Genomic DNA, 72089 nt, shown 5'->3' with positions numbered 1-72089 from the left:
CTCCGACTTCCATGCTTCTCACCACCTCATTCAGGCCACCTTCCACATTTTAGGCACCAATATACATGGAAACCTCTCCAATGTTTATTTCCCGCAGGAAGCAGGACACAAAATAGCTCTTGTCAATACTATAGAAGCTCTGAATAACAACAGATGGCATCCTCTTTGGATCATCGGAGGGGATTTTAACATGAACACCAAGTTGGAGGAAAAGCTTGGGGGAAGAAACAGGTTGGAACAGGAAAATACCCACTTTAAAGACTTCATCCAAAATACTTCTCTAATTGACCTACAATATTGTAATGGCACGTACACATGGAGTAATCGAAGAGCAGGGAAGCACCAAATCGCTTCTAAACTGGATAGATTCCTCATATCAGATAACTTGGTTCACTTAGGAGGAGACATAATTGCTGCAATTCTCCCCCACTCAGGCTCTGATCATTGGCCAATCTCCCTCCAATGGCAAAGACCGGGCAACACCATCAGGAGGCCCTTCCGCTTCGAAGAGTTCTGGCTCACCCACCCTGCATTCAAAGACTTTGTCAAAACCACTTGGAAAACCTTCATTCCACTAGAAGGCTCCAAAATGTTTCAGTTCCAATAGAAACTTAAAGATTTAAAATCCCATTTAAAGCGCTGGAACAATGAGACCTTTGGAAACATCTTCACGGCGTTACAAGACTTAAACAGGAAAATGGTAGATCTCTAGCAACAAGTAATCACAGGGGGTCACACGGAGGGGACCCTAGAGCAGGAGCAGCATATCCACAATCAGTTGGAGGAGAGGAGAAAGCAGGAGGAGATTTTATGGAAGCAGAAGTCCAGGATCAGATGGCTGAAAGAGGGCGAACGGAACACTAAATTCTTTCACCGAACCACTGTTCAATGAAGAATGCACAACAATATCCCCTTCATTCAGAAGCAAGGTGGGTCAAGGGTTGAATAACATGAAGAAATCGAGGAGGAACTCCTAAATTACTTCAAGCAAGTTCATCAAGAGCCCAATGCAGACAGGTGACCTGCAATAGAAAGAATAACCCAAAATGTGCCAAAAATTATCACTGAGGAACACAACGAAATTCTCCTTTGTCCTATACTGACTCAGGAGGTGGATACAACCATGTCCCAACTCAAGGAGGGCAAAGCCCCTGGTCCGGATGGCTTCACCACAATTTTCTTTCACACCTTCTGGGAGCTGATAAAAACTGAGGTCTGGCAAGTGGTGGAGGAATCAAGAGCTCTTCATTGGCTGCTACCTTCTCTCAACTCAAATTTCATTGCACTAATACCAAAAGAGGAGGAATCCATCACCCTGGACAAATTCCGTCTGATTGCTCTCTGCAACGTCATATACAAAGTGATCTCTAAAGTTATCGCCAACAAGTTAAAGCCCCTCTTGCCTTTGCTCATCTCCCCGGAACAATTTAGTTATGTAGAAGGGAGACAGATCATGGACGGCATAATCCTCTCGCATGAGATTATACACTCCCTCAAAAATTCCAATCAGGCAGGTATGATTCTAAAGCTTGATCTTTCTAAGGCCTTTGATAAGCTTAGTTGGACTTACATTCAGAAAATGCTAATTGCTTTCGGATTCTCTCCCATGTGGATTCGTTGGATCATGAGTCTTATCTCCTCATCCTTCTTTTCCATTCTTGTGAATGGGATCCCATCTCGACCCTTCAAGCCCTCTCGAGGAATCAGGCAAGGTGACCCTCTTTCCCCTTCCTATTTGTTTTAATGGTTGAAGGCCTGGGTCGTCACATCAAACATGCCCTCCTCTCCCAACAGCTTAAAGGTCTCTCCATTCACCACTCCCCAGCTATAACTCATCAGCAGTTTGTTGATGACAACATGCTCTTTGGCTACCCATCTGTCCAGGAAGCCTCCCGCTTCAAAGCCCTGCTCAATGACTTCTCTGAGGCCTCAGGAACCAGCATCAATAATACCAAGTCGCAGATCTTTTTCTTTCACACCCCTCCTGTTGTTAAGAATGTTGTAGCCCGAATATTGGGATTCCCCATTGCCACTCTCCCTTCCAAATACCTTGGAGCCCCCCTTATTGCTTCGGCCATCAAGCACTCCTCCTGGCGCATTCTCATTGAGAAGCTCGAATCCCGCCTCAATCTGTGGACGCACAGAACACTGAATATGGTCAGTTGTGTAGTGCTCATAAAATCAGTTCTACAGGCAATGCCGCTCTACTTATTCTCAATCCTAGCGGTGCCTAAATGGGTTCTAAAAAGAATTCGGGATCTTTAGCGAGGCTTCCTATGGGGAAATTCAGCTACAAACCGCAAATGGGCCCTGGTAAAATGGACCACTGTCTACACGCCCAAGGAAAAAGGGGGCATTGGCCTGAGGGATCCCACTCACAGTAATGCTATCATGAGCCCAAAAATTTGGTGGCAATGGCTCTCTACACCAGGAAAACCTTGGGCAGCCATTTGGACTGCCAAATACGCTAATCACAGACCTCAGGAAGAGCTCATCAGGTTCACACCTAATGTCAAAGGTTCACTAATATGGAATGCGGCCAAACAACATTTCCAGTTGATACAGCAGCAAAGTTTTTGGGAAGTAAGAAATGGAAGAACAGCATGATTCTAGACGGATGCCTGGAACCAAATGCCACAGCTTAGCAGCATTCTAAATCCGCTTCCAAACTACATAGGAGAGGAACAACAACAAGAAAGTATTTGGCAGTATTGGACTCAGGAGACAGAGCAAGGCTTCAAGAAATGGAAATAAGGTGACCAGCTCATCAGAAATGAGGAACACCTATTCATAGAGGATCTGGAAAGGGAGCTACGCAAAAGGAGCATTAGATATGCCGAAGGCAGAGACATTCTACGATGGGGATACTAGCCTAAAGGCACTTTTACTACTTCTGAGGCTTACAAAATTATGGGCTCTGACCTTACGCCCCCTGACCCAATTTGGAGCAAAATATGGGGGTTAGGTTCTTGGCCTAAAGTCTCCTTCTTCCTTTGGCTGGTCGGACATCAGAAAATCCTCACCTAGGATAAACTTAGACGAAGAAACTATCATGGCCCCTCTATCTGTGCTAATTGTAAATCCCAAGAGGAAACACTTCAACACCTCTTGGACTCATGCCCCTTAGCCAATCAGCTGTGGGAGAAGGCAAGCTTCAGATGTCAAAGAAGATGCAGACTTGCGGACGACATCACCAACTCATTGCGTCACTGGCAACAGAGTCCTTATAAAAGTGAAATTCTCAACCATTTATGGAAAATAATCCCCGGGATCCTCTTATGGAGCGTTTGGAAAGAAAGGAACAAACACATATTCAAAGATTAATGCTCCTCGCTAGAAAGTATCTGGAGCACGCTCTGTGTGAATCTCAAAGAGACGCTGATGCTCCGCTCATGGACAAAGGAGGACCTTCCGACTCTAGACAATTAGAAGGCCATTTGGGAGAACTGGCACATGCAACTCCCTCAGGAATCTCACAACAAAGTCCCTCCTAAAAGCAACAACATAAAAAAGGTCTCCTGGACTGCCCCTCCAAAGCATACCTTCAAGCTTAACTTTGATGGAGCCTCAAAGGGAAATCCTGGAAATGCATGCTTTGGCGGAATTTTTAGAAATCATGAAGGCACGCCCCTTCTGATCTACTATGGAAACATTGCGTGGGACACCAATAACTCGGCTGAGTTAGAGGGTCTATGGCAAGGTCTCCTTCTTTCATGGAAACACAACTTCCACCCCCTAGAGGTGGAAGGAGATTCCCAAATCCTTATTAATATGGCCAAGCAACTCCTAAATGGATCTCATGCAAGGAAAATAGCCACCAGTTGGAGGCTCGAAGCAAGACTGGAAGCCATCGAACAAGAGCTTCACAGAAACAGGGCCATCACCTTCAATCACATAAAGAGGGAAGGCAACAAGGTCGCAGACCTTATGGCCAATTTAGGAGTGGAAAATGAGAACACTCTACTCACAGGGACTCTAGACATTATATCAAATCATGATCAGGTATAGGAATGCACTTGTCTAGTTCAAAACGATGTTGCCCCCCCGGATGCGGGTGCTTGAGGAGATGGGACGGGTGATCACTTGCGGCCACCTGCCCGCCATGCGCAGAGGAACTGTCTACACATGGGAGAAGGGACACTCTCAGCTACAAGGGATAGGAATTAAAGGCATACAGCAGAGGAGCATAAATGCTCCGTTCACCTCTGCACGTGAAGAAGGGTCAGGCTCCTCAGCTCCCATGAATGCCATAGTAATGGCGGGAGAGCCTCGAGGCAAAGGCAAATGTGTTATAAATGTCTGCGGTATGGGACTAACAATGCGAATTCAAGGTCTGTTCCGTTTGTTTCTGCAGCCTCTGGTGCTGTTGGTCGCTCCAAACTTTCGTCTTTCTGCTTGGGCCACTCACCTGCATGCATATGGTCTTTCCTTGGCTGTTCTGGGATTCAATTCCGCGATGAGCTCTATCTCGGCCTTAGACATAAAGACTCTGTTGGGGCAATCATGGTTCGGCCTCGACAGAGAATGCTCAGCCGTCGAGGCTCCTCCCGAGACGGGTCCTCGCGCCCCCCAGTCGACGAAGACTCTCCCCATCACTGCCATTGCCACTGCCCTCCTTCAGTCCAGCCAATTTCTGGATGCTAGCGCTCTTGGGTCCTCTTCCTCGCCCTCCTTTAGCTCAGAAATATTCAATTTCAACAGTTCTTTGAACCATCCCCGGATCAACGCCCATGTTTCGGTGCTCTTCATTGAGGAAACCCAAGATGAGGGCGATTCCAGAGCCATGGAGACACCCTCTGCAGATCCTGTGAATGTTTCGGATAGGCCATTTGCTGGTCCCACGAGTGCAAGGGAGACGATGATCAGCCAGAATGAGGATGTCAATATGGAGCCCATTCTGACAGCTACGAAGGAGGCTCAGGACATGGCAGAATTCGGGTGGTACAGGGTAGTGGAGGAGGATCCGGAAGACTAGCTGCAACTTCTTTTCAGGTCTTTGCGGCCCAATAGTGCGGGCATTTGGTAATTCTTGTTGTTTTCAGATATGCTCCTGTGTCAAAGCTATGGTGTTACTGTCTGTGTCAATGTTGTTGGGAATTTGTCTGTGTTTAGGTTCTGGGACTTTTTTTCTCTGTGGTTGGGAAAGTTTTTGGCTCCCCTGCACGGGATTAGTTTGTTGTTCCACTGGCGCCCCTGCGTGGGATTTCTTTTTGGTCTGGTTTGTCCTCCAAGACTGCGGATGCTACTGTTCCATGCTGCCACCACCTCCAGGCAGCTGGTTCTTCTTGCCATGTAATGATGTAAGTGTTCTCTGTTAATGTAAATAATAGAATAGTTTTAATGAGAGAAAAAAAAATGTATAAACCACAGTTATGATACCGATATGTAACATGCCCAATCCCCTAAAGGGTGTTTTGAGGGCATGGGATGTACATGCCCAACCCCCGAGGTCACTTTATGGAGGTGGGGTATGTTGAGAAATCTAGGGCAATGACAAGAGGTGATTTCTCTTACAATGATAATTGCTTATGAATGCTTTTTACTTCTTTTGATTATGTTCTTATTTAGCTTTGATTATTATAGTGTTTTCTTCATCAAACAACAATCAAAATATAAACAACAATGAGACAAGGAACACAAGATATAGGTGATTAGCCAGGGCCAAAACCTGTCCAACATGAGGAGAAAACACAAATGAATTCTTCTTCTTATAGAATCTTCAAGTGACGAATTCCAGGACCAAGACCCTTGACTTACCAACCTCGCCAAGACCAAGTCACAAGACTTCTTTGAGCAAGTTCTTCTTCTTTGAGTAAATGATGGTCAAATTGCTTTCTTCATCTATGATCTCAGTTATCCTTTAGATTTTGGCCTATGAACTCATACCTGCAACAGTCGGCCTCTTCAAAAACCCCAGTTTAAGCACGTGGGAGGGATCACTACAAATATTATACCCTTGTTTGCTTCGCTTGGATGCAGACTTCTTATACTTAAATTTGGCTTGTATTTTTGACTTGTTTTCTCCCTTAATTCAGTCTTCTAAGTAGACTATGACAACTTAGACTTCTTTTGTAGTAGATGACACCAATTCTCCTCACATGTGTAAAGGATATGTTGCCCAGAAAAAATAAAAAATAACTCGGTTCCTTTTCCTCTTTTCTTCGCTTGATGATAAGCTTCTTCTATAGTGTTTATCACACTTCCTCCTCTATTTTAGATGCTTCATCGAATGGTGTTCCAAGTGAGGTTGAGTCCATTCTATAGATGGTGATATGCTTCATGAAATATTCCGACTTGTGAAAGGCAGTAGGTCGACATGTTCTTCTAGAATGGTCTCTAGCTCTTATGGAAGGCTGACTTGAAGAGGTACATGTGACAAGGTATTTGAGGGATTTTGACACATATAAATTCTCTTTTTACAATATGTAACATGCCCAAATGGGCCTTCAATACATGACATTGACTTACTAGACTTTATGACTTAATGACCAAACCTAATAACTCACAATGGGAGCTTCATCTATAAAATAAAATTGTAGAAACTTTAAATAATATGACACATATTCACAGAGATTATCCTGATTATACACTTATAAGCAAAACATGCATAATACATAACCTCCTCTACGTTGATCATCAATTTACAGAAGCAGAAACATTCACAGGCATACATAGAAGCATCAATCACACATATCAACACAGTATTTTCCCGGGGAAAGCATCTTGCTAAAAACCCCAACTATCTGTATATTATAGTGATTGAATCATGTAACGATACATAGTACAATACTCCTCACAAGTACTCAGTACTATCTCCACATGCTACACACAATACAGCTCAGATCTAATCTCCAAATCTCCCCCGCTGCTTGCTTGCCTCCACAACTCAATACCTGCTCAAGAATTGATGAGAATGGTTTACCAAACTTGGATTTCACCTCCAAATAATCACTCACACTGTGTAAGACGTGAGCAGAGGCTATAATATTGGGCAAATACATGAGCAAACTCATTGGCATACTCAATCCCTTGATTGTGCAAGATCTGATGCACAACTATAGTCACAACTGATAGCAATCTGATTCTCTAACACCTGTCCCTGCTGAACTGAACATGCACTGACATGCAACTGAGTTAACTGATGTATTCTATAGTTGTATTATGAGTTAATAATTAGTTTAACAACTCATCATTAGTCTATTTGCAGTTAGACTAACTACAACTAGTTTAACCAAGTCAAACTGAACACAACTCCATCAACTCCACAATCAACTCCACCAAACTCAACTGATTGAGTTCTAACTGAAGTCATGCATGCAACAACTCAACTGACTCATAAGAAAAGTGTACTTCCTTCTGACAGCTGCATGGGCCACATCTGTAGCTCAAACTGAAGTGCTCCAAGAGAATAAGATCAAGTTTATAGTCCAAATATTATTATGAGACAATAATATTTGACTTTTCTATTTTTGACAGCCAGTCTAAAAATAGACTTTGATCACTCATACTGTGATCACTCATACTATGGTCACCCATACTGTGGTCACCCATACTGTGATCACTCATACTGTGATCACTCATACTGTGATCACCCGAACTGTGATCATCCCTGCTGGGATCAAAAATAGAACTTGCGCCATAATTTGCCTGCGGGCCCACTTAGTGAAGGCGACTCTTTTCACTAAGCTCCATCATCTTGTTGCAATCTCAACACTCCCTCTCGACAAGATATGGATTATTAGCAACCCCTATCCTGCCTCGGTGGTACTCGAATTTGCTCTTGGTGAGAGCCTTCGTTAGAATATCAGCATCCTGATCCTCCATTGGAATGTATGAAAGCAACATGATTCTCCGCTGCACACAATCTCTGATATGATGGTACCTGATGTCAATATGCTTAGATCTATCATGAAATACAGGATTAGCCAAGATTTTAATGCAACTCTGGTTATCACATTAAATCACCGTAGGATCCAAATGAGAACCGAACAAACCAACCAGGATCTTCCTCATCCATATAGCCTCACATGCAGCCAAACTTGCTGCCATATACTCGGCCTCCGTTGAACTGAGTGCCACGGATCTCTGCTTCCTGCTGTACCAAGAAACTGTTGTCGATCCAATACTGAAGACCCCTCTTGATGTGCTCTTTTCGTCCATTGGGCTCCTTGCCCAATCTGCATCCGTGAAACCACATAGCTTCACCTCATCCTCCTGTCTGTACCACAAACCATATCCTGATGTGCCTCTAAAGTAGTGCAATACATGCTTACCCGCCTTCCAGAAGAGCTTGGTAGGCTTAACCATAGCTTGTGAAAGATGGTTAACTGCATAGCATATATCAGGTCGTGTATTGACCAAATACATCAGCGACCCCACCAATTGTCGATAAACAGTGGCATCCACTTCTTCTCCCGAAGTGGCATCCTCCTTCCTCCAACCTCCAGGAAGAGGAGTATCAACAGGCTTGCAGCCATGCATGTTGAACTTCTCCAGTATCTCCCGAGCATACTTGCCCTGAGAAACAAACAGTCCACCACTCCACTGCCATATTTCCAATCCTAGGAAATAGTGAAGGAGGCCCAAGTCCTTCATCTCAAACTCTGTAGCAAGATCCTTCTTGCATGACAGTATCAACAACTCATCACCCGTTAGAATCAAATCATCAACATACAGTACAATGATAAGCAACTTACCCTCCACCACAATCTGGTATAGGTTAGGATCCGCCTCGCTCTTGGAGAATCCAAGTCCTGTGAAATAGCTGTCTATCCCTGTGTACCAAGCACGTGGTGCTTGCTTCAACCCATACAACGCTCTCTTGAGCCTGCACACATGCGACTCGCTACTGAAGACCTCAAAGCCTTTGGGCTGCTCAATGTACACCTCCTCCTCAATGAATCCGTTGAGGAACGCAGTCTTCACATCCATCTGATGAATGTGCCATCCCATCTGCGCTGAGAGAGCAAGAATCGTCCGTATGGAAGAATACCTTGCAACAGGTGCAAAGGTCTCCTCATAATCGATCCCCTCTATCTGTGAAAAGCCTCGGGCAACAAATCTTGCTTTGTACTTCTCCACACTCCCATCAGCTGCCTGCTTAACTTTGTAGATCCATCTCGAACCCACCACTGATTTCCCTTCCGGTCTAGGAACCATCTCCCATGCACTGTTTCTGACAATAGAATCATACTCTTCCACCATGGCGTCTACCCATGCGGGATCCTCCACAGCTTCCTCGAAAGAGGATGGCTCAGTCACAACACACTTGCTCATCAGAGCCATGTATCCAGTGTACCGATCAGGTGACTGTCTCTGCCTGCGTTGGGCTGTAGGTGGTCCTACAACTTTCTCTGCATCTTGAGCCAGTCACTCAGCTTCTGTCAAGCGCTTTCGCCCTCTGATGGTTGGCGCTGCATGAGTGGTCTCTTCCACTCCATGAACCTCATCCTGTGGCTGACCCACGTCCTGAAGCTCATCCTTAGGAACTAATAGCTCCTCATCTACATGCAAGTGTAGCTCCCTCTCAAGCGAACACTTCATGGCTTTCTCCTCTTGAAATTTTATATCCCGTCGCACAACAGTTTTACCACTGTCTGGCAAATACACACGATAGTTGTGGGGCGTATCAGTGTACCCCACAAATATCCCAACCTCCGCGGTCGGTTCCAACTTCTTCCTGGCATCCTTCGTCACATGCATGTAAACGTTAACACCAAAAATCCTCAGATGAGAAAGATCAGGCTTCTTACCAGAATAAGTCTCCTCGGGTGTACTCATGCCAAGTATCCTATGAGGACAACGGTTCTGCACATAAACTGTTGTATTTCATGCTTCCGCCCACAAGTGAAGGGGTAGGCCCTAATCATGCAACATTGCCCCTGTAGCACCCACAATCGTTCTGTTCTTTCGCTCAGCTACCTCGTTCTGCTGTGGGTTATGGGGAGTTATGAGCTCTCTACGAATCCCTTCTGCCTTGCAGAAATCCTTGAACTTGTCCGAGATGTATTCACCACCATTATCGCTCCTAAGAGCCTTCACCTTCTTCCTCGACTCCTTCTCGACCAGTGCTTTGAATTCACAGAACTTTGAATATGTCTCGCTCTTCTTCTGCATGAAGAAGATCCAGCACTTACGAGAGAAATCATCAACAAAAATCACATAATACCTGTGTTTTATTGTCGAAGCAACTGAGAATGGTCCACACACGTCTGTGTGAATTCTCTCAAGGATCGTCGTGGCGCGACTATCCTTCTCGTGAAAGGTGGCTTTCACAAACTTCCCCAAAGTACACCCCTTGCATTGATCTGACTGCGCAAGTGTGCCTTTAGGAAGCCCTGTAGTGATCTGCTATAGTATCTTCAAGGCTCCATGGTGAAGGTGACCCAATCTCCTGTGCCACAACTCGCCATCATCCTGACTCACCAATCCTTCTGCCTTGCCCGCCATTGATGCGCATCCATCTACATGCAACTGATAAAGGTTCCTCACTTGAACCCCTATCTTCCGGGTCTCACCAGTTGTATTGCTGCGCAGGAAAGCCTTTCCCTCGCTGAAAACAACATCATACCCCTTGTCTTCTAACATCGCCACTAAGATAAGATTCTTCTTCAATCTTGGAACATGCATGACTTCCTTCAATACGAAGGGTTTACCAGACTCCCTCTCAAAGGAAATGGTACCGATACCGGTCGCACTGTATCTACCATCATCGCCCATTTCGATGTGCACTCCAAGATCTTTGTCCTCCAGATCAGAGAACAAATCTCTATCTCACGTCATGTGAAAAGACGCACCACTATCCAAGAACCACACCGATCCCATCACACTTGAAACCAAGCATGCGATCAATGAAAAATCAAGCTCAAACTGTGAGGCTAGAGCCTCTCCTGCTGAAGATCCAGCACCCTGCTTGTTCTTCTTCTTCTGCGGACAATTAGTGGCACAGTGTCTGTGCTGGTGACAGTGAAAACACTTCACCTTGGACATATCTTGCTTCTTACCTTTCACACCAGACTGAGAAGCTTTCTTGCTCTTCCCTTTCTTTGCTTTGGAAGCCAAAGCACAATTCTCTTCATCATATACCTTTGATGAAGATCCATTCTCACCTTTATTGTTTCTAAGTTTATCCTTGAGCGCCAGGTCACTCTTGCTTTGGAATAACATTTGCAATCCGTTGAAAGACATTTTCAACAACACTGTTGCAAATTCAATTTCCACCATCTCAAACTCAATCACTTCCGATCTAAAATTCGTGAGAACACAATATTTCTCGTACAGAGATTGACTGTATGGGCATTCACCGGATATCTCACCTTCCAAAGGAAGGATGAATCCAGAGGCTACTTGGCCCGATTACAGACTCTGCCTGAAGAAATAGAATGTAAACACTTCCTGAATAGTAGATCTGATGATCAACAGCTCCAATACCATGTAGAAACTTTTTCTACAAATCATCTAGCTCTGATACCATGTAGAAACTTTGAATAATATGACACATATTCACAGATATTATCTTGATTATACACTTATAAGCAGAACATGCATAATACATAACCTCCTCTACGTTGATCATCAATTTACAGAAGCAGAAACATTCACAGGCATACATAGAAGCATCAATCACACATATCAACACAGTATTTTCCCAGGGAAAGCATCTCGCTAAAAACCCCAACTATCTGTATATTATAGTGATTGAATCATGTAACAATACATAGTACAATACTCCTCACAAGTACTAAGTACTATCTCCACATGTTACACACAATACAGCTCATATCTAATCTCCAAATCTCCCCCGCTGCTTCCCTGCCTCCACAGCTCAATACCTGCTCAAGAATTGATGAGAATGGTTTACCAAACTCGTATTTCACCGCCAAAGAATCACTCACACTTTGTAAGACGTGAGCAGAGGCTATAATACTAGGCAAATACATGAGCAAACTCATTGGCATACTCAATCCCTTGATTGTGCAAGATCTGATGCACAACTATAGTCACAACAGATAGCAATCTGATTCTCTAACACCTGTCCCTGCTGAACTGAACATGCACTGACATGCAACTGAGTTAACTGATGTATTCTATAGTTGTATTATGAGTTAATAATTAGTTTAACAACTCATCATTAGTCTATTTGCAATTAGACTAACTACAACTAGTTTAACCAAGTCAAACTGAACACAACTCCATCAACTCCACCAAAATCAACTGATTGAGTTCTAACTGAAGTCATGCATGCAACAACTCAACTGACTCATAAGAAAAGCGTACTTCCTTCTGACAGTTGCATGGGCCACATCTGTAGCTCAAACTGAAGTGCTCCAAGAGAATAAGATCAAGTTTATAGTCCAAATATTATTATGAGACAATAATATTTGACTTTTCTATTTTTGACAGCCAGTCTAAAAATAGACTTTGATCACTCATACTGTGATCACTCATACTGTGGTCACCCATACTGTGGTCACCCGTTCTGTGATCACTCATACTGTGATCACTCATACTGTGATCACCCATACTGTGATCATCCCTGCTGGGATCAAAAATAGAACTTGCGCCATAATTTGCCTGCGGGCCCACTTAGTGAAGGCGACTCTTTTCACTAAGCTCCATCATCTTGTTGCAATCTCAACAAAAATTCCTTGATCATGGAACCGATGACCCAAGCATTACAAAATAATTTTATTTTCTTCTTTACATAAATTACATAAAATCATGATTACACGTCATTATAAAGATTGAACCTAGTTGCATATTTCAACAGGGTATCCATACTTTCTCTTGTTTTAACCATCTCAAACTTCTTTTACGAGTCCATCATTTTGTTCTGCTCATTCAGAGCTTTCTACTAAGATAATCTTCGTCAAATTCTGAGCTTTGGACACAAAATTATGGCCCTCAAAAGTTTCACTGCTTGTGCCATGTTATCATATCATACCATTGACATGTAGCTATCTTATGCCCATGTATCACCACCACATAGCACCATGTCATCTACCATGTGGCAGTCTCATGCCCACATGTCCCATAGTATTGTGCCATGTATGCAAACTGAACATGTGGCTTACTGGGTCATATCTCGATCTAAGTATTTCAAATAATCCCCTCTTATGAAAAGACAATATTTCCAGATATTCCAAAATCTCCACCATCCAAAAGTTCCAATAAATACATTTAAATGAAAAATCCAAATCCAGATATCCAAAACATGCTCATCAAAAAATTCCATAAGACCTTTTTTCTTCTTCCAAAGAGTTGGTTCAACGGATCCCATGTCATCATGCCATAGGATTTGGCACTTTGCCTCCACCTTAGCACTGTCAGACCTTTGTGCTCCCTCATCATTGTGCCACCTTAGTACAATCAATGCATGTCAATATTTGAACCATCCAACATTCCAAAAATCCTAAAAGGACCAATTTTACAAAGTTTTAGATTCGTAGACTCCACAAAACTCACCATGACAAATTCCCCATCAACTTCCATGCCAACAACATAACACCTTCGTGCTACATCAACATGCCATGTCCTACTTGCCACACCAACATGACATGTTAGCCTACCATGTCGTCATGTCACGTCAAAACCTGCTCATCTGTGTTGTCTAGGGTTTGTGTAAATGGACTCAAAGGTTGGTAATTAAACAAATTTTCAGATTTATGGATATTCTAAACATTCACTTGTTTCTAAACTTGTACATTTATCCCCTTTTCTGCTAGGTCCACAACCATGGCCACCACCAACTCATATGACTAGGGGTTAGGGTTGAAACTTCAAACCCCAAATTTACAATTTTTATAGGTCTCCCAATGGTGGAAAATGATGCCTCCTTTGACCAAATTCAATTCTAAAAAGGGAAATTATTTTCCCATACTCCCTGTAAGAACATCGAGTGACCAAATTCAATTCAAAAAATGAAATTACCTTGTCTAAACTCCCTTTAAGGACATTGAGGCTTTTCCTAGCCTGTAAATGCATCCACAACTCCTTGTCCATAGCCATTAGCCAAGATTTTCTCTAAGGAGTCAAAATGAGGACATTATTCATAGTTTTCCCAACTAATTGAAACCTCTCACTCATTCTCAATCAAACAAAGACAAGGCTTCAGTTCCAATACAATACCAAATAAAGGCTAAATCAAGGCCTACTTTCATAAATAACATTGTCCTTCTAAGGCATAGACACTAGAATACCTCTAAGTCTTCTTATCCCAAAACAAGGTTACATTCCAACTGCTCAACCACACAATTGATCAAATAAAGGCTATTTATAATAACCAATACTTAAGGACCTTGATAACTCAAGGGAGTTCTTGAACTACCCATAAAGGTATTAACATTTAAATTCATTTTATAGGCTATACAAGCCTTTCAACTGAATCCACCACGAGTTCACAAGTTCATTAGTAAACTATTGAACACATTACATTAGATTTTCTATAAATAACCCTCTGTCTATGTCTTCGCTTTAAAACAAAGCCATTTTATCCTACCCTTAGGACCTCATCATCAATCTCACACCTTGCTCATAAGTAGCAAATTTAGGGCTTATCTTTCCCATTTGGAGTAGATATATCTCCCATGCTTGAGGCTCACTAAAAGTCTTCTACAACTAATAAACCATCATGGTTTTTCCAAGAGGATGAGGGGTTAACATCCTTTATCTTTTTAGCCATAACATTATTCTCATCAAAAGGCCTATTACAACCACATACAAGAGCTAGACAAGCCACTGACAATTTATATGAGAACCATGCTTAATGATTCATTACATTAGGAGACCATCCATTAAATATACATTGCATGATCATATACAATTCAACAGGTAAGCAAAGAAATATACACAACCATCAACACCATTTCTATTTCATTTAACAAATTTTATATTATAAATTTGAAGTCCACAAGGCTACTTATCTGATCATGATGCATAGTTGCCTACAATTGATGAAGGGTGAGCCACTTTCCACCCAAAAACTAGATCAACTATCTATTTTATCCTTTGTAGTTGGCCACTCTTGAGCCAAACCAAGAAGCCATGAGGGAAGTCTCTCTCTCTCAGTCACTAAATATGGGGTCATGAAGATCACTCTCCTTCATCAATATAGTTCAACAAGTTATATTATAGTCTCACTAAGCTAAAATGTTACACTTATATTCTAGGTGGTTTATCAATTGTCTTATAGAGAAAAAAGGAAGTCCCTTCACTGCTCAATAATACCTCAACGACCTCCCCTTTCTTAATTCTTAGTGCCCTATACAACAAGCCCCCAGGAAGTAACTCTCTCTCAGGTTACAAGTGGTGAAAGCGTAAATGCCACTCTCCTTCATTGACATAAAACAAGCAAGTTTCCTGCAAACCCCGATGAACTATAAGCACAGACTTAACTATGGGTGTTTTTTCAACTATCTTGCGCATCACAAATAAGCTACTTCATCAGTTTTTTGGTGGCCTCCTCTCTCAATGCTTTGATTCCCTCTTCGGTAAGCACCTAAAACACAACTTTACATAGTAACTTCGGTTTTGGGACACTTACATTTAGTTTTCCTAGTCAATTTAGGACATACTGATCTCTTCCCTGACACTTGATTTTGTGGGTAATTGTTTCTTGCTTTCCTTCCACATGAGAGTTTCCTTTGCTTTCCAATTGCAGATGATCTAAAGATTAGGGTTGCTTGTCTCCCAATTCCTCATGGGTTTTTTCCTCCCCTTCAATTTCATGTAAGATCATGTAATTTCTAGTTAGAACATAAGCTTTTGGTTAGGCCCCTAGAATTCTCTAGATGCACTCTGCCCATATCTTAGATGAGCTAGTTGATACAAATCCCAAATTCCTTAATAATTATCGGAGTTGTAACTCAACTACCACCTCCTCCCCCATTGATTGTTTTTTTGGGGGAAATTGACAATCTTGGATATTATATATATTCTAAATAATTTATTGACAAGGACTATTTCCATGGTTAGGTTTGCAACCATATCCCCCTTGCTGGCTTCTTTCTCTTCTAGTTTCTCATGGTTTGTATTAGGCTCCACCTCTTTAGCAGTTTGTTGGCATGTTACATTTAAAATACAATGACAATTGTTCCATTTCTTTTAACCTTTTCACATTTACATTCTCCCACATGTCATTAACATAATTAATTATAATGTTTGTGCAGGATTAAGGATTGGGGTATTACAAAGAAGGCACTTGTCCCCGTTGAATTTATCACAATCGATAATTTAACACCAAAAACCCATTAGTGAATGATAATTTCCCAAAGCACCTCTTCTTAATTTCGTCAAATGACCCATGGTAAAATGCAATTTAACCTACCTCCGTGCCTAAAAATTTGGTCAAAAACTCTCCCATGATGTCTGATGACACATCCACCATCAAGCTCCTTAAGACTCCTCATATGAGACTTCTTTTATAGGTGAGGAGTGGACACTATATTGTGTCGATGCCTTATCCTTGAAGAGGTTGAGTAAACCTTAAATGACTATCATATCAATACTTATGGCAATGATTTACTAGAGATGTCAACTACCTCAAAAGTCATCCACATCAAATATTTATGGACCAACCTTTTCCGTGATTGGATTCACCTAATCAAGAGATGTGTGAAGTGCTAAAATTTCACTCGCAAAACCTTAGCTCCACCAACTTTGCTGCTTGATGTGATCTCCTTCTCCACCAATCTTTCTTTTTGTTTGCCATGTTAGGTCACTTGTGTTTCTAAGGATGGCTTGGGACTTTTTGCCAATTTTTTTTCTACGTTGACTTCATGCATGACATTGATGGCAAAATAATTGAGAGTAGATTGTTTTGATACTATTGATTCAGATTATGTCAAGAATGAAAACAATATCATATAAAATAAACACAAATATAAATTAAAACCCAATTACTTTACTCAAAGAATGATAAAAATGTTGTAAAAATATAATAGCTAGAACGATAATAAAGACCTCTAAAAAAATACATCTACTCTACTCATCCACAAAATGCTTGTAACAAGACATTGAAATTAAGACATAAAACCCTGAAAAACATAAACTCGAAGATCCAATTACCTTAACTTAAAAAAAAATAACAAAAAAATCCATAACTCCAAAAACACTTAATTAACATACTAACTTCTTTAAATTATAACTTAAACATATAATTAACTCAATATTATATTTTATTCTCTTTATACTAAATAAATTATATTATATAAATCTTATTTAAATAAATATAAAAAATACCAATTAAAAAAAATCCAAATAATAAATTTATCCTCACTTTCTTTAACAAACCAGCCACCAAACAAACTTTTTAAGATAATAAGTAACCCACCTAATAATTTAAACACAAAATCAACCCATCCTTTTAAAACAACGTCCAACCAACACGATATTTAAATCCCAACATCAACCCATCCTTATCAACCCTAAAACATGATATTTAAATCCCAACATCAACCCATCCTTATCAACCCTAAAGCAAAGAAAAGTTAAACTTTAAAATAGAATCCAACCACCGACATCCTTATCAACCCTAAAGCAAAGAAAAGTTAAACTTTAAAATAAAATCCAACCAGCCACAACTTTTGTTTGTGGGTTAGTGAATCTAACTATTCAATTAGTCAACCTACTTATAATAAAGGCCATAAAAATATTGCTAGATAGCGTTGTGTCCAAACAATAAATTGGCATTGTCAACCATCCACATAAAACTTAGGTGGAAGTTGAAGAAGAAAGCTACCCACAAATATAAAAATTCGGTTGGAGGTTCATTTTGAAAATCCGAAAAGTCCTTCCAATTTCTCCTGCTGAAATGTCTTATAAGCATTTAGTTCGAGGACATTCATTTCAACGGTCATTACATTGTTTTAAAAACAGTGGGCTCTAACAATAAAGTTTGTGTTAGACCACCTACCATTTACCAAATACCAATAGTGTATTTACTCATTGATTTAGTGAAGTATTGATGTGTTTTGTATTTAATATTAAATTGAAAGAAGTGCGATGTAGAATAACATTTTTACAAGCTTTCTCATTTTAATAATTTCTAATTTTTAAATAATTAAATAAGTTCAATAATATTAGATATTAGATTTTTGTAATTTATATTGTAAATAAGAATATTTTGGGGATGAATCACATCATTAAAATTAATAATGTCTTAGTTTCAATAATAACAAATTTACAAACATTCCGATTTTAATAATGCACCGATATTTTTATTAGTAAAATATTTTTTCATATAATTATTACATAAATATATTTATAATATAAAAATATTAATATTTAAATTTAAATAAATTATTAATTATAAAAAATATTGTTAAATTTTTAATTAAATATAGTTATAAAGATAATATTTATGTTATTAAAAAATTATTTTGAAAATTTCATATATCAAATTATTAAAAAATAGTTTAAGGTATTACATTACCTCTCCCGGTGGTCGAGCAACTAAAGTTCCTCTCTTTCTAACCGACCAGGGTGACCGACTTTCTCGATAGCGAAGCGTAGGCAGGTAACCGACTTTCTCTCTCGATAAGGCAGGTGTCCTCCGGAGGCCGGGCACCGATAAGGTACGAATCGCTGTGTTCATAAACTTTTTCCAATTTAATATGGAAGATATGTTGTAATGTATTATTATATTATGTGAATATTTTGATTTGGACAAATTATATAAAGATAAAAATAAATAAATAAATAAATAAATATATATATATATATATATATATATATATATATATATATATATATATATATATATATATATATATATATATAATCATAATCAATGAAGTTTAGGTTGGGAGATTGGGTGGAATTGTTGTTATCCTACCCCATCTAGGTTCAAATCTTGTGAGTTGACATTAACTTTTTGGAAGCGTTAACCTCTTCTCAAGTTTTGCATTCAAAAAAGAGGTTTGCACAATTTAATTTCCTTTTTTTTTTTTTGTCAATCAAAGTACTTACATTAATTCCTCAAAAATTTACAATGTCCAAACCATAGGCCCTGTGCTCTCCCGACTTCACTCCAATCAGATTTGTTAGCCAGGAGAGCAATGCAAAAATTTAAAAGATAAAGCCATTTCTTATAAGAACCCCAAAGGCATACTAGTCATATCACCCAAAAGTCAAACATAACCAAAAAACAACAAACAGATACCATTTTACATGGGGGGGATTTGGCACCTGAGCATTTTTGGGGACCATAGGAGGGATGTGCCCTTCGTGAACATGAAAACCAATATAAGCCAACCTCACCTCAATATCATCCAACCTCTCATTAGTTTTGCATTGACTGTGGCGAATGGAAGTGAGGCACTCCAAAATTTTTCCCTGAGAGTACTCAACATCATTGATGTAAGCTACGAGTTCATTTCAATCATCATATATTTGCTGGTGGATGATGTCCAAACTGGCATGGATATCTCTCAATTGTTCTGCAACTGAAGCCAAAATGGGAGGTTGCACCACATGCCCTGGTGACTAAGCATGGATGTGGGCCACCTCGCCTTCCAGGTCTGTTCCATCATCATTTCACGCTTCCTCCCTTTCGACATGTTCCCCTGACTGCCCTCGAGGACCACCCCCACGACATACATGCTCACACTATCTCAACATGATTGCTAGGTGAAACTTGCTCTCAAGTTTTCTAGCAAAAAAACCACTTTTCCCACTAGGCCTGCCCAAGGGAGGGGACACACCCACCCAACATATACAATGTGCACAAAATCGGCTACCCACTAATTCTGAATCAAATTACCTAAATTCTCTAAGAGTGAACCATCTACCAGGCTTTCCAAACACAAGGGAAACCCAATTTTGTCACCTTGGCGCTTCAAAACATAACCTTGCTACTTCAAAACATTATCCCCACCATAGGGGAGGCTAGCAAGGGCAACCCAACACTTATAAGAAACTAAAAACAAAGATGAAATAAAACATGTAGGACTTTTCTCGCTTACCAAAATTCTAACACAGATGCATCATGTTCGCCTTGGACAGAGCATTATCTCCTATAGGCAAATCTCATCAACTGTACCCTCCATTCTAGGTTTTACTTGCAAGCATCCCCAACCTCGGTCTCTAGGATCCCACACCACTCTCACTGTCACTTGAACAAGGCCTGTAGAGTGCACATTCTGCCCCCATCCAACTCCTTTCAACACAATGATACCCAGAACAACGAATGTGCACAAGTGAAGAGGCCGTGCACACTCAGCTGCAAAAAAACTGTTCAACTAATCTCCCATACCAAGAAGCCAAATACAACGAAAGACCTTGAATTTGCAGGTTAAATAAACAATGCCCTCCTTCTCGATGTTTCGGTTCAACGAACGCCACTTGGGGTAGCCACCTCCACACTGATCTCCATGTGTCAGATCACTCCATTTGGCTCACATGAGGCTAGACTACGTACCACTTGCCCACTCGCCTCCGATGTACTTGTCAAGTTAATCATCTCCATCGGGGAATAGCCCAAAGATTTTTAAAAACTTGAGTTTAAGTCATTTAATTTGTAGAAGTCGAGTGCCCCAATGGTTTTTCAGGGCGTTGAATTAATTTATGCATTTAAAAATATATTTTAAATAACAAAAAATCACATTCTTACTTGAAATTGTATCATCAAATTCTAGTGAAAAAACTATTTCACTTATAAGTTAAACTACTCCATAAAAATAAGTAATATTTGATTATCCATACAAATAATTATACTCAAAACTAAATATTTCCAAAAATCGCAATAAAAACAAAAAAAATTTAAATTTTCATTAAATATTTTCATAAATACCAACACCTAAAACTAAAATTTTAACCTCACTCACCTCTAAATAAGAGTGCATTGACAATTTTTTTTCACGAAGAAAAAACAACTACTTTCCTTATAAAATAAAAGGACACACGAAAAACAACTACTTTCATTATAAAATAAAAGGAGTGACATAGGAGTCACATAGTCATTGACGTTGCATGAGGAAAGAAATAATACAATAATCAAAAGATGACTATTCCTCATTTTAATATTAGCTGACTAATTTTTAAAAACTATTAATTAAAGGAGCTTGATTGTATGTAATATTTAAAAACCATCCATTGAAGGAATTTAATTGTGATTGTGTTGGGAAACATAAATCACAGTGCGTTGACAATTTCTTTTTCACCCAAAGAAAAAACAACTACATTCTTTATAAAATAAAATAAAGGGAGACATAAGAAAAAACCAACTACTTTCATTATAAAATAAAAGGAGTCACATATTGCATGGACATTGCATGAGGAAAGAAATAATACAATAATCAAATGATGACTATTCCCCATTTTAATATTGGCTGACTAATTTTTAAAAACTATTAATGAAAGGAGCTTGATTGTATATAATATTTAAAAACCATCCATGGAAGGAATTTAATTGTGATTGTGTTGGGAAAACAGGTCGTCGAGATAGTATGCAAAATGAAAATGAAAGTAATCGAAATTTAGCAATAAATATATTTTTGAGATATGTTTCCTTTTCCAAATTCTAACTATATAAGAATTGATAATAGTTTTTTCATGGATTTAATTAGGTATATAAAAAAATCATTTATATTTAAGTTTTTAATATTAGTTTTTTCATGGATTTTTTAGGTATATAAAAAAATCATTTATATTTATATTTTTAATTATTTAAAAATTAAAGATCTAAATAAATTTATAATATTTTTTTGAACATTAATATCAGAGTTTATTTTTATGGCATTTTAGTGTATAAATATTTAAATATTTGAAAAATTGTTACATATTTTTTCATTTTATTTTAATGTTATATTCAAAATTAATTTTATAATTTTCCTCTAATTTGTAATTATTATATATAATTATTTTCTAAGTTATATTTTTTTTCTTTTTCTCTTGAATTAAGCTAAAACTATTAAAAACACCATCTAAATACGATCAACTTGCATTTTTATCAAAGTAAATAATAAATCATATAACAAAATTATAAGTTACCAAAGAAAACTTATATTTGATTATATAACAATACAAATACACAACAAAATCCTATCTAATATTAAATATAAGATTACACAAATCTTTTATACAACATCAAACAAAACTTATATTTACTTTTCTTTTACAATAATTCAAGTATACAATAAAAATCTATCCAATATTCAACACTGGAAAAATATCACTTTGGTATAATGATACATATTCTTAGTCTTATGCAATTAGTAAAAAGTTTTTTTTCCAAAAGGGAAATCCTCATGGAAGAAGAGGCTTTATATTACAACATGATACAATTATATTACAACGTGATACAATATCCATACATATGTTGCGTCAACCAACATCAACCTAGCAAATAACAACCCGACATGTATGCATGTTTCCAAAGCGGGTGGGGAGGGCAATATTGCACCGTGTCAACCGACAACGAACGCGGGTGGGGAGGGCAATATTGCACCATGTCAATCGACAACAACCCATCAATTCCTTATAATCGTTGCATACAACAACCCGACATGTATGCGTGTTTTGAACGCGGGTGGGGAGGGCAATATTGCACCGTCCGAACCACCCGAGACAACAAAGTTTAACAATTAAACAATTAGAGTTTGATATTCAAAATAAAAACCACAATAGAGGTCAAAATCTATCCATGTAATATATCACTATTATCACAAATCTAATTAATATTTAATCAACTAAAAATATTTTTATTACATATTAAAAAGTATCTAGATTTTGTTGTTATTTAAAATATATTTTCAAGGTTATGATTTTAGTGTTATTAAGATATATGTTTGAATGTATAAATAGATTCAACACTCTAAAAAACCTAGAATATACTTGAATTTTAAAAATTTAACAACTTAAACTCAAATTCGACAAAATTTTAATTAAAATTACCTACACACTTCGATTAAAATTATCTAAAAACCATTTCATTTCATCCACTACCATAACAAAAACCATTTCATTTCATCCACTAATTCTACGCAATGAAAAATACCATAAATACCATAATGAAATATTGATAGACTGCAAAGTCAAAATGAAAATAAATCTCATTTAGTAGAGGGGCAAATATAGTCACCTTTTAGATTTTGTTGAGCACTAACACTAATCTATGTTTATTATATTGATTAATGAATTCAAAATTAACAGACTCCTAACATTTTCCAAGAAATAAGGAGGCTGGTTTTGGGTGTGAGTCTGATTCAAGAGACTTGAGGGTGGATGCCCAATTTTTATCGAAATTAACGTTGAGCGATAGAATTTTCCAAAATTTTGGGAAGCTGGTTTTTCGTGTGAGTCTCATTCAATACCGTTGAGGGTGGATGGCCAGTGAATGTTTAATCGTTATTAAAACTAGGAGAGAAGCCGTCTCTACCCAACTCACTCAACCTAACTTATTTTGAAAAATCAAAAAATGTTAACGAAGGCGTTACAAACAATGTTATTGTTGCATGTGCAGACTTAAAAACAGGTGGCGAGTAGGGAGACACACAGAAAGAAATCAATGTATACAGAGATTATAGTACAAAGAGTTTGCTTTGCTGTAATAACAGGTGCAATTGCTCCGATACAAAGGCAGTTGCATAAGTGCCCACTTCGGAATTTGTGACTTTCAGTCTGCAATTTTTTCCAAATGGCGAGCTCTGCCATGGCTCAAGGGTTTGGAGGGTTTACAGCCCTAATGCCTTCTTTTTCTTCCTCTAACAGATTGCAGCTAGGCTTCTCCAACCCTTCACCAGGTAAAGCGCAAGCTCTATTTTAAACTAATTTTAGGAGAACTTTAACGCTCAGTAAATATCTGTCTGTTTTTAGCTTTTTACTGAAAATCCCTATTAAGTCTGTAAACGCTAGTTGTTTTGTTGTCGGAATCTCAACCGGGGTGTTAATATCTATACCCGAGGTTCTGAAGAACCTGTATCATCTTCTGTTAGCGGAAGGTAGATTTAACAAATAAAATGTGTTGACTTCCACAAGCTGTTGAGTTAGGGGAAGTTTCTGCAGGCACTGACATATAATATGCGATGGATCTGTGATTAGTTGAATTTGGCCCACAATCATACTTGCATCTGAATTTGCATGTTTAACACAAGTCAGATTAACACCGTGAGTTTATTATGAGTCAAATTGTTTTGGTGATTTTGAGTCACGAATTTCACATAAAGGAGCACTCATTTTCCTTGTTTTCCTTTTCCGATTTCAGAATTGAAAGCCAGTAGGCTTGTACGTTTTCCAGAATCCATGGTGTGTTGTAGTATGCGGTATCTATGTACTTTGAGTTGAATTATTATTGAAATTTGCATCACACGGGAGAACTGTAATTATTCATATTAATGGAAAACTACCATTTTCGCTGAAATTTAGTGTATTTCTGTATTTAAATGTTATTTTAATTGCCTGATGCAAACTGTGAGTTTTGCATGAGTTTGAGTCAATTCTTACTCTTCAGCCGTGCTGATTCATTCTTCCAGTGAGTTGGTAACTTTGCTTAATTCTCCACCTTTTTATTGGTATTCTAGAATGGAAGAGGAGTTCAATTATGATCAGATTGGATGCTTCGTTTTCTCAATATTCAAATTCAAGGAAACGAGCTTCGAAATTGGTTCCCAGTGCTGTGGCGGTGAGATTTCCAAACTCGGCTCCATCTTGTTGTTTCTTTGGCAGGATAAATGCAGGCACGCAATATACTTCTATATAAAAACAAGTTATTGAACTATTTTGAATGCAACATAATGAGCCCTGGAATTCATTTTTACATAGAAACATGCTTTTGAACTGTTTGAGGAACAATGGAATGATCTCTTTGATGGGTTTGCTGAAATCTTCCGGGGGGCAATGCTAAATTTGTAGGACCAGCTTCCATTCCAGTTGAGTTTGGCTTAAAAATTGGTGGGACTATTGCTCGATGTTTATTTTGTAGCTGCTATTTGGATATATCATATTTCATTAAAAAATTCACAGCCACAAGTTTTTCTGTAGTATTTGATGCCCAAAATATGCTTATTTTCATGTAATGTTGCTGGTTTGTAACGGCTTTCATTCATTGAAAATTTACAACATTCAGTCTGTCTGTTGACATCGTGTGATACCAACTTTCTCCTTTTATCACCAATTGATTTCAGCATCTCCTTGTTCCTTGCATACGTGTAGCCTTTATTTATTGGTTATATGTAGTGGGCAATTTGTTCTTGCCATTATCTGACGACCAAAATTTCCCCAGAACGTGAGAGGAATTGAGGCCAAAATGCAATCTCCCATTTCATTTCAGTGGCAGATTTTAATCTCTATTGCAATCATTTCCCCGAAACCACACCAACTGCCTGCAGAGCATGCATGCGCATTCATTGCACCTCTCCTTGTCTACCGGGTCGAGCTCTCTCTGGTTGAGCAAGTTTTCTTCCTTTCTTAATTTGGAAGAACGAGTGCCTTACTTATTGACTGATTTTTGTAGTGCATTTGTCAGATCAGTCATATACTTGGGAATTTTAGCCCATTCCTGCACCTACTCATACATATAAGGCTGCCTCTTTGATGAGGGTAAATGTTCCCTGCCATTATGAAAAACAATTGTGTGACTGATTATTGCAGATATAATGACATATGCTGGGGACCAGGTCACCGTTATCCTTTTTTTCTTTGTTTCTGTATATATTTTTAGTTTCCCTCAACGAATGATTAGTCTTTTGCAAGTATTGGGCTTTTTTTTTTTATTTTCTTCTTTAAGGGCCAGTTTTCAATTGTTTCCAGAATGTGAAGGGCATAATATCTGTTAAATCTTGACGGACATTACAACACTATTTATCAAGTACTTGCTTTTCTAGAATGTATGAACTAGCTGGTACTTTGGTTGGTGTTATGTAATGGGAAAGTTTGCTGTTTCTAGTGTCCAATGGCCAGATATTTTACTGGCATATGTTGGGAATTTAAGCATCTTTTTATAGTTGCTTTAAAGAACAACTTCTTGTTGTAAGAATATGATGGGCAAGATATCCCTTTACTCTTGACTGACATTATGATTTTTTTTATCGATGAAAAAAACTGTATATTTGATATTTCAAGGAGAAATAAAAAGATACATGCCATTGTGCCTTGGCACCGCAGAGGATCTGATCACTCTACTGCTTTTTCAAACAAAAATCTGAAACCTATCTAAAGAGAGTATGTTATGATAGTCTTCCAGTTAGACCTTGGCCTTCTCTCAGGCATAAAGTACCTGTAACACCCTTTAAAGTCCATTCAGGTCTGAAAATACAGTCCACTTCAAAGGTTTAAGCTTGCTTTTCCAGTTTACAAAATATCACAACAAAAATGCAATTTTTTCTTTTAAAGAAAAAATGATCAAAGAAATTTCTTTCAATCAGCTTCATCTAAATATAGAGATTTGGCCTCTTCAGGAAGAGGACCCCTTTCATCAATTTGAGATAACACTCATAGGCATTCTTGTAGAGTTAGGGCTTCTGTTGAAAGCTTATCAGCTTTCTCATTAAGCTCTCTATATTCATGCTGAAAGAAGACCTCTTCAAACCTGTTCCTTACCTCATTTTTTTCCATGATTGGGGCAAGCAGTAAGCTCTCCAGCTTGTTGATACCCTTTGCCCAGTCTATAACCAGCTTTGAGGCCCCCATGATTAGGGGTCCTCCCTTATTTTCACTTTGTTACCTCATCCTATTTTCCATACCGACCACTTTCCCACCAATAGAAAAGCATTCATTGCTTTCTGAACTATAAAAGCCCCTCCATGGCCTTTTTCTTCCTTTCTGATCTAGTGCTTCAAAGGTCCAGGAGCTATATATTTTGCTATCATCACCTTCCCCACAATCCTTCATTATGCATCAATATCCACATACTCTTTGCAGCTAGAGCCTGCCCAAACAGATGAATATTTTTACTGCCCAACCCTCCAGCTTCTTTTGGCAATGCTAATTATTATTTTTTCCCCTCTTCCACAGAGGAATACCTTCTTTCTCTCTCTTCCCTGTTCACAAAAACTTAAACACTTCTTTCTAATTTTCCAACATTTCTTTATGAGCTAAGGATAACCAATAGGCTTGGATTCCTTCCAATATTGGTTTCACCAGTCTCAACCTTTGTCACCTATGGCACCAGTTTGTCACTTTTCCGTCAATTTTCTCATAGAATCAAAGCCAATATCTTAACCTGCAATGATTAGGTTTTAGATAGAAACCCAAGTATATTAGACCCTGGTGAAAGGGGATTGATGGGAAAGATAAAATCTGCTGAGACTCTCTTTCTATATCGTCTTCAAGTCCATTAAACAAAACAATGGACATTCACCTCCATCACTGTCGATTTACTAGACAACCCCAGAATTTCCTTAAATTTTATTGCTTCTTTTACTAGTCCTGTACGGAATAGTATGATCTCATCTACAAGTAATAACTATAAGAGGGTTAAAATTATTTGGTTCCCATATACCTATAACATAACCCTCTCTCTTACAGGCTTTTATCATCCTGCTTAGCCCTATAGCGACCAGTAAAAAAAGAAAAGGAGACATGGGACACCCTTGCCTTAGCCCCATTGTAGCATAGAAGAATCTTGAAGGTGGCCATTTATCAATACTGCAAAACTGGCTTATCACAGAGACCCATCCAGTCCAATACTTGGACTTTCATTTCTATTTGAATAATCAGTTGTCTCAGATACAACTGATTGACTTTATTGTAAGTCTTTGCTAGGTCCAATTTCATCACCATTTCTGGGATCTTTTTAACATTTACTGAATGCAATCCTTCTCGGGCTGTTCCCACTGTATCATGAATTTGTCTATTATGCAAAAGGCCAAACTGTTCTTTTGATATAAATTCTGAAAAGACCCCTTTTAGTTTGTTGGCTAGTATCTTTTAAATATATTGTACACAGAGTTGCACAGTGAAATGGGCCTATAATCATCATAAGTTCCAAGGTTATTTTTCTTGGGATTTAGGCTATAAAAGTAGTATTTGGAGCCCCCATTATCTTCCCTGATGTTCTTGACTCTTCAATAACCCTCAGCTGTTCATCTTCCAAAAAATCGTAAAACCCCAAGTAAAATTCTACATTACATCCATCTGGACATGGACTCTTTGCTTTCTTAAATGACTGTAGGACTGCTTTAAGCTTCTCTTTACTTACCTCAGCATTCAAGTCTTCATTTTGCTATTTATCAAGAAATCTAGGATAAGAGGGTTATGACCTTTAGGATTTCTGCTTTGTTAGTTTCTGAAGGGTCTTGAAATAGTGCTCTGAAATGATTTACTCCTTTCTCTGCAATTTTCCCTTTTAAACTTTCCCTCCTTATCTTCCAAATTGTTTTATTAATGTTCTTTCTGTGTTTGGCATTGTTTTGATTTTGTTTATTTGTTTGTTTGTTTTATCTATCCTTCTGTATTTTCACCCCCTTCTGCTAATGATATAGCTCGATTCTTCAGTTTCCATTGTGCTTCATGTTCGAACAACTGCCCCTTTACCTCTTCTAGTCTTTTCTTCCTCAGTGAATAATCCTTTTTTGTTTATTTATACAAAAGTTTAATTTGGTCCTCCATCTCTACTAGAGTGTTTTTTGCTTTTTGGGCTTTCTCCTAGATTAGGGTCAAATCTTTTCTAGTTTTGGATGACCAAGCTCTTGAACCCTTCTTCCTCCAGCCATGTACGATCAAATTGAAGGGCCTTGGAGGCTTTTGATCCTCCTTTTCCATTGGCAATAATATGCTTAAATGATCTGAAACCCTCCTTCCCCCAACTCGCAACTTCAATCTCTGTCTCCTCCAAAATTCATCTCTGGTACTAAAAATCTGTCCGACCTCTTTGACACCCCCTCCCTTCCACTTTGGAAGTTCCTCTAGCTTGGTACTAATTCTGGAGGTTCCGTGTCACATGATCCTAGGTACTAAAACATCTAAGTGAACAATTCAGCCAAGGGAACTTGTCTAGCTCATTTTCCCCAGATTTCCTCTGTCATCAATTTCCCAGTTCTTTGGATTTTATGTCAATCTGGATACTTGTAGGGAGCAATGATGATTTCGTGAGTTCCATACAGTCTTTCCAGCTAGTTACAATACCTATTGTCCTCCCCTTTGAATTTACTAAACCAAAATTCCATTCTCTGAGGATTGAGGATAAGGTATTTACAATGTTTTATCCTCTATACATAGTTTCCTAAATCAGCACTATGTTCAACTTATGTTTGGAAAAATACTCTTGAGGGTTAGCTTCTTATGAGCAACCCCTAACCCATTGTGTCACCTTCTTAGAGGCAATTCTTGCTCAGAGGGCCTATTTGATGGTCATCTGCTTGCGTTCCTTTATTTTTCTTTTCACTTTCTTCTTAGGTAGTGATAGAAAGAATTTCCTTCCCACTATTGATGGTTGCTTGGGGATAATAATCAGTCCTCCTATTGACTCCCTACTGGCTATGTCACAAGGTTCGTCGAACTTTAACCTTGAGGTTTGAATTTTGGCGAACCTTAAAAAAAATTTGAGGTTCGGCGAACCTCATCAAACCTCATAGCCATTGACCAAGACTAGATCAAAGCTCATAACTTCATGTCACAACTCAAGCTTGTAATTTATCCTTGTAGTTTCCATGTCTGTAATAGCATTTTTGATGTTTACTGATGTTGATTTCTTACTATTTTATCCTATAATTCATTATATATATATATATATATATATAGACGAACCTAATGGCGAACCTCATCCGAACCTCATCAAAAAATTCGAACTCAAACCGAACCTAATCATTGCCGAACCTGAACTCGAACCTGAACCATGTGACATTGCCTACTGGGAGTTTTTCTTTCTAGGTTTGAGATCACATGTAGGAGTATTGCTTCCTTCATATTTTGTGGGATTGTCCTCGTCGCCTTTAATTGAATTACTAGCTTGGGGTACTTATGCTAGCCCGAGGGTTAGATACTCCATTTTACTCTACCTATATCCATAGGGGGATTTCCTAGTTCTTCTGTGAAATGACTAGGATCTTGTATGTGGACTATTTCTCCTTTATCCCTTCTCCGAATGGGGTTCCAAGTTAGGGGCTTCTTTCAAGATACAGTTCTCTAAAGTAATTGACTTCAAAATAGGCTTAGGGCTTGAATTAGGAGATATAGATGTCATACCTTTTTCTAGTGATGCACTTTCTCCACCATCCTCAATTTATATGATCTCTATCTTCTACCCATATTTGCCAAGCTCCATATTTCTAGCCTTTTTTTTTCCTTTCTCACTTAGGATCCGTTTGGGCTAGCTCCAAATTGGTTGTCATCGATTCTGAGCAAAGATTGACCACCATATACTAAGATTTGATAGTATTTTCCAGGTGTGTCACCTTTACGAGCCAAAGATAGAGCAACACCTCATTTTTAGGTGCTCCCTATTCTACGAGATCAGAGGATGTTGCCATTGCCTTTATAGAGAGTCAGGAGGATCCCTCTCTACCTTCTTTCGGTATCCTGACCAGAGATGCCTAACCCTCTTCATCAGGGAGATATTCAAATACAAATTTTAGATTCTACACACTCGAGGATGATTCATAATTTCATACAATCACAACATACTTTGTAGGTTGATTCGGTTGATCGAAGCAACAAGGGACGAGTTGAGTTCCAAATTATTTTAGATAGTAGAATAGTGAGACCTCAGGTCTCCCCTCAACCCCCCCCCCCTCCCTTCCTCTTTGGGAGGCCAATCGGTACCCTTGAGACTGTTGCGGAGGTGTCAAACAACACATCAGTCCACTCACACCCAAAGTGTCAAAAGGGATTAGTTCTTGAGCAAGGTGTCCCCCCTGGACGGACTCCTCCTTTGCCCCAACGAATCAGCCATAGACTTATCTAGAGCTTCTTTCCTTCGACCTCAGATGTTAGGAGTATCCCTCGCTCCTACACCCCTCCACAGGATCGTGCAACTAAACACCTCATTGGGTCTAGAGGACTCCAATAAGGAGCCAATGCCACTTTCGCCCCTCTTCTTGTCGTCTATTATACTCTAGCATTCCTGACATCGTCAACCTCCAACCTTGGACTTATTCACTTAGTCTTCTACATCATTGGGGCCTTTGATTCAATTATATACATGCTTAGGAGGCTGTCCTATTGTTGTGTCTTTCTTTACTTCATTTTATCCTAGATTTAGCTTTGGCATTTTCTAGGAGTTGTGTTTGCACTCCCACATTGTACTCATACTAGATGTATCCTTTTTCCTAACTGTCCTACTTTTGTGGTCATTTGTTGGACATTAATAAAATTATCTTATCTTTAATTGGAGCCCTTGAATGGAATTCTCCAGCAGTCAACAACCTAGATAAAATTCCAATTTCTCCATGTTCTCTCCAACTCCTCCAGTGGACCTTTGCACGTATTGATCTTGACCAGAATCTTGATTACCCTTCTATCTGCTTTGGGATGAAAATCCCTAGGTCTTTAACCTTTCCTATTCCATCTCCTAAGGCCTTCAATACTTTTTTCCATAATTCCATTGGCAACCCATGTAGTTTTATCCAAACTGGTTGTAAGGGCATCGCTTCCCTTCTAGAATTGAACCAGTGCTCCACATTTCTAGGTTTTAGAAACAAAGCCTCCGAATACCATTTGTGAGATATGACTATTTTTCTCTGAACTCAAATAGTATCCAACCCCTAACTAATATATGGAACTATTGGCAAATATTCCAAAAACCCTAGTCATAGCGTCTCCATCCATCTTCTTATAGGATCCTCTAACCTTGTTTGCACATAAAATGTCTAATTAGGCCCTTTCCATTGTGATTTTTATACCCTCCATACCCCGGTCCTTACAAAGAACAATCTTGATCTTTCTTTCTTCATTTTCATAAGCTTCTTGTGCTTTTTGCCCTTTACACCATTTTGAGTTGCAATAATACCCTTCTTTCTAGGGTTTTTTCTTTTGGTGGCTAGTGGAATCGACAACTGGGGTGGTCTTGTACTCGCGTGACACTAGGTTGATTCCATTTGCTACCACTATAACCACTAGGTGTACCACGCCTGCCCCTAATGTGGATAAAGGTTAGTTGGAGTTTGAACCAAGGAGCTCATAATCTTTACATTACATGCTTTGCCAAGTGATCTACACCGTGGGGGCTATCCTTCTTTCTAGGGTTATCAATAGCCCCACTAGACAATTCCTGCAAGGATAGAGAACCAAATGCTTGCAAGTTGCCCTAGATTGTTCTTTTGTACGAATGTTTGGCCCTCCCAACCTCCTTGAGATTTCATGTGATTTTGGAAAGATCTCTCCTCAAACTGTGATTCCTGCCGCTCTACCTTGAGCCCTCACCCTTTACATCTGCCTTAAATCTCTGATAGACACACATCACTGCTGAATTGTTAATTATCCTTCTTTTGTTAGACTGAGACATGTCATACAAACCATTGTTTGGTTTTGATCTTTCGATTCCTCCCTCCTCCCCCCCCATCACTCTCCCCAACCTTTGAAGGTTCTAAAGATCTGGATGGGGCTAAGATTCCTTTTAGATCTTCTCTGATTTATTTGTTGTAGGCTCACTACCCTTTTTAAATCTCTATCAACTCATTCCTTGTGCTAAATATCGGTTCGAGAATGACCTCTTCTCCATCTTTCAGAAAGTTCACTAGCTCTTCCATCCTCCTTCCCTGAGATCACCTTCAATCCTTCAAATGCAAGAGTGAGTATCTAAAGTGGAGACACTCTTATGTCAAAATCTTGAGAAGGATTGTGATGTAGGTCATGTCTCATAAAAATTCTATAAAAAATCTTTGGAACATCTAGCCCACCCTCAAGCACCTAGGTAAGAGTGAGATTGTTGGTACCTTGCTAGCACCAGTTGGTTTACAAGGGGCAAACATGTCAGAAATGGAATTTGAACCTGGATGGGGATGCTGACAACCTCTCCTCTTAACGGTCCAAGATATACACAACTGATAAATTACTGACATTCTGTTATCCATGAATTTGTTTTGAGAAAGCCATGTCTTTCACACCCAGAATTGGATGCTTTTTCGAAGAGTGTGCTGGGTTTGCTCATTTTAAAATTTTAAAATTTTTAATGACTATTTATCATGCAGATTTATTTTGCTTTAAACTTTTACAACTTTACTGGGACAGATATTATTATTGACTTTTCTGACCATAGGAGCCCTTTATTTCTTTTTTTTTGAATCTTCCAGGTGAAGGATGCGACTGCTACAAGTCCTGCAACATCAAAGACTGGGTAAACAACAATCCTTTTTTGTCTTTTATGTTGAAATTCTGATGTTCTATGTTGTTACAATCACTTAAATCCGGAGCTGCAAAATATGTTAACTAATTGTAGATAGAACATAAACCATATAAACCACATGCACAATGGAATACAGACGAGAACTCAATGAGACCTAGAGAAGTTAGGTCAATGACCAGGGCAAAACCTAACCACATTCTTCTTCTATTAGAAATCAATTGTTCAACGGAGATACAAAGTACAATGAGAAAATGAAGAAGTTCACCCAAATCTGAAGAAGATCTCTGATAGCAGTGGCTGATGCCAACGCTGAATCGCTTTGGCTCTCCAAGATCTTCTCTTGCTCTTCAAGGCTCTCTCTCTCTCTCTCTCAATCTTCCTCTAGACTCTCAAACTCTCTCTTTCTCATGTTTGAATTGTCCTTTCACAAGCACAAGTAAGCTTGTCAAGTGAGGATGAGAGGCACAAATATATAGGAAGAGCAAGGAGGTTGAATTCATGAGGGAGTAACTCCTATGCCTTGAGGAGGAGTTACATGTGCCAAAATACGAGTGTAACTTATGCCATAAAGGAGATGATTGTAACTTATGCATTTAGGAGAGAAGTGTAACTTATGCATAAAAGAGGTGTAAGAGGAATCTTTTTACAACGAGACATTAAAGTGTGTAAGAGAGTGTAAGAGGTGCCTAAGAGCATTAAAGAGAGAGAGAGGAATGAATCCATTGAGAAAGAGAGAATAACTTATGCATTAATTGAAGGGAGTTACATATTACATGATTGAGTATCATGATTGAGAGACTTGAATTTCTTTTCAATAATAATATAATAATATCATAGAGGATAATAATAATATTGATGATTAAGTTAAAAATTAAACAATTGAGGTTGATTAAGGACAAGTTTAGTCATTTTCCATCGTATATATATGATTACGAATTGATGGAAAGTGATTTACGATAGTTGGAAATTCATGGTTGCAAAGATAGACACAATTTTCTATTTTTAGAAAGTCACTTTAGGAATGTCGGAAATGAAATTTTATTCAAGGAAATTCATCCCATAGCTGTCAATTTTTAACATTATAACTCAAAGAAATGATTTTGTTATTTTGTATTGTTTAACTAGGCTCAATATTGAAGAAGAAACACACAATTTGCACAATGTAAAAGTCTGCAAAATTAGGAAAACTAGCAAGTTCTTTATGTCATTAGTTTAAATTGAGCAGATGCCCTGTACTGCTCAATATGGCAGCTACAATTCTTTAATGGAGTCATATAGATCACAAGTATAACTGATACTTTATACATGAGACATTCTTGGAATCAATAGTCTTTTGTATATTATTTGTAAGGTAGAACTTTAAAAGTTCAGTGGCTGTGGCTTTCTGTTATGCACTGATAGAATCCCCATTCTCAGATGGGTCACTTTAACTCATTAACAATCATTTCTTAAGTCATTAACGATCTTGTGTGTTTCAGTCTCAATTCCACTCTATCTGATATACAGTAAAGGAACAGTGGCCGCTTTAGTAAATTTCTCATAATTTTTAATAGCAATCCAAGTCTGCATCAAATTACTAACGGGTCATCTGTAATGCACAACTATGTTGTCTCCTGACCAAAACTAATTTTATAATATATTACTTGTCCAGACAGTATGTAACTGAAAGAGTTCAATTCATTAAATACTTGTGTCCATATATATAGTGTGCATTCCCTCCCCATACATCTGGGAATAGTCCATGTATATATTATGTACTCTTTCTCTGCACATCCAGGAATATCTCTCATAGGCTTGTTCTTGTGCTCAGGAAAAATTGTGGATACCCCTTTCATCAAATAATATCTGGAAAAATAGCTAACTCAAAGTGGAAGTCATTATTTCTTTGAACCATGTAATGAAGAAGACCCTAGTGGTTGTTGACAGTATTTTCCGAGATGGCAATGCACAAGTCTGGAATAGAAATGTTCCAGCCAGCTGATTAGTGATTCAAGCTCACAACAATGATCAATTGGACACATTAAGCCAAGGTGGCTTTATATCCTGTCACATGGCTCCTGTTCCATCTGTTTTCCTTAGAGTGGCAGCAAGCCAAATGGCTTATAATATATCCTCCACTTCTGGTATCAATGAATGAGACACGAAGTTCATGGGATAAATTATGACAAGGAATAAGTGCCATGTAACTCTTATTACCCCCATGTGCTTTCATAGTGAAACCTAAATCTGAAGATTAATGTTGAAGGGGGCATACCAGACCACTAAATTGTTAGAGTACAATGCTTTGTTACAACTCAATGTAATAAAGTCATGGTTATATGGGTGACTATATTAAAGAATCATTATGATAGACGTTAAACCTATAGGTGCCAATGAGAAAAGCAGTCAGGTCATATAGGTGTGCATTGTGCAACTACCTATCTAAATAAAAGAGAATCAATTTATATTAAACACATATTTTACATGAGTTTGTTTCTTTTTTCTTACTCTTCTTTCTTGTGTGCTCCAAAATTCAACATGGTAGTAGAGTGATATGGAAGTTTGTGAGCTTTGTAAACTTCAAGAGTCCAAAATATCCACAATCCATGAGTGAGACTAATATTGAAGTTTGTGAGTGAAATGTATTGTTGGAACTTGTGGGCCAAGTTCGCCTGGAAATGTTTTGGTAAAATTAAATTAATAGAAAGCAAAGTTTTTCTAATTACTAAGTTTTGAACTTTGAGAATGATTTGATTTAGAGAGGAAATTGAGTTATGTCTTATGAGAGACCATTTGATGCTGTTTTTCATCACACCATTTTTTATAGTGTTGAAACTTATTTATATTCTCCTGCAGCTTTGACGAGATGGTGAGGAAAAGGTGAAAACTTGAGGTCGAATAAGGGCTGGACAATTACATGGAGGAGCAGAGTAGTCCACACAATTGTTGGCACTGCAATATTCTTGAAATTAAAGCACGAAGGTTTTTGGTGAGTGAGAGGAGGGAGCAACTTGTTGACCAATAGAGACTAGTAATATACATGTAAGATGATGGGTGCAGTTGTGTCAAAGTAAAGCCAATTGACAAGAAGAAATTTATCGCCCTGGGTATTCATATAGTGAAGATTGAGGATTTCAAACTACATATTTGTTGGGCAAATAAAGATAATAGGAGTTTAATTTGAATGAGGAAAGATGCAAGGGTTTGACCGTAGTTAGAGTTTGAATGCAAATAGAACGTGGCCACTTATGCTTGACATAAAGCAATACTGCAATGGAATTCTTGAAATCCACTTGCGATTTGGAATGCGAACATAGTTAAAGGTAGTCATGACCTAGATAGAGAAGAACTCTATACTCGGCTTGTGCCTAATTTGTACATGCCGATGCAAAGTTGATTTCTTTAATGGTCCCATTCCTTTTAGATTGAAGCTTCTAGTCAACGCAAACAAATGACAACTATTTTATTTTAGATTTAACATTAGGAAATTTTTTATCACAACATTTGTTATAGTGTTGAAACTTATTCACATCCACATGCAACTTCGATGAGATGGTGAGGAAAAGGTGAAAACTTGAGGTTGAATAAAGGCAGATCAATTACATGGAGGAGCAAGGTAGTCCACACAATGGTTGACACTGCAATATTCTTAAAATTAAAGCACAGGTTTTTTGTGACAGAGAGGGAGCAACTTGTTGACCAATAGAGATTATTAATATACATGTAGGATGATGGGTACAATGGTGTCAAAATAAAGCCAGTTGACAAGAAGAAATTTATCGTCCTAGACATTGATATACTATATAGTGAAGATGGATTGAGGAATTCAAACTACATATTTATTGGGAAAATAAAAACAATAGGAGTTTAATTTGAATGAGGAAAGATGCAAGGTTTTGACCCCAGTTATGCTTGACAGAAAGCAATACTCAAATGAAATTCTTGAAATCCACATGCGATTTGGAATGCGAGCATAGTCATAGGTAGTAATGACCTAGACAAAGAAGAACTCTATACTCGATTCGTGCCTAATTCGTACGTGCCAATGCAAAGGTGATTTTTTAATGGTCCCATTCTTTTTAGCTTGAAGCTTCTAGTGAACACAAACAAATGATAACTATTTTATTTTAGATTGAACATTAGGAAATAAATGTCCCACCACACTATGGAAGCCTACTTAGGCTTAAGAAGGTATGCATGGGGGCATCTATAACACTAATGTCGCCTAGGACTTGAACTTGACCTTAAAAGTCCATGTGCACATAAGCACGAGCATGGGAACAAGTGTGCCATTTAGAGGCTTGAACTGTAGCGGGGGTTGCTACCTCCTAAAAATGAATGGCTTATTTTTCATTTTCATTGACATCATTCTCTTACCATGACAACGAGAATCCATGCGATCTCAATGATAATTATAGGTTGTGGGGAGAGACTTGGAGATCCATTCACCTTGTCCTACATTACCATGGTGTTGCATCATTAATGGAGCGCCCTACTCATGAATTGAACCTAGGGATCTGAAACCACATGGATTATTGATGTGAGTTGGAGGGGAGAGTTGGGACATGAACACCCTACCACATTGGAGGCCCAAAACATGACACATGGCAACGAAAGGAGTTGAAGGAGAAACAACCTACTTGAAAGAATGTGGTACTAAAAATTGCCCTTGGCATGGTCAAAGGCCCACTTAATATTAAATGTCCTCTTCAAGGAGGTGGCTAGGGCATGTTGAAGGCGGGATGAGAAATAACCCTAATGAAGGAGCATCCATGTGTTTGGAGGTTTCTTTTACCTTTGAAAAGGTCTTTGGGGTAAAGACATATTGTTTGAGGTTTGTTTCACGTATTTGGAGGCACATTTCACCTTTTAGGTTTCTTGGGGTTGAAGATATTTTCTACATATTTGGAGGTGTGTTTTCATCATTGAGTAAGATTTTGGATAGGGACACATTGTTTGAGGCTTTCTCTAGATATTTGGAGGCAAGCTCTTTGTACGAGCAGATGATATGTGGCACTGTTGAGAGGATCAAACCCTCAAGTGAAGAGTAAATACATACTTTAAGAAAGGAGTTTTGCTTGTGGGGATGACAAGTGGCAATATGGACCCATTCAATGTCTTTCCAATCAAAAGGGAGCAGTCCACCTTAGGAGGATTCTAAGGCCTTTTAAAAAGAAATAATATTTTATTGGCATTGTTGAGAGGATCAAACCCTCAAGCGAAGAGTAAATACATGCTTTAAGAAAGGCGTTTTGCTTGTGGGGATGACAAGTAGCAATATGGACCCATTCAAAGTCTTTCCAATCAAAAGGGAGCACTCCACCTTAGGAGGATTCTAAGGTCTTCTAAAAAGAAATATTATTTTATTGTAGAAGTTGTTGAAGGAAAGATATAAAAGGAGATCTATTATCATTTGCTAAAGGTAGGGCTGGAAGAGAGGGATTTCCCTTCCAAGAAATTTATCAAATATCTTTTGGGAAAATTGGAAGAAGGGCATTGGTTCAAGTGTAGGTTCCTTCATCCATTATTCTTTTCATGGATTATTAGGGTTTTGCAAGATTTGTCATTTGTTTGAGCAAACAAAATATCTTTGTAGAATGACTGATTTGTCCCAAAAGAAGAGATTAGGGTTGAGGTTCTTAAACCCTTCCTAATTCTTGATGCAATCTTGAATTATTGAAGGATCTTGCTGTTATCATTTCTATTGTTTGGAGAGACTGTTGTTACCTTCTTTATTTCTTGGTTACACATTATTGCTGGCTGCAATTTTCTTGTTAGGTCTCACTGTTTCTTCTTGCATATTTTGAAAATATACTTTGTACTAATCATGGCACATCTATGATAGCTTAATTAGATATTCTTGGTGATATTCAAACTGTCTTGTTCTAAATCTTCCTTACCTCCATAGACCAATAGGATAGGCCACTTGGATTTGGCAAATTCCACCATCAACCTTATTCTAAAAATATGGAGGAAATTTCTTTTCTATGGTTCCCCCCATGTGCTAAAAAAGCCTAAATAAGTGCCTCTGTGAATGCACTTTGTGAATGGACTTTGTAACATTTGAAGTGTAAGTTTGGGAGGTAACAAATGGGTATTCTTGTTGGGGACAAGGTTCAGTTCCTGAGACTCAGCAGATTGGTTATAATGATTTGATTAAGGCATTTCTTTGTAGATTTCTTCCTCATCTAGGGACTTCATGAAGGAACAGAGTCCTATTTTAAAATATTTTGAAGTAACTTGCTGTTTGTAGGGGTGAGGACATCCGACAGGGTTTCAAGGGATTTGAAGCCTTACCCTGGGACTCCATTGATATGGAAAAGAGGCATGATGATGATGTGTCGTCAACATTTCATATCAGTTTTTCATTTTAAACATCTGGAAGTGAAGAAATATAGGATCACTCCAAGAGGTGTGGGACGTTGTAAGGTCTAGTCCTCTAGATTTCCTGGGTATTTCTGGATATCGAATTGAGCTCCCCAGTCCAGGAGGGAACAAGCATAGTTTGAAGTTCCACGAACATACCAATTAAACTACACTACATGTTACATTTTTCATTGCACTTATTTCAGATGTTAATGTTGTCCATGAGAATTTCATGATGAAAGCGTTTGTACTTACAGTGGAAGATGGTGCATTGGAATGGTAACTTAATTGTTTGATGACTGTAGTCCAAAAAAAATATCTTCATCTGCAGGTTTAAATAAAACATTTTGCAAGTATTGGGAGCCTAATTATGAAGAAGGATAACATGACGAAGATCTAGCTGATGAACCACAGGATTCTCATGTTGTGCTTGATGAGTACATAAAAGGATGAGAAGGATAGAGGACCTAATATACTTGCATATTAGAGTAACCCCCGGATGCTTTACAGTGGAAGATGATGCATTGGAATGGTAACTCAATTGTTTGATGACTGTAGTCCAAAAAAAATATCTTCATCTGCAGGTTTGAATAAAACATTTTGCAAGTATTGGGAGCCTAATTATGAAGAAGGATAACATGACGAAGATCTAGCTGATGAACCACAGGATTCTCATGTTGTGCTTGATTAGTACATAAAAGGATGAGAAGGATAGAGGACCTAATATACTTGCATATTAGAGTAACCCCTCAGATGCTTTCATGGTTGAAATTAATGATAAAGTTGAGGTATTCAAGTCCTTTCTTGATGCCCATGGTATTCCCTATGAAGAAAAAAGTTATGCATCCACGAATGAGCGACAAAGAAATGAACTTTAGGATGATTACTTGTATAACCAACGTTCTCTTTCATAATGTGAGGCAGTTTTGCAAATGAGATTCCAGATTTGGAGGAAAAGAAGTGTGATGAAGTTCTTGAAGGTTTTGTGGTGGTACATCATGAAGAAGACCTCGATGATGAAAACTCCAATGATGATAATACACTCCATCATGTACCCAAAGAAGCGTCTTTAGATGTTAGTACCCACTTATTTGATGAAAATATTCCAGCAACCATCATGGATTTGGAGGACAAAATTTTGGTAGGTTATGGCGATTTTCCTTTTCATATTCTTAAACATGATGATAAAGTTTTTGAAGGGTTGAAGAGGACAGATCTTGTAGAGAAGCCCTTGGTGGATGATGATACTGCAAGTGTTTCCATGTGCTCCAAGCCTGAGGCTTTGTGTATATCACTACTGAGGTAGATGAGCAATGTTTCACTCTTCTTGGGTAGATCTTTAAGTTGAATCCAAACGAGCATTCCCATCAATCATATGGGTAATAGAAACAACTGATGAGGCAGTTGTTCAAATTTTGAAGCCTATTTGGAACTTTGGACAATGTGAAAAGCTCTTTATAAATCCCCTTCCTTGGCACTAATAATGAACTGGTATTTGCGCAAATGCTATGGTTACCTCAAGACGCTGCTTTAGGCAGGGAAGCATTATAGGTTAGAATTTTCTTGTTTATGACTCTAAATATCAGGAGCTAATGGCATTATATCGTCCTCATTGATGCTCATCTTTTTACACAAGGGAAACATTGGCTGGATAGACATTCTAATTTCTAACCTAAGTCACAGGACACGTCCCTCAGGGTCTCGTGTCCTGTATTTCACGTGTCGCACACGAAAACCGCCTTAAAACGTGTCGAAAACGTTTTTCTTCATGTCCTCCAATTGAGGCACGTGTTTTGGACGTGTCAAAAACGTGCCCTAACGTTTTTGGTTCTTAGGACACGTGTCCCATGAAAAGTGACATTTAAAACCTGCAACATAGTTTATTTTTGGGTTTTTTTTTTTTGTGATTGTTCGCCACTGAAGTTGAGTTTGCTCGTCCCTGGAATCTAATTTCTTGTGCAGTGTGAGGAATTCCATCAGATTCGAGCGCAATGCTCACAACTTCACATCGACTTAGACCTGGAGATGTAGGAGACGAGTGTTTACATGCTTTGTCGAGAGTTTGGAGCACTTAAATTTCTTGTAAGTTGTGTTATAGCCTACGAAACTTAGCTTAATTATACATGAGTGACCACGTATAGATCGTGTGTTGAAATAAAAATCCCAGCTCCCTGTCATGTGCTCATTGCTCACTACACCTTCGAGGTCTAAAGGGAGGGAAAGCTCGATTAACACTCTAGTCAACAATGAAGTTTGAACACATATAAATTTATAGTTCATAAACTACCTTATGTGAAGTTTGAACATGATCAAACTTGTTTGAAGTTAATAACTAAAATTATAACATGAACAATGAACATTGAACTGTGAACATCATTGATGTAGTAAATTAAAAAACTAACTAGTAAATTACTAAATACTAAATAGTAAATAGTGTATACTAAATACTAAATAGATATCATCATGATTCATATCTATATGGATGAAGCACTATATTTCAGTATTTTTTTAATATATATATATATATATATATCCCGCTGCGTATCGTGTCGAATACTCGTATCTACGTGTTCTCCGTGTCTCGTGTCCTCGTGTCATGTGATTTAGTTTCTAACACACCAGTCATCCATTCCATGTATTTTTCACCTTTTATTTCAGCTTTTACAGGTGCCTGCAAGAATTTTCAAGTTCACTCCCCAAAAACTCCTAGAGAAATTTTGTTACCGCTGTGGAGCTTGAGCTCCATTTGGATTTAATGGCTTTCAAATTCAACGATACAGGCAATGAAAGCTGTTGATAAACAAGAAGGAAGCATTGCAATCACATTGTCTGCAGAAACTAAATCTCTAGTTGCATGATTAAAATTTTCCAGTGAACACATGCATATTCAAAACTAATTCCCCAAGCACTTGTTGCTTAAGAATTTGTGCTCATGCCCTTTAAATAGAACACATCAAATATAACAAGATTTGCTTGTATTGTTCTTCAGGGGTGAAAAGCATACTGAAAATGAAGCTAATTCTTGCATTTCGACCAGTCGTAAATACATCATCTGATTATCATTTATTAGTAATGATATATGGCAATCACTATTCTATGTTGTATTGGAACAACAGTAGCAACAACAATTATTAATGAATTTGCTAAAATTTTGAATTGTAGACAACAGAGAACTTTTAAGCTTGGATTCACTTTGATGGCAAATGTAAAGACCACTGACTGTCATGAAGTAGTTAAGAACTCTATTGCCATACAAAGCCAATGGTGGACTGGACTTTTCTTCAGAAGGAACTCCCGTAGTGTCTAGAAGTTTTGGCAAGAACATTTGGGAGAATAACAAGCAAGGGAAGAACTTGCAGTAGATGATATCATCTTTCCAACTGCAAGTACTTGAAGCCCTAACTTATTTCTTGGAGGAACCACCCTTATAACCACACCACTTTGATGGGCCTAAGTATTCCTTCCAATTGCTCATCTTGAAGTGATAGTCAAAGTAACACTCTGATATCCTTTGTTTGAATCAAACCCTCTGCAATAGCATGGTCAGTAATAATTCCAGACACTCACCGTAAATCTTGATTGTGGTACTATTATGGATGCGAGGAAAGGAGAAAAACTAAAGGGTAGATAAAGAACTCGAAAAATCACAATTTAGAAGATGAGTGTTCCACTGTCAGTACAAATAATCTAATAACATATTATAGAAACCAATGTTGTGAAAATCGTGATCGGGATTAAATCGGCGCGGGGAACAAATCGGAATTATCGGGAAAAAATCGTTTGGTACAAAAATATTCATTTTTTTTTTTCATTTTTTCAATTTTTTTAATATCTAAACCATCTACAACATAAAATAAATACATTGACACATAAATATGATAAAAAAAACTAATATATAAGATGTTTAATATCATTTCTAGCGCTAAAATCACACATAACATTGAATCATGTCTTGAATAGTAAGTCCTGACTCCTGAGTCCCAACTCAGCCTCAAAATATCAACAAAAAATATGATAATGTATCTCATCATGTCATAATGTCATATACAATAAAATGAAAGTCTAATCCTATTGATTTCCTCTGCCCCTCTTGCGAGAAAATGCCACAACTTTCCCTTTCCCTCTATATGTAGATGCTGGTGCCTGTGCTGGTGGAAATGACAGTGGAGTTTGATGTGCTCTAGAAGCTGAAGAACTAGAAGTAGGAGCTATAGGAGGTAGACCATGTCCTCTACTAGTGGCAGTGGTAGCCCGGGCAGGGGGTGTCACCTGGAAACATTACAATCTCCCAATCCTGAAATCCTGAAAAACTGATAAGTCTATTGGATTTTAAATGAAATCTAATATTCTACTTTCTCCATATGAAACCCAATGACGCTGGAACCACTCTCAAACATCCTGAGTCATTTCATGGTAATGTTAAAAATTTAAGTAAAAGTGATTACTTTAAGAATTTAACATTACCATGAATAGCATATCCATACTAGGGCCTAGACTTTATCATTAAGCTGCCCCACTCAAAAATTATTTGTTTCTTTAAAAAAAATTGCATGAAAAAACCCAAAAAAACGTTATAAAACTATGCTGTCGCAACCCCCGGCGATTTTTTAAGTTTTTATCGCGGTTTTTTCAATAAAAATCGGCAAAAAAAAATCCGGCGATTTTTTCGTTTAATTATCGCAATTTTGTCGGCAGAGGGAAAAAATCGCGATTTTTTCATTTTAGCACGATTTTATCGCGATTTTCACAACACTGATAGAAACTGAATAGTTTCAAATGTTATGAAAGATTGTGTTGAAGTCTAATGCATTCAGCTCTCGGAGATCTGTTTTGCATAAAACATTAAAGCACAAATTGTCATTCACCAATCTTTCTGAACAAGTCGATACAATTAGAATGTTATACTCATGCATCACATTCATAACTAGTGCAGGATACAAACACAGTAAAATTCTAAATTAACTTTCCTGTATTTATTTTAAGAACCTCATGCAACAACATTTTAGAACTTTACTCCATGTATTGCCATGCAGCTCAAAATGTGAAAATGAGTCTAGGACCTGAATTTTTTTTTCCTGAAAATAAGAGCTTTATGCAAGAAAGGAAAAGAGAGAACACCATGAAGGCGACCCTCCAACGAGCTTGCAGGAACTGCTGTCCCTGCTAACAGTTTTCCTTTTTCATTAGAATCTGCTTAACTCTTCACATAGATGGCAGCATGCATGCCTGAAACACATGCATTTATCCATTTTTTTCATTGACCTTCACAAAATAATACATTACAAGAATTTGCGTATAGAACATAGAGAAACATTTTATTTTGACATCATTTTTACAGGGTTGTTGACTTCCATCATAGCAATGGTGCATATGAAAAATTGCACTTACTAAAAATGTTTTCAAGATAGAGCCACTTGTATACCCCTAACTGAACGACATGACATCGTGCTATATAAACATCCATAAAATAAAACTATTAGTTCTATAGTGCCTGTTAAATGCGCAGGTACAGAATGTTCAAGTGGAATAAAATGTATGATGGAACAATATTAGTTTAGTACAACTACTGCAATATTAGCAGATATAATCTCTATTATCATGCAGATCTGAACTGTTCTTTCTCAAGACACTGTCACTCTATTAAAGGGCATGATCGTCTTCTCTGTCATGAATCCAAGTGCAACAATTACCCGAGTAAAACTATACTTCAGAAGTCGATATCTTTGCACAAAATTATATAGAAGCAGAGGAAGACGAAGTCCTGATTTTAGCTGCCTGAGCCTGTGAAGGGTTGTACATGACTGAGAAGGGTTATACGTCGTTTTTTTAACATCCCACCTAGACCCTTGCATGCTTAGTGTAACCAATACCTAAGTTATCTACCAATTTGATTAGATTATGTTTACAGTTCTGAGCAGTTCTATTTTGCTTTTGGCTAACCCTTTTTTGGCAGAGACTAGGTTATTCAGTTTAGTCTTGAATTTACGATGACTTTGGAATCCCTCTTTTGCACAACTGGGCTTTATACTAATGGCCCTGGAGTTATATGCATCTCATCTTTTTTTGTGCCTGGTCTTTCAACACAGGCTGTGCTTCACTACATGGACTGTTTTAACTTGTAGCAGAAAAAAATGTTCATCCCTCTTTTGCACAACTGGGCTTTATACTAATGGCCCTGGAGTTATATGCATCTCATCTTTTTTTGTGCCTGGTCTTTCAACACAGGCTGTGCTTCACTACATGGACTGTTTTAACTTGTAGCAGAAAAAAATGTAAAAATTGATCGTGATAAATTATATGCAAACTAGAGCTGTGTGTGAAGGTTGAAGAGTTTCCTTACCAAGTTATTAGTAACTTATTTCTTGAAGGTTAAATCTAAATATTTTTTCGTATATAATTAGTAATCTCTTGCTTACATGTTTTGTACGTAGGCACGAGCTGCTCTTGTTTGACGCTCTTCGTGAAGGTTTGGATGAGGAGATGGAGAGGGATCCTCGAGTTTGTGTCATGGGGGAGGATGTTGGCCATTATGGAGGTTCTTACAAAGTAACCAAGGGCATGGCTGAAAAATATGGTGATTTGAGGGTGCTCGATACACCCATAGCTGAAAATTCTTTCACAGGGATGGGTGTTGGAGCTGCCATGACAGGGTTAAGGCCTGTTATTGAAGGAATGAATATGGGTTTTCTGCTATTGGCATTCAATCAGATATCAAATAATTGTGGCATGCTTCATTACACTTCAGGTGGACAGTTTACTATTCCTGTGGTTATTCGAGGCCCTGGTGGGGTGGGGAGACAGTTAGGTGCAGAGCATTCACAACGGCTAGAATCTTATTTTCAGTCTGTTCCTGGATTGCAGATGGTTGCTTGCTCCACTCCATACAATGCAAAAGGGCTGATGAAAGCAGCAATTAGAAGTGAGAATCCCGTTATCTTGTTTGAGCATGTTCTTCTTTACAACTTGAAAGAGAAGATACCAGATGAAGAATATGTGTGTTGTCTTGAAGAAGCAGAAATGGTGCGTCCAGGTGCAGATATAACCATTCTGACTTATTCTCGTATGAGATACCATGTGATGCAGGCAGCGAAGACCTTAGTGAATAAGGGATATGATCCAGAGATAATTGACATCCGCTCTTTGAAGCCATTTGACTTGCACACAATTGGGAATTCAATAAAGAAGACACATAGAGTGCTGATTGTTGAAGAGTGCATGCGTACTGGTGGCATTGGAGCGAGTCTCAGGGCTGCAATTATTGAAAACTTCTGGGACTATTTAGATGCACCCATCATGTGCTTATCTTCACAGGATGTTCCAACACCATATGCAGGCACACTAGAGGACTGGACAGTGGTGCAACCTCCTCAAATTGTATCAGCGGTTGAGCAGCTTTGTCAATAGGCTTCGTTTTTCTTTGACCAATGCAAAAGCCTTGGATCAAGTTGCAGGCCCATTGAAATTTTGGGTTGTTTATTGTTTTTCATAAAATTCATTTACCTTTATCTCAACATTGTTCTAAGTTAGTGTTACTCTAATTTGGTTCTAATTTATTATATTTATTATTAGCTATAGGAAATTCATAGTTTCTTTAAAACTGTTGGATCAGTCCCCTTGTTATCTGCTAAATATTCTGATAAGTAGAGCCTGTAATCCAAGATTTGGCATTGTTCACAATGCTGTTATCCATGTTTTATGTATTTTGCTAAGATATTAAAGTTTGTTATGGAGACAGTGTCTTTTGCCTTATGCTCCCATTTTAAATCATACATCGGTTTGTCTTTTATTGTGTTTGTTATTTTGCCTATAGATGATCTCTTCCATACGTTTTGTTGGCTACTGAGAGTGCTCATTGATCGACGAGGGACTCTTATTTTCCTCAAATCATTCGTGAGGCAATGTGTATAAGGTTCATTTTGGGTTGTACTTACGTCATTTCTGCTCTCATCGAGAAATGTTCTAGGGTTCCGTTTGATCATTTAACTTAGCACAAACCTACAGAATTGATGGTTACAACCATAAACAAATATGTAACCCGCAGAGATGAAGATTATTCACAAGAAGCAGAAGGTTTGTTCTATAATTTATGTCACAGTGGTTTCTTGGACAAATATATAGGTAGACATTGAATTGATGGACTGTAATAGTTTCTTTAATGTCCATGAGTGCAGAAAAAGATTGACTAACAAATGATTGGTCTCCATTTATCGGTTTTTAGCAATGTTGCAGTAATTGTTATCAGGTAATATCGGCTCGGGAAAAAAATCGTAAAATTCAAAAATATTAATAATTTTTTTCAATTTTTTTAATATCTAAAGCATCTACAACATAAAATAAATACATTGACACATAAATATGACAAAAGAACTAATATATAATATGTGTAATATCATTTCTAGTGCTACATCACACATAACAGTGAATCATGTCCTGAATAGTAAGTCTTGACTCCTGAATCCCAATTCAGCCTCAAAATATCAACAAAAAATATAATAATTTATTTCATATCACGAGTCATAAATGTCATATACAATGAAATGAACCAAATAACTAAAGTTTAATACTACTGATTTCCTCTGCCCCTCTTGCGAGAAAATGTAATAGCTTTCCCTTTCCTTCCAGATGTAGATGCTGGTGGAGTTGGTAGTGGACTTTGCCGTGCTCTAGAAGTTGAAGAACTAGGAGTAGGAGCTACAGGGAGTAGACCACGTCTTCTACTGGTGGCAGGGGTAGCTCGGGTAGGTGGTGTCACCTCCTCTTCCTCCTCCTCCTCCTCCCCCTCTATGCCTTCCATTACCTCCTGCTCTAACCAATCGTTGGCAGACTCTATGAGAGGCCTCTCGGTCTCAACTCTCCATGCAGCAGTGGTGTCAATCCCATTCAATGATATGGCTTCCATATCAGGTATCTTCTCAAGTTGCCTCACCCACAATCGAAGATTGTAGTAGACGTAGACCATGTCATTAAGTCGTTGGGACTCCAACCTGTATAAAGATCATGGAATAATAATCATAAAAAAACATTGTTTAATGAGTTCAAAAAATTAATTGGAAATTTGCAATATTTTAAGTTTTAAGTTTAACCTGTTGCGTTTTTTGTTGTGTATTTTTTCAAATACACTCTAGTTGCGCTCGCATCCTGAGGAGCTACATGTTTGGCTGAGGATTCGAATGATAAGCTTTTGCAAATGGGGTACCTTGGCACCATACATTCTCCACCATGCATCTACAACAAAATTACAAATAAAATTTTAAATAAACATAAGAAAAAAATGAAATTTGAAAGGTGAAGCAAAGTATGAAGTTATTGTCACGATCCCAACAATAAATATGCAAAAATAAAAAAAAATTTACGGTTTGTTTAAACCTTACCGCCACCCTTCTATTCAAACATGAATACACATATGTAAATGGTATCGTTTCTTAATTAATATACGACCTACTATATATACAAGAAACTTAACAACATGCATGCCCAACCCTTGACATAACACTATACGGGTTACGCATTTGTGGCTTTTGGAATTAATGGATAAGTCAAAGGGTCGGTTCATCCACCGGATAGTTTGTCCTGACCTGCTCCGACGCCAGGTGGTTGACGGAAGTTTAAATGGCTCTCACCAACCCTTGCCAGGTGGCCTGGCACAGCAGTGAGGCCATGTGATTCCTCGGATGTCGCACTATTGATCTTCGCGCCCAGACTCCCGCTTGATTCAACGGTGGGGATTTGCTACCCACATCTAAGGGCTCAAACTCGTTCAAGGGTTTGGAGGGTTGGTTCATATTCCACCGGGTCACTCATTTTGGTTCATTTGCGTATGTGAGACTGTCTTGTGATGCCGAATCCTCCACTGCTCGGCTGGTTCCTCCTCTGCACCGATTGATAGGTTCTGCGTTGCTGTGGTTCAGGTATAAACCATAACTGTTGCCTGCCACGCTTACCCGTTTACTCTTCTATTGTTTAGATATATACTGTGCGTTTATTTTCTCAGGATTTGTCTGTTTGGGTTACTATGCTCATGGACTAACTTCGGGTGTATTTGCCGGTGTACAGGCGGGTTGCAGCTACGGCCTTCCTACCGCTCGCGGAATGACCATGCCGCCTCATTGCGCTCTCAGGTATGAAATCATCTCTCGTCTGGATGTGGAGCCTGAGATTTACTCTGAATGGTAAAGGGTTTTATACATATGAGAGTTGTATAGCATTTTTTTGGCCAGAGGAGTCCCTCATGGCGCTCATTTTTACTTGTCTCAGGGTTTCTGCAATCGATCCAAACCCCTGGGTTATGGTTTGCGGTCGTCCATTCCATGCCGGAACCTGTGCATCGTTTTGATTTATTTAGGCTAATGTTAAATGCGGTTTCTGGCATTATATGCCCGGTTGTTGTATGTACATTTGATTAATGGGTTCTCGGCCTCCATGCCTGAACTGGGTTAAATTTGAAGATTGAACGCTCGCCCCTTTTGTTCTCATGTTTATAGAATGTTTAATAGATACGCTCAGATTGTCGTCTTTGCCTTTGAAGAACTGTAATGTATTTATCAGTCCTCTGGACATTACAATGCATTGCTTCGCTGTACATGTTAATGGTTATTCACATAGTTTTGTTTAATATGCTTTTCCGTATACTGTGCATACGATAATTATATTTCTACAGTCGGTCGAGTTTGTTATTCATGGTCGTCTTCTGCTGTTTACGCCATTATTCTTGCTTATAGTAATATGCCTTTAAGCTCGCTTACAATGATAAGGTTTATTATTATTTCCATATTTACAGAGTTGAGCTATTCTGATATAGGGTTTAATCAGTATAGCAAATGTAAATATTTTGATTCACTATATCTAACTGTACCTACAGCAAGGTACGCGGCCGTTTACCCACGGCTAGGTGTTTTGCTCTGAGATGATGTATTGTTCGGCTTTCAGTAGTATTTGTATTTGTTTCTTTGTGCGCCTTAGCCAGATTAGTCCTGGCGTAGCATAGCACGATATATACTGAGATTTGTTGCAATGCATGCTACAAGATGCGAATGTAGTCTCTGAACCCTCGGTGCAGGGGTCCTCTGTCTAGTTTGTATTACTGTTTCGTTATTTAATATTCACGGCACTGGTATTTAAAATGTATCTCTCAACTGCTCTTTCCATTCTAGCTGGGCGCTATGCCGTGTAGATACTAGTTTGTTATACTGTTCTACATAACTTCTAATGTTTTGTACAAACTTCTATGGGCCTTTCAGGACCGCATTTGGTATTTTCGTGCTGTTATATATGTATATTGAGATTCGTTTACAACAAATAGTTTCCATCATTTACCATCTTTAACAGCTAGTTTCCAGATATTTATTTAAACTGTAACATACTATCTTTATTTCACAGATATTCCACTGTCATATTTCTCTTAACATTTAACTGTTAAAAGAGACTCAGACTCAAACTGTCTCTTCTATCTATATACTCAGTATACCGTTTACTTTTATTTAATCTTTGTAATAAACTCGTACCTGGTCTGCCAGTTACAGGAATTGGCGCTCCAGAAGTTCACCTGCATTTCATGCTTGCTCTTGTCCACCCAACCTTGAGATCCATCATCACGTTGGATTCTCCCCCCGAGCTATCTTGCAGGCCTACAGCCCTCAACAAGATTCATGCACTTCAGTGCTTGGGTTATCTGGTCCCTACCAGACTTAACCCGTTTTCTAGTTTTTCTTCCCTTTTCTTGGAATTTCCCCCTGTCTGTCCCAACAGCCCAGGGGTTTTCCTTCCCAGGACTTTTCCTGTGTGAAAGGGTAGTTTCTTCAGTTTCATAACTGATTCCTTTTCTTTTAAAAATCCTCCACAAAGAGGCTGCCAACATTTCAAAAATATATATTCCAATATATTTAATTTCATAAATAAGATAATGTCATTTAGTAAACAATAATTAACAGCAACTCCACATCAGTTTCTTACCACAGTAACATTCCATATTTACATTTTTCCCGGGGTCATCACATCTCCCCCTCCTGGGATTGGACATCGTCCCGATGTCTATTCCCCTTAAATAAGTCCGGGTAGACTTTTCTAATAAGTTCCTCGTCTTCCCAAGTAGCCTCCTCAGGCCCGTAGTGCTGCCACAACACTTTAACTTGGGTAATAACTCGCTTCCGCAGCCGCACTTCTCTCCGGTCGAGAATGCTCTGTGGTTCGACCAGAACCTCGCCTTCCGGTTCGACCTGCAGACAATCAACACCTTCAGTCAGTTTCTGTTGAGCATATCTGCATAATCAAAACAACCGGATTAATTCTTACCCGAACATCTTGCCATCTGATCACATGTTTAGGATCGTATACATATTTCTTTAGAACAGAAACGTGGAAAACATTGTGAATCTTAATATGACTTGGCAAGGCGAGTTGGTAAGCCACCGGCCCCACTCTAGCCAAGATCTGAAAAGGTCCAAAGTACCGAGGAGCCAGCTTGGCGCACCCACTCCATTGCAGTGTGCTTCTTCTGGCTTGGATCCTCACAAACACATGGTCACCAACCTGATATTCTTTGAATCTTCTTCTTCTGTCCGCAAAACTTTTCTGTCTGTCCTGCGCAGCCTTTAAATTGGCACGCACCCTTTTCACCATGTCTTCCATTTCTTTAAGCATTTCCGGACCCAAACTCAGCTTATCCTCAGGTCCACCCCAACTTGAGGGTGTGCGGCATTTTCGCCCATACAGGACCTCAAAGGGACTTAGCTGTGTTGACGTGTGATATCCATTATTATATGCAAATTCAACCAGGTGTAAATACTCTTCCCATTGGTTTGGTTTCAGCATCACATATGCCCTCAACATATCTTCCACCACCTGATTCACTCGTTCGGTTTGACCATCGGTCTGCGGGTGATAGGCCGTGCTAAAGTTCAGCTGTGTTCCTAACTCAGCAAACAACGTCCTCCAAAAAGTGGACGTGAACTTTACATCACGATCTGATATGATTATTTTCGGCAGTCCATGCAGTCTGAACACATTCTGCATGAAGAGGTGAGCAATTTGCACAGCCTTATAAGTGGACTGCACGGGTATGAAGTGTGCCGCTTTACTCAACTTATCAACCACCACCATGATGGAATCATTGTTTTTCTTTGTCCGTGGCAAACCGGTTATAAAATCCATGGAAATGGTTTCCCATTTCCACTCCGGAATAGGCAAAGGTTGTAACAGCCCGGCCGGATGCAAATGTTCTGCCTTAATCTGCTGGCACTCCAAACACCGCGCCAAATACTCAACTACATGCTTCTTCATTCCTGGCCAATAATATTCTTTCCTAAGTGCAGTGACCATCTTTTGGTATCCTGGGTGGCCAGTGTAGTGGCTGATGTGGAATTCGTCCAAAATCAGATTCTTAAGGTCATTCTGGTCAGGTACATACAGTCTTTTATTAAAATACAGCATTCCGGCACCATCTAATGTGTATCCTTGCTGTACTCTTCCATTAACTGATTGTTGTACCTGCTGTTTTATTTGTTGGTATTCAGCATCTTGATTTGCTGCGGTTTTTATTTGCTCAAACAGAGAATTCCGCCACTTGCTGACCGAAAGTTCACACAAACACTGCACCTTTCGACTTAATGCATCAGCCACCCGGTTCTCTTTACCTTTTAAGTGTTTAATCTCGAAATCGAATCCACTTAGGAAATCTGCCCAACGGCCTTGTCTTGCATTCAGGGTAGGTTGGCTGAAGTAATTTGTCAAGCTGTGATGATCCGTTAGTAACAGAAATTTTCTCCCCAGGAGATAATGTCGCCACATTTTCAGCGCATGAATAACAGCTGTTAACTCTAAGTCGTAAGCAGAGTATTTCTGCTCATGATCTTTTAGTTTTCTCGATTCATACGCAATTACTTTCCCTTCCTGCATTAATACTCCTCCCACACCCTCCTTACTTGCATCGGTACACACCACGTAATCCTTATTAGGATCAGCTATACTCAAGATGGGTGCGGTGGTGAGTAAATGTTTCAACCGTTCAAAGCTCTGCTGACACTCTGGTGTCCACTTAAATACCTTCCCTTTTTTCTGTAAGGAAGTGATAGGGTATGCTATCCTCGAGAAACCTTCCACAAATCTTCTATAATAGCCAGCTAGTCCCATAAAGGACCTGATATCAGCTACATCCTTGGGTATGGGCCATTCCATGATAGTCTTTATCTTCTCAGGATCCACTGCAATCCCTTCTTTGGTAATCACATGGCCTAAATATTGGATTTCTTCCTTGAAGAAGTCACACTTACTAAACTTAGCGTATAGCTGGTGTTCTCGGAGAGTTTGCAGCACCACCCTAAGGTGCTCTTCGTGTTCTTCCTGGGAACGAGAATATATCAGAATATCATCGATAAATATCAGCACGAATTTGTCCAAAAACCTGTGAAACACGCTGTTCATCAAACACATAAAGGTGGCAGGTGCATTGGTCAAACCAAAAGGCAACACCACAAATTCGTAGTGCCCGTAGCGTGTTCTGAAAGCGGTTTTGGCAATGTCCTCTTCTTTAATCCTGATCTGATGATAACCAGATCGCAAATCGATCTTGGAGAATACTTTTTCCCCCTTCACTTGATCAAAGAGTTCATCAATCCGAGGCAAGGGGTATTTATTTTTGATCGTGAGCTTATTCAGCTGACGATAGTCTATGCACATACGGAGAGTTCCATCTTTCTTTTTAACAAATAATACTGGAGCTCCCCATGGTGATACGCTGGGGCGGATATAATTCTTATCCAACAGCTCTTGCAGTTGCATTTTTAATTCTGTTAATTCTGGTACGCTCATTCGGTATGGTGCCCGTGACACTGGTGCTGCTCCTGGTGTTAGCTCTATAGTAAAATCTATATCCCTTTTAGGGGGCAGCCCCGGTACCTCCTCAGGAAAAACATCCGCAAATTCCTGTACCACCGGAATATTGTCCAGTGCAGATGTTTTGTCTTTCTGGTTTGCATAGCCGACTTGAATAGCGTAAATTTGACATTTCTTTCTGAGACATTTAGCTAGCTGGGATGCAGTAATAGGTCGGATCTGTACGGGGTGTTTGATCCCCTGCAACTCCTGCTGCTTTCCCAAGTCATCCTTATAGTAGATGGTTTTGGTCTTGCAATTTACCAATGACCAGTGCTTTTCCAGCCAATCCATACCAATCAGGATGTCGTATGAACCCAATGGGAGTACATTCAGATCTGCTGTTATTGGCTGTCCAGCTATGCTTAAAGAGCAATTACTAATTTTGGCCAAGACTCGTCTCTTAGCTCCCGTAGCTAGTTGTACCAGCCATGGATTCCTGAACCTTTCAGATTGTAACTTACACTGTTCTACTATTTTTGGGCTAACATAACTTAAAGTAGCTCCTGGATCAATAAGAACAGCTATAGAAAGATTTGAAATTTTACCTTCAAACTCCACCATGGTCGGCTGGTATTCCGCTTGACGATCATCCAAGGCTGCGTTAATCCTTGGTACACTGCGCGCCACTTCCCCAACGGTCGATGCTTCGTGGATCTGAGATATCTGGTCCACTCCTTTTCGCTGCGGGCAGTTCTTAACATAGTGCGGTCCTCCACAACCCCAACATTGGACTGGAGGTCTGGTCATCCCTTCAATATCCGACCTGGCAGGTGGTTCACTTATCCTGCTCTCACTTGGCTTAGCCCGGAAAGTACTTTTTGTTACATTTCTGCTAACCTGTCCCTTGCCAGCACCCTTACTGCCATTACCACGACTCCCTTTATTATTACCAGCAATTCTGTTACCCCTTCTTTCATTCCATCTTTTATTTGAAATGTCTCCTTTTTGTTTGTTCTGTTGGTAACAGATTCTTGCCTTACGAATAGCCTCATCCATTGTTCTGGGATTGTCGAACTCAATTCGTTCTCTTATATAGGCAGGTAGGCTGCTCACAAATCTCTGCACCTTGGCCTTCTCCTCCTTAATATATGGCACATAGCGAAGCAGGGAAGTAAAGCGGTTAATGAACTCGTCCATAGACTGCTGTCCTAGTCGTAAATCATGGAATTCCCGTGCTTTCTCATCATAGAAACGCTCGGTTAGATATCTCTCCTTGAAGTATTTCTGAAACTTTTCCCACGTTATGTTCTGCTCACTCACTCCTTTAACAATCTTGGTTTCTTCCCACCACAGGGTTGCTTTGCCTTGTAGCTGGAAGATGGCCAGCCGTGCCTTCAGATTATGATCATACTCATACAGCTGGAAATACTTGTTCATGTTAATTAACCATGCCTCCGCCGCTTCTTCCTGTTCCCCATCGAAATATGGAGGTTTAATTTTTCGAAATTCTCCCTGTAATTCCATCTTCTGTCGTTTTGAGGTCTGTTGTTCTAGTACATTATCAGAATGGTCCTCCTTTTCCTCTGAATTTTCAGGTGCAATTTGATAATTTCGTTCTTCTGTTGCCCTTTGCTGTTCTGCACTGGGATTAGCTAACGGTGGATTTTGTCTGTCCGACAAACTCTTCAGTATTCTTTCCTGCTCCACCGTCAATCGCGCATTGTCTTCTCGCAGACGTGCCATCTCATTTTTCAGTTCTTGAACAGTTTCTAATATCGCCAGATTGGTACTGCGTGTCTCTTCACCAAGCTGTACCCACAGCTCTGGGTTTTCCCGAAGAATGCTGTCAGCTCCCTGCATTTCCTCTACTTCTATTGTTGACTGTTAGCTGATTATCGTTTCTGTATTACCTCCTAATTAATAGAACAAGAGAACCAGTCAGTTGAATTAATTCTTCCTCATATATATATAAGATAATCATCCGTGCAGCTGGATCTTACTGCTCCAGAGGCCACAGTATTGGAACTTGGCTCTGATACCACATTGTCACGATTCCAACAATAAATATGCAAAAATAAAAAAAAATTTACGGTTTGTTTAAACCTTACCGCCACCCTTCTATTCAAACATGAATACACATATGTAAATGGTATCGTTTCTTAATTAATATACGACCTACTATATATACAAGAAACTTAACAACATGCATGCCCAACCCTTGACATAACACTATACGGGTTACGCATTTGTGGCTTTTGGAATTAATGGATAAGTCAAAGGGTCGGTTCATCCACCGGATAGTTTGTCCTGACCTGCTCCAGCGCCAGGTGGTTGACGGAAGTTTAAATGGCTCTCACCAACCCTTGCCAGGTGGCCTGGCACAGCAATGAGGCCATGTGATTCCTCGGATGTCGCACTATTGATCTTCGCGCCCAGACTCCCGCTTGATTCAACGGTGGGGATTTGCTACCCACATCTAAGGGCTCAAACTCGTTCAAGGGTTTGGAGGGTTGGTTCATATTCCACCGGGTCACTCATTTTGGTTCATTTGCGTATGTGAGACTGTCTTGTGATGCCGAATCCTCCACTGCTCAGCTGGTTCCTCCTCTGCACCGGTTGATAGGTTCTGCGTTGCTGTGGTTCAGGTATAAACCATAACTGTTGCCTGCCACGCTTACCCGTTTACTCTTCTATTGTTCAGATATATACTGTGCGTTTATTTTCTCAGGATTTGTCTGTTTGGGTTACTATGCTCATGGACTAACTTCGGGTGTATTTGTCGGTGTACAGGCGGGTTGCAGCTACGACCTTCCTACCACTCGCGGAATGACCATGCCGCCTCATTGCGCTCTCAGGTATGAAATCATCTCTCGTCTGGATGTGGAGCCTGAGATTTACTCTGAGTGGTAAAGGGTTCTACTCATATGAGTGTTGTATAGAATTTTTGGCCAGAGGAGTCCCTCATGGCGCTCATTTTCACTTGTCTTCAGGGTTTCTGCAATCGATCCATACCTCTGGGTTATGGTTTGCGGTCGTCCATTCTATGCTGGAACCTATGCAACGTTTTGGTTTATTAATGCTATTGTTTAAATGCAGTTTCTGGCATTATATGCCCGGTCGTTGTATATACATTTGAATAGTGGATTCTCGGCCTCCAAGCCTGAACTGGGTTAAATTTGGCGATTGAACGTTCGCCCTTTTGTTTCTCATGTTTATAGAATGTTTAATAGATACGCTCAGATTGTCGTCTTTGCCTTTGAAGAACTGTAATGTATTTATCAGTCCTCTGGACATTACAATGCATTGTTTCGCTGTACATGTTAATGGTTATTCACATAGTTTTGTTTAATATGCTTTTCCGTATACTGTGCATACGATAATTATATTTCTACAGTCGGTCGAGTTTGTTATTAATGGTCGTCTTCTGCTGTTTACGCCATTATTCTTGCTTACAGTAATATGCCTTTAAGCTCGCTTACAGTGATAAGGTTTATTATTATTTCCATATTTACAGAGTTGAGCTATTCTGATATAGGGTTTAATCAGTATAGCAAACGTAAATATTTTGATTCACTATATCTAACTGTACCTACAGCAAGGTACGCGGCCGTTTACCCACGGCTAGGTGTTTTGCTCTGAGATGATGTATTGTTCGGCTTTCAGTAGTATTTGTATTTGTTTCTTTGTGCGCCTTAGCCGGATTAGTCCTGGCATAGCATAGCACGATATATACTGAGATTTGTTGCAATGCATGCTACAAGATGCGAATGTAGTCTCTGAACCCTCGGTGCAGGGGTCCTCTGTCTAGTTTGTATTACTGTTTCGTTATTTAATATTCACGGCGCTATTATTTAAAATGTATCTCTCAACTGCTCTTTCCATTCTAGCTGGGCGCTATGCTGTGTAGATACTAGTTTGTTATACTGTTCTACATAACTTCTAATGTTCTGTACAAACTTCTATGGGCCTTTCAGGACCGCATTTGGTATTTTCGTGCTGTTATATATGTATATTGAGATTCGTTTACAACAGATAGTTTCCATCATTTACCATCTTTAACAGCTAGTTTCCAGATATTTATTTAAACTGTAACATACTATCTTTATTTCACAGATATTCCACTGTCATATTTCTCTTAACATTTAACTGTTAAAAGAGACTCAGACTCAAGCTGTCTCTTCTATCTATATACTCAGTATACCGTTTACTTTTATTTAATCTTTGTAATAAACTCGTACCTGGTCTGCCAGTTACAGGAATTGGCGCTCCAGAAGTTCACCTGCATTTCATGCTTGCTCTTGTCCACCCAACCTTGAGATCCATCATCACGTTGGATTCTCCCCCCGAGCTATCTTGCAGGCCTACAACCCTCAACAAGATTCATGCACTTCAGTGCTTGGGTTATCTGGTCCCTACCAGACTTAACCCGTTTTCTAGTTTTTCTTTCCTTTTCTTGGAATTTCCCCCTGTCTGTCCCAACAACCCAGGGGTTTTCCTTCCCAGGACTTTTCCTGTGTGAAAGGGTAGTTTCTTCAGTTTCATAACTGATTCCTTTTCTTTTAAAAATCCTCCACAAAGAGGCTGCCAACATTTCAAAAATATATATTCCAATATATTTAATTTCATAAATAAGATAATGTCATTTAGTAAACAATAATTAACAGCAACTCCACATCAGTTTCTTACCACAGTAACATTCCATATTTACATTTTTCCCGGGGTCATCACAGTTATGAACTTGAAAAGAAAATGAAATTTGAAACAAACTAAAAAATACCTGGCATTTTAGTCGTCCTATCAGTGACAACCATTACAAAGCCAAATGTGCCACCTGCCATTCTGTATGTCTCTATTTCTTTGGAGATTTCTGTACGTTCTGCTGGAGATCGCACCATCATCTAAACACAGCCTAAGAATCCATCCATGATTTCAACATCAAATACGAACCCACATGGAAAAGAAAATGTGGGGTTCAGATAGATCCCTGCAGCATGAATGAAACGATGGAGTGTGTTGTCCCATCGTTCATCAATCATTCCCATAGGAGGAGTTGTTTTTGAAACCCATCATCTTCCTTATCATCATAGTAGGCCCGAATGGATTCTTTGGCCCTGTCCATGGCCTCATACAAATAGCCCATTGCGGGCTTCTCACCATCAACTAATCAAAGAACCTTTATCAAAGGTTCAGTAATGGTGCACACCTCTTGCACTCCCGCCCATAAGTCTTCCTGGTATGAAACTAATCTGCATATGGCCCCTCCCTCTGGTTTGTGGCTCATTGTCAAAGCAGCCTTCCTTTGAAAGAAACATTCTCTTCACATCCCACATAGAATTCAAGAGGGATTGAAGAGATATGAAACTGATGGCAAACCGTGTAATGGCGAGGCGCACCAACTCCTTGTTGTTGGTGAATTTTCTCATCAAGCTAAGCACAGATGTATGATTATATATAAATTTTGCAATGCTTTTTGATGAGTCAACAATATCTTTGACAAAGAAAAATTTTCCCATGTCCTCCAACATCAAATCAATACAATGTGCAACACAAGGTGTTCAAAATAAAGTAGGATGCCTTTACATAAGCATCCTGCCAGTGACAACATAAATTGCAGCATTGTCTGTTATGACTGGGACAACGTGTTCTGCACCCACCTCCAAAATAAACACATCCAATAAATCACATAAAGTTTTTGCATCTTTGATATGTGAAGATGCATCAACAGATTTCATAAACATTGTCCCCTCGGGACAACTAACCAAGAAGTTTATAAGGGTTCTCCCCTTTTGGTCGGTCCCAACCGTTTGACATCACAGTGCATCCTGTTTGTGTCCATGATGCCCTAAACTCCTCCAATATTTTGGTGCAGTTAACTTTTTCATTTTGAAGAATCAGGCCTCTAAAGTCATCATAAGAAGAGATTTTGTACCCTGGGCCAACGGTGGCAATAACATCAACAACAGGCTGGAAAAATGGATTATTCCTTGCAATGCTGAAAGGAATATTACTCCAAAGGAGAAATTTGGCCAACAACTTGTCAGCGTGTTCTTTCTCAGTTTTTTTAAGCATTGAAGTGATAGATGGCCGTGAACCAGGCGTGGTTCTAGGAACAAAAAATGATGAGGCAACTACCGGGTTGGTTGTAGATATTGATGTTGAAGTAGAACCAATGCCACTACCTTGTTCACCTGAGCTTACCCTCTTTGCTAGTTGCTTTTTCATTTCTGCTTTGGCTTCTCTCTCGTGCTCTAATTCTTCCAATGATCTCATGGCTCTTCGGATGATTTCCGGATTTGTATTTGTGCAAAGCGCTATATCAAATTCGGGGATTTGTGCAATGTGATACTTCAATCTATAAACCCCCCTAACATAGGATGCCCACACAACTTGCAACTCAAGTTTATTCTATCAAACTCTCCATCAGGTTCACCAAATTCCCCCGAAGGGTCCAATTTCCTTGGCATGTTTGTAACTTGGTTGAACTTTTGACTCTTGAGTTTTAATGTAAGATGAAGTTTGAACTTTGAAGTTTAACGGTGAACCTATGACACAATAAGAATTGCAAGTTACAAAAATTAAAAAAAATTACATACATGAGTAATATGACACAAGACATTGAATTTTTGACAATTTAACAAACAAAAACACCATCAAATCAACTCAAAAATATTTGATAAAAAATGGGTTATTCAAATCCAAGCCAAAAAAAAAAAAAAAACAAAACAAAACACATAAATTTGGTTCCCATATTGGTTTGCTGGAGAAATTTGATCCTCTCCTCCTCAGCTCTCAATCCACCAGGGTTTTGAGTCGTTTTTCTCCTCCTCAGCTCCCAATTCACCAAGGTTTTTCTCCTAGGTCACTCCCAATCCACGTTGCTGTCTGTCCAAATGAATAAAAAAAACCATTTTTTGTGTTATAAAACCCACTGTCCGCCGACCTCACGATAACTACAGTTCAAATCTCGATAACTACGAAAAAATCACGATTATTTCAATTTATTGCGGTTTTTTGCGAAAAAAAATCAACATAAAAATTAGCCGATATTATCACCAAACTCAAAAAATCACGATTTTCTGATATCACAAAGGTTACAAATTTGGTTTGCAAGTCCATATCAATATGTGTGGTTATTGTTTTTTCATTTTAAATTCATTTGCCTTCATCCTAACATTAAAGGAAGTTAGTGTTACTCGAATTTGGTTTACTTTATTGCTAATTTATTATTAGCTATCAGATTCATAGTTTCTTTAAAACTGTTGGATCAGTGGGCTGGTTGACTGTCCACATATTTATATGTAAAACTATTGGATTAGTGGTCTCATTGCCCATCCAAATATTAAGATATGTAGAGCTCGTAAACTAAGCGTTAAAAATACGAGTAGTTTAATTAATAGATAAAATGGTTCTTTTCTGACTATTTTTCCTGGTCAATTTTGCCCAAAATTGGTTAGAAATTTTTAAGATTCATAATTTTAAGTTGTTTAACTTGTAAAGTTTTAGTGCCTCGGGGGTTTTTCAGGGTGCTTAATTATTTATGCACTCAAAAGAGCATAGTAAACGATAAGATATCACAATATTGCTAGAAATTGTATTGTATTATTCCGGCAAAAAAACCATTTCATCAATTAGTTAGACTGCGCCACTAAGAATATCTCTTACCTCTTAAAAGGTCATACATTCAAATCCAGAGGAGGGTATGTATACTTTTGTAGATTTTAATAGTCAAATTACTTATCACACAAACAAGAGATCTGATACACCAATTTAATGTTTGTCTTGACCATCACCTTAAAATTAGATTAATATTATTAATTTTGTTAAGGAAACAAAATGGCTGTTATCTTATGCTCTCATTGGTTTTTCCCTTATTGTGTTTGTTATTCTACCTTTAGATGACCTCTTCTATACGTTTTAATGGGTGCCGAGTGCTCATTGATTGAGGCAGGACTCTTATTATCCTCCTTAAATCAGTGGTTGTCAGCGGTTTGCATAAGGTTCATTTTGGGTTGTAGTTATGTCATTTCTGTCTTCTGCAGCGAGAAATGATGTCTGCAGCTAGAAATGATGTAAGTTTCCATTTAGTCATTTAGCTTGGTACAGACTTATGAAACTGATGAACAACCAGAAACGAATATGTCACTCACAAAGATGAAGATGATATGCAAGAAGCGACAGGTTTGTTCTACGTTATATTTCAGTGGTTTCTTGGAAAAATATATCGTAGACATGGAATCGCGTTAAGGATAATGGTCATATTCAACACTTAGATATATTAATTAGGACAAATAATTAGGTATTTAATATATTAAGTAGTGTAGTTAGATTTTTGAAAATTACTTAACTCACTTGTGTCTTCCACATTTTTTTAAAAGTGATTTATCTCTTCTCGCCTAATTGGCAAGCAAAAATACCATTTGGAAGATTATAGATGGAACGAGAGTGAAAATTTCTAAAACATCGGATATCCACATGGAGGTTATCAATTTCTTTGGTATTTTATTTTTTTTCAGGCTTGGGAGTGAGTGGATTTTGACAATTAGTTGGCTTTTATTCAAAATTACCCTTGCATGTTCTATGAGAATGATGATAGGGATGTGGTGGACCGATATCAATGGTTGAAATCAATTCTGCGCTAAAATCCTTTTCATGGGACAAGTGCCCTGGTCCGGATGGATGGTTGGTAGAAATCTTTACACATTTTATTGATATCATGGGGCTGATTTATTAAATTTGGTGGAGGAATCTCAACGCAAAGGAAAGATCTCGGGCACAACGAATTCTACATTTATAGCGCTCATCCTTAAGTACTCGAATCCAACATATTTTAATGATTACATGCCCATTTCATTATATAATATCATTTATAAGCTGATCTCCAAGATAATTGCTACTTGCCTGAAGGAGAGACTCTTTGCCTATATTTTCCTTGAACATTTCGGCTTCTTGAAACCTCGACAAATCCAGGATGCTGTGGCCATTGCGCAGAAGACTATACACTATATGAAGACACAAAACAAGGATGCCATCATTTTAAAGTTTGACCTGCATTGTGCTTATGACTATGTGGACTAGACTTTCCTTCGTCCGATTTTGCACAAGATTGGGCTTTCCATTGGGGTTGTGGACTGGATTATGGCGTGTGTCTCTTTGGTTAGCTATGCGGTCTTGATAAATGGCATTCCATCCAGTTTTTCCCGAGTTTTCAAGGGTCTTCGATAAGGCTACTCACGCTCTCTTTTGCTATTTTTGTTAGTCATTGATGGGATTAGTAGGCGTATAAGCATGGCGAACACTGGTTGACTATTTTTACGTCTACAACCCACAAAAAAGGTATCGATATACCACCTTATGTTTGTTGACGACGTTTTACTATTTGGATAGGTCTCCATAGAACAATGGGCACATCTATTCCACATTATTACAAAATTTGGAGACACCTTTGGTTTATTTATGAATTGTTTGAAGTCTATGCTCATCCACATGTCCTCGGAGTTGGGGAAGATTGTGGACATTGCTGGTATTTTTCGGTGGATTCCTCCTCTTTGGAGGCCAGATTCACTTATCTTGGCTTTAGGAGGAAACCAAATAGATATGTCATTTTAGATTGGCAATGGTTAATAAAAAGGTTTGAAGATAGGTTATCAACCTGATCACACAGATGGCTATCTATGGGTGGCAAGTTGACCCTTGCTCAACTCGTTCTACATAATATATTTGTCTATTGGATGCATTTATATCTACTTCCCAAGGCTGTCATAAAACATATAGACGCCATCATTGTAAAATTCTTTTGGTTTGGTGCAAAGGGGGGTCATAAATATCGTTTGGTGCAATTCACTGATATCTCCACACAAAAGGAGACAAGTGGATGGGGTTTTAAAAACATAAAGTGTTTTGTCTCGGAACTTCTTACAAAAAGTATTTGGCATGCCATTTTGGGTGATGGATTATGGCAGAAGATTGTACAGGAAAAATATTTCAAACACTTATCACTTCATGCATGGTTAAAAGATGGACCGGGTTATAAACTGAAGGGATCATATATATGGAGGGTCTTTTTGAAAATAAAGAGGTGGCTCTTTGAAAATATCCATTGGGAGATAGGCTCAAGTAGGTCTATAGAAATTGGGATTGACCCCATATATGGTTTTCAGGGTGACCATCTATTGCCGAAAGAGATCATTCAACATCTACATCACAATGGTCTTTTTTACATATCCCAGATCCAAAGCAATATGGATACATTGTAGTTATACTCTACTTGTATGAATGCCACGAAGTTGGATATTACTAGTGATTTCGCTGACATTTGGGAGAGGTACATTCCCAATTTAAAAATGGCATGTATTTCTATTTGGCTACATGATGGTATACTCTGTTGGAATGGTGGTCTCCACATGGGTCATGTTACCCACCATTTTGTCAGTGGTATCCCTAGGATAATTTTTTTCTCCAAGATGGTCCTCAGTCAGTAGCCAACAACCCCTTGCAGCCACCAACTAGCTTGTTGTGCCATTTCTGCGCCATCTGAGCCAACGATGTGGTTTCTCACCCATTTGTCATGATTGTATGTTTGAAGGTGGGCTTCCCAAACCTAAAGGTATGCCTTGTCATTTGGTAATTGAGTACTATAGTTTGCTTATTATGGACACTTATGGGCATGGATTAATGGGGGGATTTGGTGAAAAGAATGGGCTAGGTCCGTCCTTTTGTCCCCTAGACCTTTTTTAGATGTTAATCTTGGATTATAGTCCCGTGGGATCTTTTTTACTGACCCTTTTGGTTTTAGGGATAGTACTTCATGGGAAACTTTGATTTTGGTTGCGTGGTCCCGCTTTCTCATCCACATTCTTGCCACTCATTATGACCACATTCATCATTTCTCCCACCTGGGTCCACATTCCTCCACTGGGTCCACATAGAGTTAGCTCTCCCCTTCCCCTTTCCCACACCTTGGGTTAGGCTTGGAATGATGCCTCTGAGGTTGATGCAGCGAAAAAGAAAAGTAAAAGCATAATTGGCCACATTCAACAAAACATAAAACATAGCTGGGAAAAACACATTTAGCACGTGGACAAAAGCCAATACTTGAGCTCTACCCCATCTTCATGGCCATCACCCTGGTTCCTATAGGCCCTATTTGAACCTCCTTTATCATTTCGGATCCCATGATTGTCCCAACCCCTGGTGGTAAATGAACCTCCCTACCTTAAAAGGGGTATCCACTGTTATATCTTGCACATCATACTCTTACTCCTTGAGCCCCGAGCAGTTAATTAAAGAAAAATCACAAAAAGATAAAAGACATATAAAGAAGGGTGGAAAACTCAAGGTCGGGGCACATCATGTACCACGATTGCTCCTTCTTATACATTATATACCCAAGTGTGGGTTTCCCTTTTACTAGCTACCCTTGTACCCCAGATTATGGCCCAAGGCTTTCTCTTTTCATTCTCTATTCCATTCATCTCTTTATCACATGCCACCACCTTTTAAAGGATGTACCTTTGACATATTATCTCCTTTAGGAATAGAAACCACCTAACGAGATACTTGGTTAACCCCATTTGGAGCTTGGAGACATTAGCACCTGCCAAAGCCCATTATGGAAGAGCAGACCATTATGAAATCCCCACTTGTGGTCCATTGTTTGTAAGCTATTTTACTAGATTTCCTTGATGACTTGTTGTACTGGAAGGCTAGGGGACGCATTGGATCTTATGCAGGATTGCAAGTGGTCTCCATCTCGGGTTTGGTCTCCCTATATAGGGTCCTAACCCTATAGAGGGCTACATTGACACATGTAGGGTGTGTGTTGAGAGCCATGGGCCCCCAAAGCCGAAGAAAACACTCCATGGATCCCCAGAGATATTCAAAGATTGTTTGAGACTCACCTATTGGACGAGGAATATGCACTTGGTTCAACTTTTCCCAGTCCGCCCCACAGTTGTACCATGCACTTGGCAGATGATCCAGGACTTGTATGCTGATGTGATATCAATTACACCATTATATGAGCCCTTACAAATGGTCTATATGCATCTTTGACTTACTTGGAGACCCATGAGGTCACTTGTGTGCCCTCACAACCATTGGGAGCACCACAAGTTTATTATGTGGAGAACAAAGGGCCAACTCCTTGTCCATTACTTTTGGAAGTCCAACTCATCATTTTGGCACTTGTGGACTTCATCAGGCTTCTTAGAAAGCCCAAGGACATGCATTATTGATCATTCGAACTCTTGGGAGGCTTATTATTTTATTTATGAGCTAGTTTAGTGGGCTTGTCACCAATAGATAGTTATTTTCACATTATTTTAGTTGATGGGCTAATGTAGGCTCAAATTAGGTAATTCAAACTCCTAATGGGTGTATAAATAGGAGAGACATGAATTCATTTGTATCACCACTTGGATTTGATCATTCTCTCTCTTTAGAATTTCACATTTCTTTCTTGGAGGACAAATTGGAGCATGGATGAATTTTGATGTTTGGATTGGATTTTCTTATCTTGGAGCTTTTATATTAGCAAATGTATTGATGGTTGGATATATTCTCTTACTTGTAAGTACAACTTTGATGCTATGTTCTTTTACTTTCTCACATACGTTGATCATGGGATTTTTTCTATTTTAGGGCTAATTGTTGCATGCATTCACTGCTTCATTGTGGAATTATGTTTCTATATAACAAATCCTTATGTATGGGCCATGTTTGTTGAACGAATTTTCCTGGAGATCAAAATTATCTTGATAATACATCTTCATCTGCAAGCAAAGTATAAACGCTTTAACGTCACTTTCTTTTTCTACCCTAACATTGCACGAAGTTGCCCTTAAAGCCTCCTTGAGCTAGAAACATGATCCTTCTTTATAATTCTTCTTGACTCCATATCCCCAAAAGGAATTAGGCACTGGTCCACCATAAGGTGATCCCTTTAAACCTTTTCTTTACCCTTTTTCTCTCTTTCCTAGGTCTAGCTAAGTTGGGTCACCTAGGGCATCACTTTCCCGACAAAATAGCCATAGAAAAAGTTCGATCTCCTAGCCTCTACTGTGCTAGTGTGTCCTCAAGGTCTCCTCCAAATTTGAAGAAATTCTGACGGTGGGATTGTGAGATATCCCAAGCTCTAGCTCTGAGATCAAACTTTGCCCTGGTGTTCCCTACACTAGTACCTCATATAATCAATTTGACACCTCTAAGTGAAAATAGTGTTTGATCCTTCCCCCTTCCTTGTCTGGGTTAAGATCATCATTGGTTTCCAAACTCTCTCCACTTAACCTAGGCTGGGTCCACTTGGTCCCATGCTTTTGAAAATTCAAGTCTTCAAAAACCACCTAGGATACCAAGTACAATAAGGATTTTAGTGATTGGGAAACTCCTTTGCATGACACATTCCTTAAACCTAACCCTTAATAAATCCTCACCTCCTCCCATAAAGATTTATGCCTTGCTTGAAGAGCAAGCAAGCTCCATTCTTAACACCCTTTTAGGAAAATGATCATTAAGGTCACTTCATATCTGTTTGTTGATTCATCCTTCATAAGTGACTTTCCATATACCAGGTCTCCTCCCATCAGTGGAAGTCCATAAAGAATAGGGAGTCTTAGCTAAGGTGATAGTGGACTAAGTCTCCATTGTTTCCCTTGATCTAGTAGTTGTCCCTTAATGAGTCCATTTTAGGCCCCTTGCTAGTTTGAGCTGTAACATTTTGGTGTCATTTCTAGGGACACAAAATGTGTGTTTTTTCCCCATACGACATATTGACATATCATTATTGGGGATTCCATTGGAAGAACGAAGCCCTAATTCTTCATTGATCTCTAAAGTCAATGCATGTAGGGTGAAGCAAGCATTGTCAAGGAAATTTCATTCACCCTGGTGACTCCCATGTCGTTAGGGACCCAAAAACATGTTGACCACATATATTCCCACCATAAAAGTGACATGGATCTTGTAGTATCCCTGATCGGAATGCATGAAGAATATGAAAATGTTCGATGGGGATCCACATTCTGCAGCCAATTGCATCATAAGGTTCATAAGGTACCTTTCAAAGAAAAATATAACTCAACCTTGTGACCAAATGGAATTATTTGTCCTATCCATTGCCCCAAATACTTATTGGCTTGAGTCATGGGAACCTAAAAACATTCTTTATCTTCCAATGTTGACTACGCACTTCTTGTTACATGAAGGGCCAAGTTTCCAATCTCATGAAGATATATGCCGAATGTTGGATGCGACCCTTCGAGAGGAGGAAGTTCTTGAATATAGTTTTATGCTTGAGGAAGAGTGTCTTATTGATGCATAATTTAAGAATGGTGCCAAAGGAGAGCCTCATGAATTGGAAAGCATGTCCTCTAAGGATAATGAGGAAGATCTCAACCCTGAGAGCCCTCAAACATTGCAATAATGGATGATGGAATATGAAAAGTCTTGTAGGAAACTGATAGCCATATATAAATCCAAAGATATTTTCTCCCACTATTGTGAGCAACCGGCAAGGCTTCGTAACATGAAGAATGAATGTAAAGAGAGTCCTACCAGTGGCCTTCTTCTTGAGGCATTTTATCAAAATCATGCAGTAAATACCTTGAAGATCATTCTTTGAGAATGAATGGAGGAAAAGTCCTTCGTGTCTAAAGAAGAGAATGAATGGAATCCTAACCAACACCAAATATATAGTGAAGAATGGGAGGATTATGAGGAAGATCATGATTGTCAAATAAACGAAGAATTTATGAGTGACTTTTGGGCTGTTGATTGGGGAATTGGGTATGATTATATAAATGAAGACCCCATGGTTTCTCAAGTACATAGGAATGAGCTCAGGGAAGAAGAAAATGATCCACCCCTTCTGGATAACAATGTTGATCCTTATAAAGCCCTTCCTAGTGGTTGGAAAGGTCTTTTCTCTATGTTCCAAGATAATTCAATCAAAGAAGAGCCTTCAAAGATTGTGGGAAATTCTGATGATTCTAATATATAAGAAACTGAGGAAGATGCTTCCCTAGGCCATGCCATCAATAAAGGGTTTTTATTCATGTTTGAGCATTCCTCCCCTACCCTGGAAATAGATGTTTGTGATGATGTTCATTCTAGTCTTGATGAAGAGGTTCTTTCCCCTATGAAGAACCATGAATCATCGTTTTTCCCCAAATACAACAAGGAGTCCACTTCTTGTTTTCCCAATGACCAAAATAGCATCATCCTAAACATGTCTGAGTCTTGCACTCCTTACCTTAAGGATGATAGGCCTGAGATAGTTCTTCATCAAAGATTCATATACTTGGTCATTGACATTTCCATCTCCTAGTTGGAGCATCAAATCCAATCCTCTCGACTGGTGTCTTTTCCTTCTTTCAGGGTTCATTTCTATGGCTATGGGTCTCTTGTTTTCCCACCTCCCTCCCTCGCAACCCCTCATATCATTGTTCCCATTTGTATTGTCAAGTCTGCTGCAAAAATAATCATGGAAATATGTGTTCTTGTATTGATCAATTGATATAATGGTTGCATTGGGTCTATGATTATACCTAACACTTGACATTGTATGTTATGCATGTTAGAGTAGGATGCATGGCATGTTGATTTTTCATTAGAACTAACCTCATATGATATTTCTCATGGTAGATTAGATGCATTTAAAGTAAAATTTGCATGTTTTATTTTTCTGTTGATTTTACAGCCTAACACTAAGCATGGGTGATCATAAGACATCATGAAAAACATGTTTCCCCGCAGGTTCAATCATTGATATGTGCAGATAACAGGTCTGCGGTAACCAAGAGATTGCTGGAGTTCTTGTGACCTCTTGTTCGAGTAGCTTCGTCCACTTCTTTGAGAGAGAATGTTCAAGCTAGAGCTAAATGTTACCCACCATTTTGTGGGTGATATCCCTAGGAGATTTTTTTTCTCCAAGATGGTCCTCAGCTGGTAGCCAACAACCCCTTGCATCCACCAACTAGCTCGTTGTGCCATTTCTTCGCCACCTGAGCCAACCATGTTTTCCCTCACCCATCTGCCATGATTGTATGTTTGAAGGTGGGCCTCTCGAACCTAAAGGTTGTGCCTTATCATTTAGTAATTGAGTATTGTAGTTTGCTTATCACAGAAACTTCTGGGCATGGATTAATGGGGGGGGTTCAGTGGAATGAATGGACTAGGTCTGTGCTCTTGTCCTCTAGACCCTTTTTGGATATTAACCTTGGATTATAGTCCCGTGGGATCTCTTTTACTGACCCTTTTGACTTTAGGGATGGTACTTCATGGGAAACCTTGACTGTGGTCACGCTCCCTCATTCACATATATTGCACTGTTGCCACTCATTATGACCTCATTCATCATTTCTCCCACCTGGATCCACATTCCTCCACTAGATCCACACAGGGTTAGCTCTTCCCTTCTCCTTGCCTACACCTTGGGTTGAGTCTGGAAAGATGCCTCAAAGGTTGATGCAACTAAAAATAAAAGTAAAAGCCTAATTGGTCATAGTCAATAGGAAACTTACCACAAAACACAAAAGATGGTCAAGACAAACGCATTTAACACGTGGACAAAAGCCAATACATGAGTTCTACCCCATCTCCATGGTCATCACCCTGGTTCCCCTAGATGAGCCTCCATTATCATTTAGGAACCCATGATTGTCCCAACCCCTAGTGGGAAATGAACCACCCTACTTTAAAGAGGTATCCATTGCTATCTCACACATCGTGCTCGTAACCCTTGAGCCCCGAGTAATTAATTAAAGAAAAATCACAAAAAGGCAAAAGACATATAAATAAGGGTGGAAAAATCAAGGTCGGGGCACCTCATGTACCATGATTTCTCCCTCCTATACATTATATACCCGACTATGAGCTTCCCTTTTACTAACTACCCTTGTACCCCAACATGTGGCCCATGGCTACCCCTTTTCAGTCCTTACTCCATTTATCCCACCACCTTTTAAAATATGTACTGTCATGCGGAAAGAGTCAATTTTGCGGACAAAACCGACCTCCCTAGAAACTAAGGCGTTTCTAGTGACAAACAAAACAATCAAGCACTATCTTTCCCTAAATATGCATTTAAAATAAAAGCAACCAGGTGTTTAAGGCTTACCTCTAGTCCAACGCTGTTTGTAGCAGCCAAGCCTCTTCGATCCAGATGAGCTCCTTCTCCTTGAAGCCTGCATTCACTAACAAGCAAACGATTACATAGCACCTGAATAACTCATATAATAAAACATATTCATCATAAAGACCAAGGAGTTTATGAAACAAATTATATATAACAACTTGTTGAGAAAAATGAACTTAATTGTATTAATTGGAAACAAAAGAAACCATTACAACCAGTGCCTTGGTGTTGTGCAGGTCCCTCCCAGGGTCCAGCAAGAGTTCTCCTCTACTTTGATCAGCTCACCCACTTCCAAATGAAGCTAGGAAAGGATTGGAATCTCTCCTCTCAAGCTTTATAAGGGAGTCCTAATTTCAGCAGCATCTACCCTTAGGAATGTTCAGCTTTCAACCTCCCCTCCCTCTGGCCCAATGCCTGTATTTATAATGCTTTGGAGGAAGTTAAACAGGTCCACCATCAATGGGATAAGCTCCTCTTTCAAAGGGATAGCTCCCCTCTTCATGGGATAAGTTCCTCTTTCATTGGGATGCATGAACCATCTGGAGGCGCTCAATCCACGTCAAACCATCTTCTAGAATGCTCTAGAATCGA

General features: G+C 38.9%; 2 protein-coding genes across 2 annotated transcripts; both read left to right on the top strand.

Annotated features, from left to right (window-relative positions):
* The first annotated feature begins 1743 nt into the window (after nt 1-1743).
* On the top strand, nt 1744-2265 carry LOC149243142 (uncharacterized). The gene has a single exon (XM_089371134.1). The coding sequence runs from the start codon at nt 1744-1746 to the stop codon at nt 2263-2265; it is 522 nt and encodes a 173-aa protein (XP_089227260.1).
* A 20945-nt stretch (nt 2266-23210) lies between these two features.
* Nucleotides 23211-47308, top strand: LOC149243141 (pyruvate dehydrogenase E1 component subunit beta-like). The gene is made up of 4 exons (XM_089374424.1): nt 23211-23738; nt 24516-24616; nt 33162-33205; nt 45991-47308. The coding sequence occupies exons 1-4, from the start codon at nt 23633-23635 to the stop codon at nt 46961-46963; spliced, it is 1224 nt and encodes a 407-aa protein (XP_089230550.1). The 5' UTR covers nt 23211-23632; the 3' UTR covers nt 46964-47308.
* The last annotated feature ends 24781 nt before the right edge of the window (nt 47309-72089 follow it).

This window comes from Pinus tabuliformis, chromosome 8 (genome assembly GCF_031772625.1).
Source record: "Pinus tabuliformis cultivar Carrire ecotype Pingquan chromosome 8, CPIR1, whole genome shotgun sequence".
NCBI lineage: Eukaryota > Viridiplantae > Streptophyta > Pinopsida > Pinales > Pinaceae > Pinus > Pinus tabuliformis.
The sequence above is the reverse complement of the archived record's forward strand: the minus strand, read 5'-3'. Positions and strand labels throughout refer to the sequence as shown.

Coding starts and splice junctions, on each gene's coding strand:
- LOC149243142 (XM_089371134.1), top strand. CDS start 1,744: ATGGTTGAAGGCCTGGGTCGTCACATCAAACATGCCCTCCTCTCCCAA.
- LOC149243141 (XM_089374424.1), top strand. CDS start 23,633: ATGGCGAGCTCTGCCATGGCTCAAGGGTTTGGAGGGTTTACAGCCCTA. Junction 23,739..24,515: donor CTTCTCCAACCCTTCACCAG/GTAAAGCGCAAG, acceptor TTGGTATTCTAG/AATGGAAGAGGAGTTCAATT. Junction 33,206..45,990: donor CCTGCAACATCAAAGACTGG/GTAAACAACAAT, acceptor TTTTGTACGTAG/GCACGAGCTGCTCTTGTTTG.